At 43.8% G+C, this 60,948-nt stretch overlaps 1 long non-coding RNA gene across 1 annotated transcript; it reads left to right on the top strand.

Annotated features, from left to right (window-relative positions):
- The first annotated feature begins 342 nt into the window (after positions 1 to 342).
- Positions 343 to 34,726, top strand: LOC143660344 (uncharacterized). Its single transcript, XR_013163974.1, has 4 exons — positions 343 to 439; positions 3,076 to 3,248; positions 34,206 to 34,257; positions 34,455 to 34,726. It is a non-coding gene; the product is annotated as an uncharacterized LOC143660344 (long non-coding RNA).
- The last annotated feature ends 26,222 nt before the right edge of the window (positions 34,727 to 60,948 follow it).

Genomic DNA, 60,948 nt, shown 5'->3' with positions numbered 1-60,948 from the left:
CTGGAATACCATATCTGGGGGGTTGAACTTCATCCTTAGCACAAAGAGGTTTTGGAGCAATGGGTGAGTAGGACAGGCTTACCTGTTAGAAAGAACATTCTGAAAGCCGGCAGAAAACACTGAATAGTGGTTTGGGTCAACTGGGAGTCAGGTTGACCAGTTACTTCATTGTTGCTGTGGTCTGCACAATGGAAGATGATGTGATGGTCTACTTTACAGTAACTTATTGGCAGCAGGAGTCGAGGGTGGGGGGCATTTGAATCTATAGTTCTGTGCATAGATTACAAGTGTATTCTTGGAAACAGCTCTGAGACATTAAGAGCAGCTGTTCCTTTGCAGGATGCGGCAGGCACAGCAATCAGGTGTGCTGCAAGAGGGGAGGCCAGAGACATAAATTGGTACCATTTCGAAAAATCATCCGAGGAGTCCAACCGCTCAGGTTAACATGTAGCTAATTTTATTGGGAACAAACTGAGATTTTAAATCGCATGTATTCTTGGGTTCTGCAAATTGAGAACATATTTTGATGTTTTCCTTTGCCTGCTGCCCATTAGGAAAATGTAAATCTTATAAAAGTGTTGCTGTTGTTTGGAACATTTTTCATTAGAGCAAATTTATTTCAAAATGGTCTATAAATTATATTGCATTTTGTTTGAAAGAACTTTCTGAATTAAAATATGCAGCAGAGTATGTAATACTCAGTGTTATGAAGAAATGAATTATCTGCAATTATGAACATGTATGTATATGTGTGTCTAGATGGTGTTACATACGTCAAGAATTATAGTGCTGAAAGATGTTATGTAGATAATTTAGTTAATTCCCAAAATAGAGATGAAAGCACAGAGAGGGAAAGGAAATTGCCCGAGGTCACAATGTATGTTAATGGCAAGTTGGAACTTGTTTAGATATCCTATTGTAGCTTTTTGATGAGATTAAAAGAAAAAGATGTGTTTCTAAATTTCTGTTTTGCAGAATATTCAATAGTTCTTTCTCCACAGACTAGTGGTAGAATAAGTTTACATTAAACATATTCCAGAACAGATCTAAAGAGAAAATATATTGGAAGATGTCAAACACAGCATCCAGTTCATACACTGAAAATTTCAAGAAATAGCAGTGCTGCTACCATGCATGTATTTTTCACTGTTGATCAAATGAGCTGCCTACCACCGTCATACTGTTTCATAAAAGATAATTTCATTAAGTGCAGGTGAACATTTGTTTGAAAACTGAGACTAAACTGGGTTTCCCTCACCCATCATTGACAATCCATTGACAAGTTCTGCCAATTTCCCCTCCTGGTCATCCCTGAGATACATCGTCTCAACGTCATCTCCATTGCAGCCAACCTACTGCAAGCCCAAGGGCATCAAGTTCACTGGGACCAAAGTAGTAACCCCCATTAAATCTACCTACCTACCCTCTTGATGCAGTGGACAGTCCAGCTACTACATAGGAGCCAGATTTATTTTCTGTCAAAAAATGTCACCTTGTTACTCACCAACCCAAATCCTCAATATGGCCTGCTTCCTGCATTGACTGATCCACTTTGATCTCCAGCCTCCTTGCTCTCCACTCTTTAACCCATTCTGGGATCCAGCCCCAAGATTTTCTTCCCATCCCTTATATGGACTTGGTGCCCCCACTCTGTAGAGTCTTTGCACGTACCAGCTCCCCTCTCCCCAGTTCTCCAACCTCCCTGTGGCTCTTTGCTTTTATGGTACCCTGTATTCATTCAGAGCTCTTAGTGGAGTTATAATTTTGGATTTAATTCTGTATTATCTGGTGAAGGTCATGCCTCGCTCCCTGTCTAGACTATCATTTCTACATGGGGTTGCTTTTGTTCTGTGTTGCTTCCTACCACTGTGTCTTCAGCACTGACCATAGTGCTAGGCATGCAGTTGATATTTGTCAACTGAATGTCTTCATAAAATAACCAAACCACAGATATAAGATAGCCCCAATGACTTGTTTTTGTTTGTAATCAGAGCATATCTCTGTGAGATCATGCCAGCTGATAGCATCTGTTCCCACAGAATGTGGTTGATGTATTGTCTCATAAATGTACTAGGTACCACCATAATCTCTAGGGTCTATGATCCTTAGTGATTTCTGCTTTGTAGGTGAAGTGATATTATAATCCCATTTGTAACTTCTCCTTGTACTTACGCTCCATCTCTCTGGTCCTTTGACAGGAGCTAATGAGGCAGCCAGGGGACCCAGGTGGGAGGTCTGTCGTGGGATCTGAGTAACCCAAGTGGGGAAAGTCAAAGATGATTGATTATTAACTGTGACTTTGAATGCTGATGGTCAAATGAGGAAGATACATTCTTCCTTCAAGTGTGGGAACTACACTGCAGATGGAGTGTAGTTCCTTCTGTTTTGCAAAACAGTAAGCAAAAATCAAACCAAAAGTGTCTTAAGCAAGCAGACTCTGGACAAAGGTGGGGAGCAATGGAAAGGGCAAACCAAAACAGGAGCATCTATCACGATGAGGGTTGGGAAAGCTGCAGAACCAGAAATCGGTATTCTTTTTGGCAACTACATGGAGGTGTTGTGTGGGCTAGTCTGGTTTTAAAGCAGGATATCCTGGTGGAAGGCAATCAGTTCCTGTTTTCTCATCATTATTTGATTTCCATCCAACTTATCTAATTCTGGTCTGGTTTTTTTTCTATTTGACTAATATGTATTATCCTGGAGCTCCTAAGCTCATTATGGATGTTACTGTTATAAAACAATATATTGCTTATTACTTGCATTCTTTTTAGAGAGATAAGGCAGTGCATAGGAAGAATTCCTAAAAATAATATCTTTTTCCAGATTGAGATCACATCGCGCAAGTCATTCCTGAAACAAATGTGAAAACAAGGGTAAAATATAGTTAGAAGCAAAAGTCCTTTGGTCACTAAGGGGAGAAGCCAATCATTTCCCAGAGACTTGGAGGATTCCTACGTTATAAAGAAGAAGGTGGTGCCCCCCCCGAACAAAATCACGTGGCCAGTGCCTGCTATGACCAGGTCAGGCATGATGCTGGGAGGAAGAAATTCCATCCTAATTCCATTTTGTCTTTAGGTATTGAGATGCAAGATCTACTCTGACCACAGCACCAGGCAGCATGATGGTACCTCAACTGTCCTCACCATGACCTCCTCATTCCCAGAATGCACTCTGATCAGGAAGTTCAGGAGATGGGGAGTAGCACTTTGTATCTTGGCATGGGTGGTCCTTTACCACATGTCAGTGAGGTGAGTGTTCTAGTGTGCTAGCTGCTGGAATGCAATATACCAGAAACAGAATGGCTTTTAAAGGGGGGAATTTATTAAGTTGCAAGTTTATGGTTCTAAGGCTGTGAAAATGCCCCAATTAAAGCAAGTCTATAAAAATGTCCAAATTAAGGTACCAACAATAAGTTACCTTCACTCAAGAAAGGCCAGTGAAATTCAGGGTTTCTCTCTCAACTGGAGAGGCACCTGGTGAACATGACAGTGTCTGCTAGCTTTCTCTCCAGGCTTCTTATTTCATGAAGTTCCCCGGGGTATTTTCCTTCTTCATCTCCAAAGGTCTCTGCCTGCGTGGGCTCTTGTGGTTCTCACGGCTGTTTCCTCTTTTAAAGGATTCCAGTAAATTAATCAAGACCCACCTGGAATGGGTGGAGTCGCATCTCCCTCTAATTAAGAATTAATACCCAGGTGTGTCATATCTCCATGGAGATAATCTAATCAACTCGCCACCCTATAGTGCTGAATAGAGTTTAAAAGAAATGCTGTCTCCACAAGATTGGATCAGGATTAAAACATGGATTTTCTAGGGTACATAATCCTTTCAAGCCTGCACAGTGGACAATGCTTTCCTTCTGGAAGTCTATGTATTTAGGCCTGAGAAGAGATTAGAAGAGGAGAATATCAGTGACAGTGCTCTTTGGAAGTTTTCCCCTGAAGTACAGTTGTATCTGAACTGTACACTTTAGATACATGTGGATCTACTTTTTTCTTCTCAAATAGAATAAGGAGAAGGCTAGGGGATAGTCTTAATGCAGTTAAGCAGAGAGAAAATAGGTAATTGGTTCATGAATGCCAGAATCTTTTAGAGATGGTAGCTATTATTTCAAAGAGCTTTATATATTTTTTCTATGCCACTCCCAACCTTTGAAAATCTTTTCAAGAGATGAATGCTTTCTAGGCACTGAAAATCATCCCCAGAGTTGAACACTTTAATATTTCTTCCAGTTTTAGATCCAAGAGAGGAAGCTTTTTTTAGCATTCATTGAGAGGGCTGAGGGTAATTCATACAACACATCTGTTGCCAAAACCAGCCTGGCTGGTACATGGCAGCCACTCAAAAACTACTTATTACATGAATGAGTTAATGAATTAATAAACAAAGAAAGCATCTTTCCACTATTAAAAGGTATACTTCACTGAATCTTTAAAACATTGCATCACTGATAGGTTCCTTTATATAGGATCATTCTCATCCACATATGCATATGTCTTAATACCTCCCATCTTAAAAAGAACAAAAGAGAAACTCGTCCTTGACCCCATGACACCATGGGGTAAGGGGTCACCTTACCGTACATTTTCATGTTATCCTTTTCATTCAAGTTACCTTAAATGTTGTCTCTGTTACCTTCATTTTCTTACCTCTCAGTCTCTATTCAGTATCCTTTGAGGCGCTTTTCTCCTTTCTGACCTACTGGGACCAGTCTTCTCAAGGTCACCAAGTACCTCATGTAGCCAATTCCAGTAAATTCTCTTACACCCGGTTGATCGATCAGTGGCATTTGGCAGAAATTGCCTTAGCTACACCTGAATGCTTGGAGCCCTTTATTTTCTTGGCCTCTCTGGTGTTCATGTGCTCATGACTCTAGATACTTTATATCCTGATCTTCTATTTCTAAGGCATTTTCAGCATTTTAATTTAGTTCACTAAGTTGTATTTCAAAGTTGGGAACAAAACTCTTGATTATCTACTCAGCACTGCACCTGTCTTTGTTTTAGTTTCCCGGCTGCTAGAACAAATCCCAGCCACACAATGGGTTGGCTTAACATTGGAATTACAGGTTCACAGTTTTGGAACTAGGAGAAGTCCAAACCTGGGGTGTTAGCAAAGAGATGTTTTCTTCCTGAAGATTGGCATTCTGGGGCTGCCATTGCTCTTTGGTGTTTGGCTTTTCAGTCACATGCCTATGCACAGGGTAGCATCTTCTCCTTTTCCTTCTGGGTTCCATTGACTCATCACTCCTTCTGTGACTTTTTACCATGTCCAATTTCTTTTGCTTATAAAGGCTTTAGTTATATTGGAATGAGGTTTACTCTCATGTAGTTTGGACACACCTAACTAATAACATCTTCAAAGGTCTTACTTACGAATGGGTTCAAACCCACAGGACTAGAGGTTTGGACCTGAACATGCCTTTTGTGGGGGACATGATTCAATCCAAACACTGCTCCAGTTTTCCCATCTCAATGAATGGCACCCAGGTGGTCAAACCCCAAACATTCAGATTCCTTTCTGCACTTTTTCCCGTTGGTCTTACTTATTCTTAAAGGATCTCTATTATACTTATAATAAAATCCAGACTACTCACTATGACTTAGATTAACAGGTGTTATTAAAGTTGGAGAAATGTGGACAGATAAGGACTGGACCAGAGATGGGAAGATGGATGGCATGACCAATATTGCAAACTCCCAATTCAAGGACAATTTAGATAGAAATTCAACTGGTATTGTTTTTTTTTTTTTTTTTTTTTTTTTTTTAATTTTTTTTTTTTAAAGGAAAGACAGAGAGAAGGAAGGAAGGATAGAAGGAAGGAAAGAAGGAAGAAAGGGAAACATCTTTAAACATTTTCTTGTTTTATTGTATTCTGTTTCTCCGTTTTTGTTACATGGGCTGGGGCCGGGAATCGAACCGAGGTCCTCCGGTATAGCAGGCAAGCACTTTGCCCGCTGAGCCACCGCGGCCCGCCCTCAACTGGTATTGTTGTCCAAAGATTTATATGTAAAGGAGTAGTACAAGAAAGTGTCTAGGAAATAATTGTTCTTACTTTACAGTGGATGATAGGAGTATTTTCTTATAGGGAAGACACTAAATTGTGCTTGGCAAACATATCTACTTTGACCCCATTCCATTTCTCCCTTGTCCATAGTAGTCATTAGTAATTAATGTCAAAGGGTTTCCTCACTAAACCAAGACAAAAACAATCCAAAATTTCTTAACATAATGCCCCAGGAAGCTATCCAATTCAAGTGGATTTGACATAGGAGAGATGGGACATATTTTTCTGTTGGTGATTAGGTGAGACTGGAGGAATGTCTTCATCAGAGCTTGAGTGGTGGTGATGGAGCTGGTGTGAGTCTAGAAGTGTTTTAACCATCCTAGATGGTTTCAAGTTCTGAGATTCAGGTTACTAAGTCTTAGTCCTCTCTACCTGGGCAACCATAAGAAAGCAGAACCTTTTATGGATCCTTACATTGAGTACTTCATCATCCCTGTTACATTACCAGTAGACTTGGCTGTTGTTGCTCAATCTGGGAAGAGATGGAGTTCTTATTGCAGTAACTAGAATCGGAATTGTGGTGGGAAGGGGGATAAAGTAGGCAGTTCAAACCCCTTAACCCATATACTGATCATTACTTGATGCAGTAGAAAAAGAAGGAGGTTAGAACCTCCTGAAAGCCACTGTGTGTTTTATCAGCTTCCAAAGCTGAGCACCCCCATCCTATGCAAATAATGACACATCAGCAGCACATGCAGTCCTGCTTTCTCACAGGGAAGACTGACAAAGATTTGTCATAACTCAGTGTCTTCTGTTTGCTGTGGCCAATGCTCCCTGCTGGGAGCTTTGACTGTCTTAGCAGTTGAAAGAGCTAAATGAAATGGTGTAAATGAATGTTCCATTGCAAATGCCCCACTCCTTTAATTTATGATTTGGAATCACATTTCATACAATTCTGCCAAGTCATAGAGTGATTTGTGATAACACATTCTGGCGATAATTTAGCAGAACCAAAATGACATTTGAATGGAGCTGCTGAAACTTCAGCTCTGAAGAGTCCCTGCAGGGGGCTCCATTCAATGCAACAACTGTTTATTTACTGATTACCCTTTGGGAAAGTGAACCTGGCCTCTTGCCTCTGTTCTGCCTTCTCAGGTTGATCTGCTGGGCTCCCCGCACTCTCTTTTTCTCCAAAATAATCACAGTAATGATAATAAGGATTAGGGTGTATTGAGTGCTTATATTGAGCAGGTCCTGTTATTGTGTGCTTTATAACATTTAATACATCTAATACAACAACCCTATAAAAGATAGCTGTTACTACTTTTACTTTATAGAAGAGGAAACTGAAGTTCTAAGAGGTTAAATGGTTTCTGTGAGGTTACCTATGATGGTGGAGCTGGGATTTAACACCATATCTCTCAAAATCTCAGAGATCAATGATAGTTGTTGAGATGATAAGGCATAAAGAAAATGTGCCCATGGAAGAATGGATGGAAGAACTAGAGATTTTGCCTTGGAGAAAAGGTAGCACAAAGGCTAGCCTAATGGGGTGCTGTGTGTTTGTGTGGCTCTGTGGGAATGAAGGGCAGATTTAGGTTCAATATAATGGAGTTTTCTGATGAAAATAAATGAGTTTCTTCCAGTGGGGGCAAATAAGTCTCTGCCATCTTGTGTCCAGGATGCCCTGGCAGCTGGATTACACGGCAAAGATACTCTCCAACTCTTAAATACTATGATCCTAATAATGCTGATGTTCTATTCTGGAGGCCTTGAAATATCTGGAGGCAATTGTACCATCATGTAGGTGGGGTGTGATATTTTTCACACCTTAGACATCATTTCCATCATGATGAGATTACGATGCTACTCTGCTGCTGCTGCTGCTACTAGGCACTGTAAATGGAGTTGGTGATGGTAAATGAGGGCACTGAATGAGGGATTTGAATCTATAGGGCTTTCCCAAAGAATCCTGCCACCCATGGGTATGTCCCCATATTACAGTTCCATTTTCTCCCTGTCTTTTAGTACAATAGTAAAGAGCTTGGGCATCAAAGTCAGATGGAACTGGGAATGTCCTGACTCTGCCACTTATCAGCTGTGTGCACTTGGGCAAATCATTTTATTTCTCTGAACCTGTTCCCTCATGTACAAAATGAAGTTTGCAATGCCCACACCGTGGGCTTTCTGTACAATTTAAATAATACAATTCAGATAGCGCATGTGGCTTGGTGGTTGGAACATAGTATTTTACCTATAAAATGTTACCTATGGCTATGACAGTGATTTACTCCAAGCCAGTCACTGCTCAACACAGCTCACATTACTATTCCTGGTCTCCCCAGCATCCCCAGTGACTAATATCTTCTTCATTTGAAGAAATGATCCACAGGCCCAGGGAGGTTCAGTATCCCTTGCTCTGCCCTACAGAGTGTGGGTTCCATGATAAGGCTGCCCATTGGAGACTGGTGCTCTCTCACACGTTACATTCAGGGGAGATGCCAAAGAAATGCTTGTTCGCTATATGAACTGGAAACTTGCCATTTTTATCTTTGTCTTCTCCTTTTCATAGCAGACTCTGAGCATGTCCTTTTCCCTTCTCAAGCTCCAACGTCCTTGCATGTAAAGCTTGGTTGGGATAGACTCTACAGTGCCTTGCTAATTGTCAACTGGTTCTAGAATAGAACCAGACACATAGTAGGTTCACAGGATGGGATAAGGGTGGGACAAGCAAGGCTAGGTGAAAAAATTTAAGGAGGCACGCTCACCCAGGGTCATGTAAAGGCAGTGTCATCACTGGGCAGCATGCCCCTCCTCAAATTTTGTGGGGTATGCACCTGTTTTTCTCACCCTAGTCCTGACCATGTTTCACAGCAGGTATGTGTGTGTGTGCGTGTGAAATAATTAATGACCTAGTTGTCAAAACAGATTTCTTTCTTTTTTAAACACCAGTGATTTGTACAATGATATTTTCAGTAAGAATGGCGGGTACTTTGAATAGCTCTGCTCAAAAAGATATTCTTGAATAAGATATTATTCATCTGGGTATGCATTTATGCTTCTGGGGAAACAGTAGGAGTACAGGATTGCAAGAAATAGAAAGGATCTTAAAGGGAAAAGATTGAATTACTGTAACAAGTATTAGGTCAGCAAAGGAAATAATTTCCAATGATATACAGTCATTATTTGTACAAGCACACTCTCCCTCCCCCCCCCCCCCCAAAAAAAAACAAGCAGACCAACAGAATTTTCACACTTACTTCTTTGGTTTAATTGTCTATTTGTTTCGAAATGAAAGCTAATTAAAAGATTATTTTCATATGCTTTAATCACACTACAGCTAACTGTTGGAAAATTTGCAATTAATTGATGCGACAGTTGACATAAGAATGCATTTTTTTTTTCAAATAACATCACTATTTGAATACACAGAATGAAGCAATTAGTCCTTCATTAGTTCTGAGTTATTTCAAATGCTTTGAAATACTTGTGTGTTTAATGTTTAATCATCAAGGAAATATATCTGGATATGGTTTTAGCTCCTGCATCATGAATTAGATATGGACCCCTAGGGAGTGGAGAGAGTTCAGGAAGAAAAATGGCAACCTCTGTGGGCCTGGCTATGGGCAGATTTCTCTTTATCTGGGCACTGGCACAGTGAAGGCTGTACCTAATTCATTTGTGCTTCTGTCATGCTTGTCAATTCACAAGAGTGAGTGGGGTCACTTGCAGTGTGTGGTGTGGAGAAGACCGGGAGGGATAGCCCTTGAGTCTAGAGCCCTCTGTTGGAGTGGAGAATTTGGAAGGGGAAAGCCAACCTCATGGACCAAGTTACTTCCTTTTTCTTCAAGAGTCACTTACTCTTATTTATTTACATATTTGTATTCTCCCTCCTTTATATTCTGCATTTACTCATGCAAATAAATATCATCCAAAATGATAAAATAAGAAACTTAAGGAACTGGGGTAGGGAATGGAATCTGTCAGGGTACAGGGTTTTTATATTTGAAAATGGGCCACAGAGATAGCACTGAATTTCCCAGAGGTCAAGGCCAAGATGGAAACAAGACCAAGTTCTCATTTCATAGTGGCCACATGACAGAATCAAAATAGAATCCCAACTTTTGGTGATAGAGAAAAGGAAATGCTCTCATGGATTCACCAAAAGAATTTCTTTAAGGGACATTTCAGGAGTTTCAAAAGGTTGTTTCTTATGGGGCCCCACAATGTGAGCTGATGGAATTCCATTGAAGCTCCATTTTGCAAAAGAAATTCTAAAAGCAGAAGAGCAAAGTAGCATGGCCCAGGCTTGCAACTTTCTGACACTCTGGTTTGATCACAGAATAAAACATAGGCTAATGTGATGGTTTCTATTCTAAAGCATCTGCATCCTTTTTTAAAAAGGTGATGACTTATAAGTAGTTCCAACTTCCCGTATGTAATAGAGAAGACCTGGCATTTTTTGGATATCGGTTGAAGCGAGGAGATTGGTTTTTAGGGAACTTCAGGGATACCCCCAGGAATTCCAGGGCTCTGGGGAAGATGATCTGAAAAACTGCTGATTAAAAGAAGTGATGGATTACACGTTCTTCAGGCAATACTCTATAAATATTACTTCTCACAGGTGGGAATTTGACCAGGTTTGGAAGGTAGAGTGCTTGGGCAGATATTTGATGGGCAGGTGCTCTGCACTATTGATTACAGGTGATTTTGCAAACACAATTGGTGAGCAATGGAGGATCAAGTTCTCCAGTCTCCCTTAATCTCTTGTTCCAAGTCCCAGTGGTTCTAACTTTCAAGAATTCAAGTGTGTGCTCACGAGTTATATCGTCCCTTATGGGACATGGTCTCACTTTGACAAAAGCCTCTCAGGACTGAGCTGCTGTAGATCTTTTTAATTGTTTCTTGACATGTCTTTTAAGCTGTCACATTGAGATGTGATTCCCATCTCTGTTTATCTAATGTCACTGGGAGAAGTACTTGGAGAATGATTGTGACTAGACTTCAACCTGCAAACACTTTCTTTCCCCCTTGGCTGTCTCTTTCCTCCTTCCTGAATATCTCTCTAGCTGCTTAGTAACCAGTAAGGTCTTTGGTAGTTATACAAAGGGACCAGCCTTGGGGAAAGTGAGCAGCTGGCTGGTTCTCCATGATGCTTGCTGGGGCTCCTGAAGATTCAATTACTTTTTATGGACACTTTCTATGCTCCCCTCCATGCCAGACCCTAAGATGGGTAAAGGGAGATGTCCACAGGAAAGAGGGATTATAGGGTCTTTGGGGGGTTCATGTACACGTGGGTGAGACCACCACGTCTACATGTATAATATTCTGATGTAAAGGAGGCCAGGGGAATATGATTCTTGGTATATAAATATTGTTTTTATTCCAGTGGGGAGCAGTGGGGAGGAGGGAAAGCAATGGGAGATCCAATCTCTATCCTTCTCCAACCTTCTCTCTTCCTTGTGTGAATGATGTCAATGAGTTGCTCTGCCCACTGCTTTCAAGTGAGGAACCCCAGAAAGAGTTTGGAGGGAAGGCAGAGAGTTAAATCATCATTCTTACCATTGTCAGTAAACAATGCTGATAATCTGGTACAAGTTGTTGTGGGTCCCAAATTCCTTAGACCCATAGTTATGTAGCAACTTTATTAATCAGTGTGCTTCATGTCTTGGCTAATGGTTAGTGTCATACAGGTATTTTAGCAAAGTAGCTCAGACCAGTTCTAGGTTTCTGGAATTAACATTCATGTTAAAGTACGTGGTTAAAGTATTTATACCCTAGCTCACTTCTTGAATGCTTGTGTCCTTTACCAAAGACCCATTGTTCTTCCCCCAGAAACTGACTCTCCTCTCCTCTCCTCTCCCTTCTGGTTTCTGCTAATAACTGCCTCTCCTCTCACTTCGATGATCCCTTTTACAATCTGAGAATGGAAAAATCTTTCCTGGTCCCAAACCCCAGGTTGCTGGACTCCTTTAGTACCTCTTTAGTGCGTATCCCCTTTGGAAATAGACCCTCCTCGAATAACCCTGCTTTTGGTGTTCAACCTCTCTTATTGGGAACTGGACTGATTCAAAGAAGGCAGAACTGATTCCAAAAGCAGGAAGGCAACTTTTCAAGGGTTCAGCCTTAAAGGAAAATGGGCAATGGGTAGGTCGAAAGTAAGATCATTGCTCAGGGTATGTTTGCTTGGTGTCATCAATTGTGCTAGGGACTTAATCTAAACATTACACTTAACTTTCTTATCAGCCCCAATGAGTGGGCTCCATTAAAGAAAGAAGGACAACCAGGCTCCTGGAATGTTCTCAGAGCACACATTTTTGCCTGGCAGAGATAGCACTCGAATCTACCTTGGCTCACCTCTAAGTTTGCCTCTCCTAAAAGACCTAAGCCAAGACCTGTATACCAGGGTAGACTGGACAGGGCAAAGTAGACCTGACAAGCAGAGAGAGATGCTTTAGAGACAAATGGGAAGATAAGAAGTGGCCTTGGCAAAGCTAGGTCAGAATTGTTGAGAGGCAGTAGCATGTGGAACCAGCATTTCAAGCCCCCCAAAAGCTCTTGCCAAAGGGGTGACTCTGAGTAGTTCATTCAATCTTTCGTATCCTTGGATTCCTCAGGTATAAACTAAGGATAATGATAGCATCATCTTCAGAGGTTTGGAGCAAGAATTAAATGAGATAAGCCTTGTGTAGTATTTGGTCCAGTCTCTGGCCCTTATTTGGCACTCAATAAATATTGGTTATTATTGTTGTTGACAAGCAAGAAGTAGCAGATGAGGCTTTAAGGCAGCTGAAAGAGAAGAGATAAGAGCAATAAAATTTTACGATATGGGAAGACCATAGTGTGACCACGTGCCAGAGCTTAAAGGACAGTTAGTCAATACTTTTGTCTAAATCCCTCATTTTCAGATGAGCAAACTGAGGCCAGAGAGAAGAGGAAACTTATTCAAGGTTGCCTGGACCTTGGTGGCAGACCTAGGATTTCAACTTGAATCTCTTACTTTTCTGTCTTAGGCACTTTTCTTCAGAAATCCTTCACTGCTATCTTCATGTCAAGGCTAGTGATGATGCTTAAAGACTTGTTAATGCTGTTGGAAATCTAAGAAAATGGTGCCAGTAAGTCATGCCAGATTCACTTGTGTAAAGGAAAGAACAATGGTTGCTTTTGCACTGAAGGTGAAAGGATGGAAACATTTTCTTAATTAAACTTCTAAGTTTATATTCTGTAATATACTCCTTCAGCTGTTTCTTAGCTGAAATTAAGAACTGTGGCTTTAAGTAAAGCCACTTGCTTCACACACTCGTATGTCCTTGTTCCAAGAAACTCTATCTGTGTGGTTAATTCATACAGAGCCAGTTGTTAAAAAATGCCAAGGGACAAGGAAACGGAGTCTGAAATGTTTCATCTTGAAAACAAACTCACACTCAGACGAACAAGGGAACAATTAGTTCTTGTTTAGGCTGAAGCCAGAGGGATATTTGTGTCATGTAAGTAGAAGTCTGTAAAATTTAATAGGATTATATAGGGTGAGGAAGTTTGTTGGAGGAAAAAAATGGAGGAAAGAGCATGCCCATACACATTTTGATAGAGACTAAAATAATTCACTCTAGGATTAACCTGATAGTTGAAATAAAATTGCTACCACCAACGAATACAACAATTGTAACAATAGCAAACTACTATTAACTGTGAACCATGTTGTTTTTTAAGCATTCCAGGCACATACTCTCATTTAATCCTTGCAGTGCTTCAAGGTACATATTACTATTGCTATTTATATTTTGGTGGTTAAAGATACCAGGGCTCAGAAGGGCTGAGAAACTTATGCGAAGTCTCAAAAGTAGTAAATGGTGGAGGTGGAATTTGAACCTTTGAGTCCAAAGCCCGTGCTTTGTTCTTTCTTTCATTTCTGCTTCCCATGATATGCCCCAAGAACACGGTAGGATCTATAAACCCAGATAATGGATAAAGAATGATATTGCCAGTGTAGACATATGAACAGGAAAAAGGCCTAAGTTAAAGTCTGTGGATTAGTCCAGGGTCCAAGTCCAGCATGTCCATAAGACAATACAGGTGAGAAGACGGGGCATTCCCTGCCCAGTGTAATTCTAAAGAAAATATGTGTACAGTTGCCTTAAAAGTTGGAGTTGCTGCCTTCTCAAGTGTAGCTTTTCTTATCTAGAATCTTCAGGGGTCATATTTCTTCTTTCCTTTGCTCCAGATGCCTAGCAACAGATGGCCTCAGTATGGACATGTTGATCTATTGACTGACTGATTGATGAATTGATACATTTGTAGCTCTGTGGTTTGGGGTTTTCAACTCTCACTGAGAATTGATTTTAATCTTCATAGGTTAAAAACAAAAGCTATCAAATCTCTTACAGGAGATAGTGAGGAGACACAATCTTATTCAAGTGAAACTCACAATTTATCATCTTCCAATAGCCTGAGGCCTGATATGTTATGTATTCTTTTCAGGATCTCAGTGTCTTGTTCAATATCTAATTTATTTGGAGTTTTATTGAGGGAGGGACATCTTCTGCAATTCTTGACTCCGATTTTCAAAAAAGTTAAATAGCAAAAGGAACTCATTGAAAAGAACTTGATGACCATAAAGGGTCCATGTAAAAAAAATCCATGTAAGGGCGACATGCCTGATTTCTCTGGGTTTTGTGCCATAAAGATTTCCTCCTAGCTTCTTGTGGTGCTGTTTCTTTGGAAAGGGCATTTCTTTTTTTGCCTGTGTCATCACCTTGTTTTTAATGTTGTTCTCTCTCTACCCTGAAAGTACAGAAATGTTGTGTAGCAAAACTTACTTATTATTTATTGCATTTCATAAGTTAATTAAACCCTTAAGCAGCACACTTAAGTTGGACTTTCTGGCCAATGGAAATGCTCACCCTGTCTAGCTTAGTTGGGAGTTTGCTTTGCTCAGCATTCATCATACGAGAATTGGGTCTCCAGTAAGGAAGCTGCTGGTCCCGGGGGTGGGCACAGGGGATTGCATGGACTCATCTGAGTTCCTCTTGCCCTGGCCACAGTGACTTTTGCTGTGCCAAGAGTGACCCATCAGTATCACCCCTGGGCAAGGCATGAGGGCACAGAGAGAGGTTTTATTTCCATTGGAGTTGCTGATCTGGGAACATCTAAACAAGAGTATGTGCTGAAGAACTAAGAAGAGGAAGGCAGAGCCCACAAATGATCAGAGAGCTATGTCTGCAGCAAGATTCCTTAATTTCTCATTCATGTGACTCAGTGAATTCCTTCTTCTCTTTATGCTAGTATAGGTTGTATTTCTGTCACTTACTGTCAAGAGCCTTGACCAACATTTCCACCATTTCACAAAGAGGTGAATTGAGGTTCAGAGAGATTAAGAGACTTGAGGATCACACAAGTGATAACTGGCAAAGTCAGGTCTGCCTGTCTCAGGAGCTGCTGGGGTTGGTGTTACCCAGTTTGATATCACCCCATCTCTTTACTTGGGAAAACATTCATGTTTATCTCCAAGGCTCAGAACCAGCATTAAATCATCAGTTGCCTTCCTCTGCCTGCCTCAAGGGTGAGTAGGAGACTGTCCTCTGTTTTCCCATTATAGCTTAGCTTGCTTTATAATCATATTTCTGAATTTTCTAATTATGAAAATTGATATGTGTACAGAGATGTATAAAGGAGAAAATCAATTTACTCATGATCCCACCACCTAGAGAAAACTGGTGTTCAGATGCATACTGCCCTATCTCCAAGGTGTTCACAAAGTCACCTAGCTCCAGAAGGAATAGTTAAAATGGGCTTAAACCACCATTCCTGTGTCCTGGACTTGACTACATGCTCTGGTCCATACTAGCAGTGTGACCTTGGGTAAACCCTTTAAGTTCCCTGAGTCACCTCATTCTAGCTTAAAGGGTTGATGTGAGAACCACTTGGGGAAACAAAACCACTCAACAAGTACTTTGAAAGTTATTTTGGTGTAAGGCACATGATACAATAATAATAGTTTACAAATTTTAAAATTTTCTTTCTGGTCATAGAAAACTTTCGCAAGCATAGATAAAGAGTAGCTGCTGTGGTTACAGAGGGTGGTCTAGAGCTACCGTTACCCCATGTGGCCCAGGAACCTCCTTCAGGTTAACTAGGGAAAAATAGCTATTTAATGACCTTGGTCTATTATTTGACAGTCTCCAAAGGGCTTTCATTGAAGAAACCCAAGGAAATTCTACAGGCTGGAAATAGAGAGGGGTAATTCAAATGGCAAAGGAAAACTCAACACATTCTTTCTTGCAAATCCTAAATTAACACGAACTTTACCCAATACTATTCTATGAATACAGGGCTGAGCAAGACAAAGTTCTCATTCTGGAGTTTCCTTGGCCATTGCTGAGTGCCATCCTATCCTTCTGATGATGCACACCTTTCTTTAACTGCATGGCCCAAAGGGCAAAGCAAAGCTACCCAGTTTTCAGAGTACTAAGAGCTCTGATTCATTCCACACATTCATGCAATGGCATCCCCCTGGGCTCTGGGAGTCATCCAAAAAATATTTACTGAGCATTTGCTCTGTGCCAGGCACTAGGATAGATATTAGAGATACAGTTGGTGGGCAAAACCAGCCATGACCCTGTTCTCTCCCTGTTCTCTGTGGCTTACTGGCTAGCTGAGGGAATTAGACATAACCAAGCAATCTTAAAAATGATTGCCAAATTTCAACTGTTATATGTACCAGATGGATCTAGATTGGGGATCAGGAAGTATACCATGAGGAAGTAACATTTAAACTGTGATCTGAAGTTAACAAGCATCCTAGGTGAAGGAGGATAGCTGTTCAAAGGTCCTGTGGTGGACCCTCTGGGAACTGAAAGAAGGCCAATGTGTATATGGAATGTCAGTTGAGGATGGGAAGGGAGTCAGGGACAAGGACAATTGGGGAGGCAAATTTGTTGTGGGCCATGCATAGGGTTTTGCTCTTTAACCTAGGAGCCATGGGGAGTCAGAGGCTGTGGTAACCTGCCATTTGAAAGATGATGGAAGATTGTCCCAGAAAGGGGCTGTAGAAGTAGAGAAGAGTGGACACATCTGGGAGTTATTTGGAGAGTATAATAAAGAGTATTTGGTGGCATATATGCTATAGGAAGGCAAGGAGGAAAAGGGATGACAGATTCTGCCTGGGTTCTGACATGCAAATTAGCGGGAGGGCACTAAGATGGGATAGGGAGCGCATGATGAATTCAGGAGTTTTACTTATGCTGAATTTGAGGAGCATTTGGGAAACCCATGAAGCTCTGTGGAGAGAGAACCATAGAGAGAGATGAAGAGACAGAGAGGGAAGAAAAGTCAGGGCTGGTGATATGAATTTCAAAAGCACCATAATAGATTATAAGTAATGTAGCATGGATGAGTTTACCCAGGAAAAGAATATAAAATAAGAGAGGAGTTCCTAAGACCAACCTTGAAGATCTGCAACCCTTAGAGGAGAATGATGCAGTTAGAGCAATTTTCAAGGAACTTCAAAGAGGCAGGAGAAAACCACTGAAGTTCTGGGTTTCAGATGGAGAACTCAGATGGAGAAGTTTCAAAGAGAAGGGTGTGGGCAACTCTGCCAAAATATCTGAAAGCTCAAGTAAGCTGAGGATTGAAAATTTCCATCGATTTATCAATAACTTCTATGGTGGAGTGATGGGAGCAAAATCCAGGTGAGGTTGATTGGACTGAGGGGTGGATAGATGGGAAGAAAACAGGAAGAACAAATATAGACAATTCTTTTAAGACACAGGCTTTGAAGGTAATGGGATTTTATTTATTGCTATTTTTTTAATATGGAAAGATGAGCATACTTAAAATTTTATTAGAATGCAAGAAAAACTTCATTAGAATAAATAGTGTCAGGTGTTTGAGAAAATTCCAGGGAATGCAGTTCAGAGCTTGGGCACAGGGTTTGGCTCCTGGGACTTCCCCTCCATTGTAACTGGAAAGAATGAGGAGGAGCCTGGCCACATGTAGAGAGGGGGACATGCCAGGAAGGGCAACTGGAGGGAGGTTGTGATTGTTTCCATTCTCCCTGGTTGGCAGGCAATGGATAGAGCCACCAAGACTGCAGAGAAGCAAAGTCTGTCTACCATCACCTAGGTATTGGACTCCTCTTTGCCCACTCCTGGGCTAGGCTGGAGGGTATAGTCAACCAGGTTTCACTGTGGTTACACACAATCAACTGTGGTTACACACAATGAACAATGAATATCAGAAGTGACTACTTTGTACTGCTATGGCTTGTGGAGGGCAAATGACATCCAAATAGACATAAGGGAGGTCATTTTTCCAGGAGGCATTCCTTGTCCATTGCTCCTTTCCCTTGTGGGGCACTGGAGAGAATGTGGGCTTGGGGACTAGATCCCTAAGATCCAGAGCCAGCACCATCACCTTCTACCTATGTGAGTGTGGACAAGCTATGTGACATGGTTGAGTCTCAGTTTTATGATCAGTAAAATGGAAGGAATGAGGACATGTGAGGACATGATGTGAAAATTCCTATTGTAGTGCCAGGAATGTAGAAATGAGCTGAATTAGGTTGAGTCTTTTCTGCTTTGTTTCTACCCTCCTTCTATAATGGGTTAGGAAGGGAGGCACACTAACAGTACTGCTGGTGCTACTGATTCTTCTTACTAATCACCATCACCATCACCATCACATCATCATCATCAAAGTGCCAGCCCTAGGCTCTCAATTCTATATGCATATCAAGGGCTTCTCAGAACAACCTTACATAGCAGGGACTATTGTTTCTTGCATATCAGAGATGAAGCAATGGAGGCTCAAAGAGATAATTTCCTAGAGCAACACAGAATGCACAATCCTGTGATTCCTCACCACTCCACAGCCCCACCACCTCTCGCTCCTACTCTGCGCAAAGGCCCTGGAATTCTGCCTTTAGAATACCTCGCCCTCCCTCCAGCCACATGCAAAATCACTGTGGGAGCAAAATGTATCAGGCAGAGTGGGGTGGATGGTATCATCTAGAGTAGAATGGGATAATTACTTACACTTAGATGATGCCATCTACCCCACTGTGCTTGATATATTTTGGTCCCTCAGTGATTTTTCCTCTTTAAGAGCTGACGATCAGACACACAAAACAAGTGTTATTCATAAACTTTGCAAAACTATTACTTTGGGATGAAAACCAAAATAAATTGAGGGGTTGGGGAGGCACAGATACAATGAGACAGAGAGGGGGCTGAAAGAGTACCTGGCATATAGTGGCTGCTGAAAATATCCCTTCCTTAGGTCATGTTGGGTTTCATTTTGTCCTTAGCTTATTTGTGGTTGGGCCCTTAGCTGCATGTGGAATGACTTCCTAATTAGAAAAACAGTCTTGGAGGAAGCTTCCACCTGCTGATGTTGATGAGGGCTCTGACTGTCCAGAGAGCTGGGGGCTGGGAGGACTTGGTCCTCCTCCATCAGGGCCCCCACTTCTCCTTTCTGATGCCATTCCAGATGGGCACCTGGCAAAGCAAACCTAAGTGGGTGGCCCCTGCGCCCACACCTCTCAGATCACAAACAGAGATGTGCTGCCTGCTGGAAATCCGGAGTAATTCTGGATTATTAATTTGTGCCCTGTAATTAAACTGTCATATTAATTAGCATTTCTGCTTATGTTGCCTTCCTTTCTCATGTTAGAGTTGAGCTCAAGAGTAATTATTTATATGATTTTTCAATTTGTTTTGGTCTCTGTTTTCCCAAAGTGATACTTTTGCAAAATTCATATATAGCACTTGTTTTGCATGTCTGATTGTCAGCTCTTGACAAGGCAGAATTGCTGTGGGAGCGAAATGTTTCAGATGGTGTCTGCGCTCTGGATAATTCAGAGCACCTATTCCTTCTGACGACATTGCAAGGCAATTTGCAATCTTCATGCAAACTGCTGGTTATTCTTGTGTTTTTTATTGTGTGTGCGTGTCTGTGTATGTGTGTGTGTGAGCTTATGTACTGCATTGTTTTGTTGTACATAATGGAAGAATTTAAAACTTTTCGTTGAGCAATTACTCAGCTTGATTTGGGCATGGTTACGATGAATCGCCATTTTGTTTTCCCAGTGTTAGGTTAAAATATTGGATTCTTGCTATGATCTAACCCACACAGTCTGGAGGGAAATAGGGCTATTTGGGGGGCCCCTCCTTTTTGTGAAATGCTCCTTCTCATAGCTAATAGGAGTTCCTTCCATGGGCATCTGTGGAATGTAGATAAGCTACTGTCGCTCAGTGTGAGACAGGCGCTGGTCCTTGTACCTGGGTTCTGAGGACCCCCTGAGGAGACAAGGAAAGCATGGCCACTGGGTTAACACGAGACACTCCAACATGTGAGAGCAGGCAGAAGATGGAGAAGGTGGAGTTCAGTGTTGCATTGATGGCTTTTGCAACAGAGGACACAGAAGCAAGAAACCAGTAAGGCAGATGTTAGGAGAAGAAATAGGACACACGAAAGAAAAACGTGAAAAGGAAAAAGGATGTCAATATTTACAGTGTCCATGGTATGTGTTGGAAACGTTGGGACAATTTCTCTTTCCAAACATAATGCCCTGGCAGTTTTCCTACCCACCCGTCACTCAGCCCCTGTTCTGCAGAGGTGGAAGCAGAGGCTGAGGGGGAATTGAACAACTCATCCTCCATCACCCATTGAAAGGTGTCACAGGCAGGGTTCAAGCTGCAGCCTGTCTGAGCCCAGAGCTTTGCACCCTCCCCTGTTCCATGCAGCTGCTCCTGATGCTTCTTAGTACCTGCTTTAAAAACCATGAAGTAATTGATTGGCAATTCACAATTGGCTGACCATCCACTTTGTGCCAGCTTTCTGCTGTGGGATCTACAATGCTTGGTGCAAGGTGGGGAGAGCATGATCTGGGAGGCAGCACCATGTAGGCAGAGACCCCCTGGATTATAGTAATAGTAGCTGGCCTTTGTCCAGCACCAGTTGGGTGCCAGATGGGCTCAGAACATGCCCTTCCATGGTCTCATTTGTTCTTCACAGCTACTGGCTGGAAGAGGTGTCATTGGTATCCTTGTTTTAGAGGAACAGGATGGTGAAAGGGAAGCAGAAGGAAAGGACAGGAGCTACTGCTGTGATCCTGAACCTGTTCAGGGTAAAGCCTGCAGGAACTGGGGTACCGTGAGTGAAGGGGGCTGTTCTGGCTGAGATCATGGGGCCATCGTGTCCCTGCCAAGCCCTTGTGAAGGTCAGTGAGTGCCAGGACCTAGTGCCCCAGCAGGCTCTGAGGCTCTGGGAATACAGGTCTTTTGCCAGCAGGGTCCCATAGGACCTCACAGCAGGATGAGGTGAACCCAAGTGTCAAGCCTTGGGCTGTGGGGACCAGGAGCAGGAGGGTCAGGAGAACAGAGAGGAAATCTGATTCTGATCTAGGCTCCATCATTTACCCAATGTGTGGCTTTGAGCAAGTCACTTAACCACCCTGAGCCTAATTCCCTCTCCTATAAAAATGGGTAACAGGCCTTTCCTCGCGGTATTGTAATGAAGATGCCACAACAGTGTACCTGAAAAGAGCCCAGAGCCATGCTTGTCCCATGGTGGCCATCCCATAGATATCTGAGGATAGCTGTAAAGGAAAGAAGGAATCCAAGTGTGGAAATTATAGGATCCATCAAGGAGGAAGGTAGGGGTTACCTGGTTTTTATAGGAGCAAATGCTAGAGCTAAAGTCCAAGAGGAGTCTGCTCTAGGTGCCTTTGGGGCAGGGAGAGAAGCCCAGCCTACTGGAGGAAGCTCCAGTGGTCCTTAGGAAGTGAGAAACAGCGGGCCCCGTGGGGTCTACGCCACAGTCTGCGATGTCATCAAGGATATTTACTGGGAACCTACTATGTTCCAGAATCTGCTGGTGGAAGCACATGTCATTCCCTACCTTCCTATAAGACAGATTCATATTTAAAGTGATTGAATGATTTGCCCAGGCTCACGCTGGGATTGAGCTGCTGAGCAGGTTTGGACACTTCACCCTTTCCTTGCCTTAGGTTCTTTGCCTTGCAGCTCCATCCATGAAAAGAGGGGCTCTCCACGCCTGGCCTCCAGGCTGGCACACAACCCCTGGCACAAAGGACAGGGGCCTGATTGAAACCACCGTGGGAGCTGAGCTTCCCGATGAAGATGTCCGCGTGCTTTACGGAAGCCGCATTTCCTGATAGCTCTGGCTCACGTGTTTCTAAATTCCAGTCGTGGAAATAATTTGAAAGGAGATGAAAGTTATCATTTATTTAGGGGGATTTATCAACAGAGGGCCTCTCTGGCTTTAATAAATGAAATGTAGTGTGTGGAGCTGGGCTCACCGAGGCATGAGATACTGAGTCTGCCCATGAAGAGCTTTGAATAATTTACATCCTGGAAGGATATTTTATGACAGTGCTTATAATCTTCTTAGTGGTTCAAAATCAACATTTACAGCAGGCGTCTTTGAACCGATGCAGCCGATAAGCTTATCTCTTTATTATGTGACACGAATCAAGCCTGTTCAGGAGGGGGAAGGTTGTTGGAAATCAATTCCTCTTTGGATCTCAATATTCCATTCTCCAAAATCTGCCCATAAATAATAGAATTCAGCTATTAATATTTCATTTTAATTAATATATTAGTACAGGGAACTCTTTTAATTCGGAGGGGCTTTGGGGTTTTGCTTAGGTGCCTTATTTGGTGGCTGCATCTCCCTTTAAACCCTGTCCTCTGAGATGTGCTGCTTGATGGGTCTCCGCCTCCCACCGAGGCCAGGCAATAAGGGATAGGGTGCTGCAGCTGAGGAACTGCTTCCGGGTGATCCACAGAGCCTGGCAGTCGAGACTAGGAAATATGCTGCACCCGGGCCCTGGCAAAATGTGAAGAAGACATTCTGCGCCTATAAATTCTGCAATGTCTTGACTCCCAGGGGTGTGGACCTTCCTGGCAACGTGGGACAAAGATCCTGGAATGAGCTGAGACTCAGCATCAAAGGACTGAGAAAAACCCTAGAATGAGCTGAGAATTAACATCAAGGGATTGAGAGAACCTTCTCGACCAAAAGGGGGAAGAGTAAAATGAGACAGTGTCAATGGCTGAGAGATTCCAAACAGAGTCGAGAGGTTATCCTGGGGGTTATTCTTATGCATTAAGTAGATATCACCTTGTTGTTCAAGATGTAGTGGAGAGGCTGGAGGGAATTGCCTGAAAATGTAGAGCTGTGTTCCAGTAGCCACGTTTCTTGATGATGATTGAACAATGATATAGCTTTCACAATGAGACTCTGTGAATGTGAAAACCTTATATCTGATGCTCCTTTTAGCTACTATATCAACAGAAGAGTAGAACATATGGAATAAAAATAAATAATAGGGGGAACAAATGTTAAAATAAATTCAGTTTGAAATAGTGGTAAATGAAAGCGAGGGGTAAGGGGTATGGTACGTATAGTTTTTTTTCTCTATTATCATTTTATTTCTTTTTCTGTTGTCTTTTTATTTCTTTTTCTAAATCAATGCAAATGTACTAAGAAATGATGAATATGCAACTATGTGATGATATTAAGAATTACTGATTGTATATGTAGAATGGAATGATACTTAAATGTTTTGTTTGCTAATTTTTTTTAATTAATAAAAACAGTTAAAAAAAAATTCTGCAATGTCTGGTGCTGGCAGAAGAAGGAGGCATGATGGGAAATGAATTATGGTTTCCAGAAGTACAAAGTGCTGTCTGTCTGTCTGGGCATACATACCCTGTCCTCCCAGGGCAATCACAGCCAATGCAGTGCTGAAGGCAGTGGCATGGGCGAGGGGAAGGGGCCCAAATTTTAGCCCTCAACACTCTATACTCAAATATCAGCTGTGTGGTGATGGGGAACCTAATCCCCTTCTCTGAGCCCATTTTCCCCTTTATAGACTGGGGTAATGCAGGGCTATACTGAGGGTTAATGTGCAGTGCTGTTCCAAGCCGAGATTGTTCTTTATAATCTAATCAGAGAGCTCCTGGTGTCCAAGGGAGGAATGCTTCTGGGGCCACAGAGGTGGATTTTATGAATTGGAAGTGAAAACATTTCTGGACCTTTTGGGTTCCTTGTGCTGCTAAATCAACAAACAAAGAAGTATATGGCTGAACTTGAGGAAAAAGAAAATCTCAATTACTAGGGCACACTGGAATGGCAGAGAGGATTATGCCTATGACCCAAGGGAACCTCTTCATATGCCCTTTTCCTCAATCCTACCCAACCAAAGCTAAGGCACCCCAATAACAGCAAGACCACCAAGGATTGTGAAGGCTTGGTTCACCCCAAAGGTAGAGAGGCACTGCAGAGGGTTAGGGGAGTGTGGAATGCATGTGGAAGAAGAAACAATAATTACAAATTTAAACCTTATGATCAGCTACAGGATGGAATTGATGTTACCCTGCAGTGATTCAGGAGCTGATGAGACTTTCTATGTCCCCTGCACTGGGGACGTGAAGTTTTCACCTGGACAAGAGAGGATGCCCCTTACTTTTTGTCCTGGGAGGTTGGGACATTATTTGGCACCCTTGGTCTCTGGCTTCCATTTGGTTTTAGTCACTGTTGAGTGCTCACGGGAGATTGGGAAGGGAGCAAGCTGGGACTTCTCACTTTCCATGGTCCCTTCCTGTGGACACTGGGCTGTATCTCTTGCTGCACAGCTCCTATCAGACAACCCTGGCTCTGGGTTCTGGTGACCTTCCCTCTTCTCCCATCCCCTCTCTAGGCCTGCGGTGGTGAAGGCAGCCTCCCTGCTCTGATCAGTCCCACACCTATGGAAACAGTTTCTATTAAACACTCTTATGTAACCTGAGTGCACCATCACCTTTCCTGCCCAGGCCCTGCCTAATAGCAGCAGGCATCCATGGTGTGGTCTGGAGGGCTGTGATTTGATCAGGTGGGCTGGGAACATGATGACATCACATGCAGCAAGACTGGGTGGTGCAGTGGAAAGTAAAGAGACCAGGATGCTGTGCTGAGTCACATCCCTGAGCTCTTGGGTAGGCCTTTTAGCCTCCCTCAGTCCCTGTATTTCCAACCATGAGATGGAACATAAAATGGCAACAACCATAATATCAACCCAATAGGAAGAAATGAGATTCAAGGGGCAAGGAGCCTAAATGAAGACCTGGTATGTGAAAAGTGCTCAACAAAGCTGCTGGGTCCTCTACACTGGCACATATAGGCACTCCACTGCTGTTGGATAAATCTATGCTACAGTATGTGTGTATGTGAATGGGCGTGGGCCATTCATGAACCAAGGGGTAGGAGATGGTTGTGGTAGAGAAGAGACAGATCTGCCTGCAGTTGTCCTTGAACTGATGCAGCGCTTTCAATTTGGGGAACATTCAGAGGTATGGCTGGTTTAGGGGTGGGGAATGAGATGGTGGGAAGCCTCAAAAACCAGGGTCAGCCAGGGGTGCATCAGCCGACAAGTGAAGGTGGGAGCATGGCCGAGCTGGAGCATGGGAGAGAGTGGTTGGCAAAGACTGACAGAAGGCAGAGAGTGGTCCAGACTAGAGGCTGGGAGGCCAGGGAGGAGGACAGAGAGGAGGGCATGTCGGGAGGAGGGTCAGCCAACAGAGGGAAATGAGCAGGCAGCTCTGCTCCATGCCCGTGCGATCACGTGTGACCCCGAGTCTCTGCTCTGTTGGGTCTCCCTTGTGAGATGGGTGGCTGTTGAAGCTTGAAACCCCCCATCCCCACCCTCACCCCCACCCTGCATGCTGAAAATTGGATTAGGGCTCAGCAGTAAGGCCTGATCCTTCTGGAGTTGATCCACAATTCCTAACATGCCTTGGGATTTTAGAAGTACATTAGTATTTTGAGGTGAGTACAGTCTGCAGACTTACATCTGGATTCTGGATTTTGGCAAGAGGAATAACATTAGGAATTGATGTTACAGAAACACAGATAATCCCATTGTCCCAAGAAGGTGGACGTTTGGGTCCTTCTGCTTATTCATTCAGCAGGTGTTGGTTTTGCACCTACTCTGTGCTGGTTGGTGGTTGGGGAAGGGGGCTAGGGAGCAGAGTCAACCCAAACAGGCTTCTATGGATGTGGCTATGCTCGAGGAGGTATTTACGCTGTGTAATTAAGAATGCCTCTCCAAGAGATTTGTTACCCCACTTTCCAATCAAAAACATTACATTAGGCCTGGAGCCTTGGAAAATTTTTAATGGCATGTGCATCAGTTGGCTCTAAGCTTGCACTGATTGGGTCTGTGAAGAAAATCCTACCCCAGTTGGTTGGCGCTGATCCACTTAGTGGGAGAAGAAGCTCTGTTCCCCTTGAGTGTATTTGGGCAAGTACAGAAACAGCCAGAGTGCACGGCCCATGGCATGGTAGCCAGACAGACAACCAGAAATACCAATACAAGAAAGTCACTCATTCTCTCCCTCACTCCCATATTTACTGAGCACCTATCCTGGGCCAAGTCCTGGACCATGCCCTGGGGATTTAGAGACGAATAGGCCATGACTTTGGGGAGCTCCACCCAAGTGGGGAGGCCCAGTGAAAACAAACTAGTGGCGCTCAGTGTGAAGCACCCCATCACTAGAGAGGTGAGACGAATGTTGGAAGGCCCGTCGATCAGGAGCTCTGCAAGGGTGCTGTTGTTGTCTCTTCATCCCCTACTCGTTCCTGAGAGTTCCAGTCTGTCCTGGGTGAGATACATTCCCTACGTATCTATGGAATGGATGGATGAGTTAATGCATGGATACGTGCAAAGAGGCAGCATGCATGCAGAAGGGGCATCTGAGAAGGCTTCTGCAAGGAGTTGATGTGTGAACTGAGTCTTGAAGTTCATGCAAAGTTGGCCAGTGTTTGGGGAGGAGGGGATGATTATTCCAGAGAGAGGAGGGGGCAGTCGCGGGATGGAGGAGGTGCATTTGATGTAGATGAACCCAAGGATTCCTGATCCCGCCTTTAGCTCTAGACTGCCAACTCGGGAGTTAATTAGAGCAGATCTGGAATACAGGTGGAGCTGTCCGAGTTTCCTAAACGCTGGTGACTGCCTGTAAATGTGATGCTATTTGATATCTACCAACCCCCCTGGAATTTCTTTACCAAAGTAACAATTATGTTGCCTAACCTGTTATTTCAGCAGCTCGGCACATTAGTGTTGGGGAAAACGACTTGACAGCTCAGATGGGGCACATTTTGGTCACTCACTTGTCTCTTTTTTATTAACTCTAAGGAAAGGATTCTGATGCAAGTGTGTCTTTATTCAACCAGCTGGCCAGCAGTTTGCTGAGTTCTCTTTATTCCCTCACTTGGTAATTCACGATAATTCAACAAACATCTTTCAACTTCAGGTTCTCTGTCTCAGAAGTGGAATACTTGATTTACCAGGATAATCCTTTCCAATTTTGTTGAACTCTTAGATGAAATGCCCCTCAGAAATACTCAGACCTCCAGGAGCCTGAGGGTATTGCACAAAACACAAACAGCTTTGAAATTTGTTTTTCATCTCAATAATCACCTGGCTCCTGCATTCCATTCCTCATTAAGGCTTTGTTTGCTTGCATATGAAACTCGTATATTAAATGACTTACTAGTGAGCAAGGTTGGCACGAGAGTAGGCGGAGCAAGGCACGTGCTTTGGATGCAAAATTTAAGGGGCATCGAAAAACTCAGTAGTCAAGTCATCAAGATGCAAATATACGATTTTTTTTTTTTAGGTGCATGGTCCAGGAATCGAACCTGGGTCTCTTGCATGGAAGGCAAGCTTTGTACCACTGAGCCACCTGTGCACCCAATATATATATATATATATATATTTAATTTTGTTTTTTATTTTTCCTCTGTATTTTTAATATATGTATTTTAATGCAATATTTTACAAAGTCAAATTGAAAAACTATAGCTCATTTTTGTAAATAATGTCTTACTGGAATCAGTGCCAGGATCAGGGTGAGGCAGGTGAGGCAAGGTCAGATCTTATCTTTATTTAAAATCTTTAAATTTTGTTCATCACGGATGTTGGAGCATTAATTTTGTTTTGATTTTTTAAATGTTGCATTGAAATTTATATCATGGTTCCTGAGTTTTTTGGCACCTCCTTTAATTTTGCACATAGGTGAGTGCCTCATTGCCTCACCCTAATCCTGGCCAATTGTATTTAACTCTCTTCACTCCCCCCTCTGGGAACCTGGAAGATGACAGGCCATCCAGGAATATTCAACATATTTTTTCTATGGCCTCGTAGATCCGCCAGGCACATTTCCGTGTGCTACGTGCCAGAGCACCTTAGTTGAAGGAGCACTGAGATACGTTGGTGCACGGTGGCTTCAGTGCAGTGGGCCAGATCCCCACACCATGACAAACTCACCTTATAGCTTTTGGCAAATCCTTTAAACAATCTGGGTCTCCACTGCCCGATCAGCAGAACAAGGAGATGGGAACAGGTGATCTTTGCCTTCTCTTCGAGCTCAGTATTCTCAGGTTCTCTGAAGGCTCCTTTTCGTGCATTATATGGGTTAGAGGAGGCTGCAAGAGGGTCCCCATGCCAGACCTTTCCATGAGTCATGGGTGGAGAAGAGATCAGTGTAAAAAATCGCTGGCATTTAAACCAGATGTGCTGAAGTGATGCTCCCTGAGCATGAGGGAGGGAGGAAATGTTTCTTGGTCTCTGCACAGCTCTCCAGGGAACGTGTAGCTGGGGCTCGTGTTGAGGGCAGTGCAGACAGGGTTAGGGAGAGCTGCACCTCTTTAGGCTGATGGGCAGGGCTGCGGCAGGGCCGTGGGCAGGAACTGAGGTCTGGCAATGAAAGAGAATGACACAGGCCAAATGGTGGGGTGGAAGGCCAGCACAGACATGCCCCTGGAGGCTGGGGAAATCTGGGGATGTTTCTAGGAAAAGGTGGTCGTGGAAGGATGTGCTTCAAATGACAGTGAACATTATGAACAGAGAGAGAAGCCGTGTCTATCAGCCACGTTCTCCGAATGAGACAGACGGAGCTCTTGAAAAGAGGAATGTATGAGAGGTCGATAAATGGATTATTTACGGCAGTGTGGGGAGAGTTAAGGGAAAAGCAACACAACGTGGTAAAGTGCTTGGGTGCTGGAAGCATAGGGGAGCTCTCCCCATTGCTGGACCTGAAGGTGGAGGGTGGGGAAGGGGTCACCTAAATCTAGCAGGAGCTGCCACTGCAGGAAAGAGTCGCCGACAGGTGCCGTGCCCTTCAGACCGAGAGTGCAGCCACCCACCACCTGCAGCTGGACAGAGCCCGCCGGGGGTCATACCCTTACTCTGGCTCTCCTCACCCTCTCCCCCTCAATCTCTTTTCGGTGCTCAAGGGAAAGCCTGTGGCTGATGCTCAGATAGGTCAGCAGCCCAGGGCCCAGAACAGGGCTGGGGAGGGGGCGGGATCTGGAGGGGCACGTGGGGACAGTCAGCACACAGGGGATGACACAGGGAGCAGTGGCTGAGTGAGGCCGTGTCTGGACACATGATCATGTGGTTAAAGAATGAGGGAAGGGGGCGGGCCATGGTGGATCAGCAGGCAAGAATGCTCGCCTGCCATACCAGAGGACCTGGGTTCGATTCCCGGTGCCTGCCCACGTAAAAAAAAAAGAATGAGGGAAGGGAGATGAGCCCCTATTTATTGAGCTTCCTACCAGCTCACTTCCTCCTCACAGCACCTGTCCAGGGAGCCGTTTTGCAGGCCAGGAAGTGAGACTGGACAGCTGGACGCCCCCATCGGTCATCTCGGCCCACTGCATTTCCAATGGAGAGAGGAGTTCCACCCTCCCCCGTGGCCACTCCGGGATGTGTCCGTCTTGCTGCTGCTATCTTAAGGCTCCAGTGTAGTTAGAAGTAGCCCTTTGGTGACTCCTGGCTGGGAGGAAAAGGACAGGCTGCAGGAAGGGGCCAGGCCGAGGAGGAGAGGGTGCACTAAGGAGAGGAGGGCAATGACGTGGGTCCAGCCAGTGGCACACGTGGTAGCCATGCCCGAGGGGCTCCGCAGACCACAACTGGAGAGGGGTCCTGGAGTGGGGAAGGCTGGGGAAGCCAGGGAAAGCCAGCGGATTGGGGCCCAGAGACCTTCAGTCGGCATCCGTGCACGTGTGCCTTCAGCCTGGCATGCTGTCTGAGTGCTTGCACGTGCAGATCTGGCCATCTGTTGAGGCTTTTCAGGTGGACAAAAACATCCCAACTCCTGCTCCTCATCCTCCTCATCTTCCTTCTCATCCCAAAGCCCAGTGGTTGAGTTCCCGCGAGGTTTCCAATAGTGTGGCATGTCCTACAAGTCGATCGCTGCCCTTAATCCTTACAGCCACCGGGTGGGAGTGGCCATTGTCACGGCCACTTTACTTAAAAGGACGGGGACTTGGAGGACATTGGAGGGAGAGATACTGCGAAGACAGGTGGAGAGCTGCAGCACCACCACAGGCTCTGGCCGACATGTGCTGGCTGTGTGGTCCTTGGCTGAGTTCCTTGGGGCCTTGGCTCCTCATTTCTTAGAAAACTCCTCGTTGGGTTGGTTGAGATGGTCCCTGGGAAGCCTCTAGCAGGGTGCCTGGCACGTAGAAGCCCTGCTAAGTGTAAGCTAGCATTCTTGGTGCCTTAATTATCATGAGCACACCATCTTCTTGTCCTCTTTCTCGCTCTTCTCTTCCTCTCTCTTGCCTTTGTTTACCCCTTTCTCAGCCTAACGGCCTCCACCATTGGTTAGGGGGTTCCCTCAAGCATAGTGTCTTGAAAAGTTTCCCCAGTGGCCTCAGGTCTGTTCATCGCATGGCACGCTTAGGTTCTTCCCAATGGGAATACTTCCTCCCTTCTTTCTTCCTTTCCCGTCTTCCTCCCTTTCCCCCTTGGCTGATGGCATTTACCTCCGGTTGTGGTTGTACAGATGTGTAATCTGACGTGATGAGGTCACAGAGTGGGTTAGAGAGGAGCCCCAGAGGGCAGCTTCTACCTTTCACCACGCCCACCCCCTTATAGATGAGCACGTTATTGCTGTCTCCTCTTTTTGGCCTTGCCTCCTGGGTTGGTTGACTGAGGGGGTCACCCCCCTCTCCCCATTGCCCCTCCTGCAAGTCCTTGAGCTGAGGGGGCTTCTGCCCGTGGCTGGGCAGGTCAGACCATGTCCCTGTCAGGGGGCTGGTCTGAACAAGCTCCGATGGAGGCTGTTTGGGCATGGGGATGGGGGTGAGTAAAGAGAAGCAATGAAGCAGGTGGGACCCTGAGAATGAAGAAAGGACCCAGAGAGACCCTGAGGAAGGCGGGAGGCTTTAGCAATGGCGCCTTGCCTGGGTGAGGCCTGGGGTGGGCAGCAGCTGGAGGAGCCCGCCCTCACCCCCCTGGGCAAGACGTGCTCCTGATGCTGGGAGGACACATGGAGGGATCCAGGTATTCTGCCGAGCAATGAAGCTCTCAGGCCTGGGGTGCAGACATTTTTATTAGCTCGCGCATGTACAGATGTAGCAATTTTTAGAACAGGAGAACAGTGACATATACCCTGGGGCTGCCGTAGCTCCTGTGGTCTTGAACTGTAGATTCTGAGTCTCAGATCTGGGAAGAAAGAAGGGATGGCATCCTGTCTCCCCACACTGGGCCCCCACCCTCAGGGACAAGAGTGTGTCCTCCACCCCATGGTAGTACACACTCTGGACTCATCTGGGGGGCTTGTTAAAGCACCATGGGGTTTCTTTTCAGCAAATCTGGGCTATTCAGGTTTCTACTAAGCACCGGGTTGAAGCTGAGGCCGCCGTTCTGCAGAGCACACTTTGAGAACCACCGCTGTTGGGTATCTTTTCTGTCCTGGTTGCATTTAAAAATCACCTGAGAAGTCTTTAAAACACACCAAAGCCTGGGCTTTATCCCAGACCAACTGAAGTGTGGAACCAGCCATCAGTCCTTTCTGTTTTTTTTCACATGGGCAGGCACCGGGAATCGAACCTGGGTCCTCTGGCATGGCAGGCAAGCATTCTTGCCTGCTGAGCCACCGTGGCCTGCCCCATTGGTCCTTTCTTACGAGCAGATTCTACTGTATCATTCTCCGACTCAGTATCTGGCTCATCAAGCAAGCTTCTGACACTGATTTCCTTGCCAGGGTGGAGAATCACTGAATTACCATCCTAGATCGTAGTCGAGGGCAAAAACAAAATATAGAAAACAAACAATAAAATAAACCCAAAGGATAAATATCTCCTTATTATTTTGCTTGATTCACTGCTTCAGCCAAAAATATTTACTGACTCTGAACTGTCTGGTTGGGCACCAGAGGCAGAAAAATGAATCAGCTCTGGTAGTAAAGAGCAGGTACCCACTGTGATAAGCTAGGGCTGGATGGGGCAGAGGTGGGGAGCTGTTTTTAGTTCAGGAGACATATTCATAATTGAGGTAAATATCTGATACCCATCTGCAGATTATCACATAATATGATACGTGATAATCTATTTCCATTTGTAACGCACCCGTCTGCTGTTTTTGCATCGTGTCCTAGGTTCGCAGGTTCACAGGACATAACTGAGTCTGCACTCAGAGATCAGATAGAAAATACTCCTTCAAAAGAGAGAAACCTGCCGCCTTCTCCCATGCATCCATGAAATTCGAATATTGGTGATGGCGCTGCAGCTTCCATCCGAAGTGCTTTGCTAGGGCCTTTAGGAAAGGAAAGGAAGATGGTTTGGGATTTGTCATAAATGGAAATGCAAACAATTCAGATTAGCTTTCTTTTTTGACACAAGGCCAAAATCACTCAGTAAATAGCAAGCCAAACTTTAAAAATTTTCATCGGCTCAAATGAAATAACTGATAGGCACATAATTTGGGACTGCATGTCCTGGGTGCACTAGTGATTAAGAATTTTATTACATAGTGATTTATATTATATAATAATAATGTATTATAATTATCCAATGAATGAAGACGATTCTGTGAATTCAGTCTTAGTGGAACAACTCCATTCTACTCAGTGTGCAGATTCAGCGCACAGCATAGGGGGTCCAGGTGGCTGGATGCATCCTTTGTAGGGTTGCCAGGAGGACTGGATGTGGGTAAAGCACCTGCCACCCTTCTTGCTGTGAAATAGAGTTTTAATACTGGTCAGCACCCATCTCTCCCCTCCCACAACACACTGATTGATGCCACTCACTGTCCCTGAGAAGCCAGCCATAGGGATAAAAAACTGCTTTCTAATTTTGGCGAAAGGAAAAGACAGGAAGCCAGAGCAAGAAGAGGTGATGTGAGCTGGGGAGGACAGGGAAGGCTGTATCAAGGTGTGTCTGTACCCACGGATGGCTTTGGATTCTCTTGCTGCTCTAAGACGGGGGTGGGACTCAGCTGCTTGTCACTTGGCATATGGTTCCTGTAGATCAGTCACTCCAAACAAACATGCTGGTTTTCCGAGTTTCCTTGGGTGCAGATTTCTCTACCCACACAGCACTCTGAATACAGACTAATTACGAGCACACTCTAAAAATGCGTGATTATGTGGCGGCTGATTGACAGCATTATTCTTTACCCCTTCCGCTGTCTGTGGCTGGGGAATGAGAGAGCCAGGCTTTATCTGTTGGATTTTGCCTGCCTTGGGGAGAAACTGGGACTCCAGTTAACTGGATGAAGCTTTCTAGAGGTGCCCTGACCCCCTAAGCAGAGAGCTTGCGTAGCATCTGAGCTGGAGGGAGGAGACAGAGTCCCTTCTCCCCTAAGTGCTTCTTTTTTTTTTTTTTAAAGGAAAGACAGAGAGAAGGAAGGAAGGATAGAAGGAAGGAAGAAAGGGAAACATCTTTAAACATTTTCTTGTTTTATTGTATTTTGTTTTTCCGTTTTTTGTTACATGGGCTGGGGCCGGGAATCGAACCGAGGTCCTCCGGCATAGCAGGCAAGCACTTTGCCCGCTGAGCCACCGCGGCCCGCCCCCTAAGTGCTTCTTTATGCTGCCATAAAAAGTAACTGTGACAAATGCCTTTATTAAAAATGTTTGTGTGTGTGTGTGTAAAAATAGAATGGCCCCAACACTGTAAGACCTGGCCTTCAAGTCCTTTTCCAGTCATTGTTTTGCTGTGTGACCATGGGCTACTCTCTTGTCCTGATGTGTCAGATGACAGCATTGGATGAATTGGCTTTCAAACCCAATTTTACTACATATGTATATTCACCTTAAATCCTAGGATTTGACTCAACTAAAAGTGAAGTTGGAGACCGCAGGACCTCTAGAATTTATCTGATCAATTCCTTTTCCTTGTTCTGCAGATGGAGAATTGTCCCCAGGGTTTATTAGCCTCTTCATTGGAGACACAAAGCAGTGAGTTCAAATCCCACCTCTGTCACTTAATCATTGTAGTGGGTTGAATGCTATTCTCCAAAAATCCATGTCCACTGGGAACCTCAGGACGTGACCTTATTTGGATACATGGCTTTGTGGATGCAATTAGTTAAATTATGATGAGATCACACTGGATTAGGGTGGGGCTTAAATCCTACAACTCTTATGTTTATAAGAAGAGAAGACACAAAAGGAGGCCATATGAAGACCAGGGAAAACTGGGGTAAAGCAACTACAAATTATGGAGCGCCAAAGATTGCTGGGAGCCTCCAGAAGCCTCCAGAAGAGACAAGAAAGAATTCCTCCTCCTCCTTCCGAGGGTCAGGGCCCTGCTGACCCCTTGATTCAGACCCTCTGCCTCTAGGACTGTGGGAGGATATATTTCTGTTGTTTTAAGCCACCCCATTTGTGGTCATTTGTTATAGCAGCCTGGAAACAAATATAGTCATCCGGTAATGTTTTGTTCTTTGTTTTTTTCTCTTGCTGAGTCTTAGTTTTCTTTTCTGTAAAATGAGAGAGAGAGAGCACCCCCCACCTAATGGGTGTAATTGTGAGGTTTAACCAGCAATGGTTCTCTCTAAGCCCCTAGAGGGTTGGATGGAGGACTCCCACCCCTCCTTCCTCAGTTGCCAGCATGCTGCTTGGCACATGACGGTCACTTATTGATTTTTGAATAATAAAGAACACTGAGTGTGGAAAAGAGGCTTCCTCCAGGTCTGATGCATGGAACATGTTTGGCAAGTGCTACTTTCCTGAGGTACACGGCCAGTTAATGGTGGAACCAGGACTGTTCTCATACTTCACTGAAACGTGCACACCTGCTGCATGCACTCACTTTCAAAGCCAGACTGCGCCCTTTCTGTTCTAAAATGAAAGCAGAAAGGCAGAGAGATTTCTGTGGTTTCCATATGCTTTTTTTTTTTTTTTTTTTTTTTTTTGCGTGGGCAGGCACAGGGAATTGAACCCAGGTCTCCGGCATGGCAGGTGAGAATTCTGCCACTGAGCCGCCATCACACCATCCAGTTTCCATGTGCTTTTAAGTTAATTTCTTCAGGTAGAGTTCTTTTACATTTTTACTTAAAACACACACACACATACACACACACACACAAAATCTTCCTAGGCTTTGTGTGTCCTTGGCCACCCTAAGTTCAGAATTTCTGAGAGTGAGGCCTGGGTCAATGCTGTGCTGGAGACACTCACTGAAATTCTGAATCTCTCACTTCTTCCCTGCTGCTGGCATTGGCCTTGGGCCTGGGTGGAGGCCGGGGAACCAAGGAGTCTTCCTCTCTACCTCCCCGTGGTTTCCTTCTCTCTGGGCCTTGGGAGAGAAATCAAAGAAAATTCAGGTGAAAGCAGGTTTCGTGGGAACCCAACAGTCACATACAGGAAGGATTCTAAGGAGAAACCCCCATCTCGTTTGTTCAAGGCCATGTCTCCTCATCTGAAATATTAATCACAGCTATTGTTTTTTAACAGTGCACTTCCAGGCACTGTCCTAAACTGTTTACTTAACTTTACAATACCCTTGCTAGGTAGCTATGGTCTCATCTTCAAGATAATGAACATGAAGTTCACAGAATTTAAGTCTGTTGCTTAAAGACATATGGCTAGTGTCATGGTCAGCTTCATGTGTCAACTTGGCCAAGTGGTGGTACCTGTTTGTCTGGTTGGGCAAGTGCTGGCCTGTCTGTTACAATGAGGACATTTCATAGAACTAAATCATGATCACGTCAGGTGCATCCACAGCTGATTCCATTTGTAATTAGCCAAGGGGAGTGTCTTCTGCAATGAGTGACGCTCAGTCTAATTATTGGAAGTCTTTTAAGGAGGATTCAGAAGAGACAGGTTCTCTACCTGCTTCGGCCGGCAAGCCTCTTCTGTGGAGTTCGTCCAGACCCTCCATCGGAATCGTCGGCTTCACAGCCTGCCCTGCGGCTTTTGGACTCTGCGTTCCCACAGTCATGTGAGGCACTTATAAATTTTATATTTGCGAGTGTTCCCTGTTGATTCTGTTTCTCTAGAGAACCCTAACTAATACAGCTAGTATGCCACAAATCCTGGATGTTGGGGGGTCTCTAAGTCTCTCTGTTTTCTAGGACCTCATGTTGGTCATCTGCACGATCTATGTGCAGGATTCCACAGGAAGTGCTGCTACAAGGACTGAGCTACACAAAGTGTGACAGGCCCTCTCTCTGCCACCCATGCTGGGTGACTGCCTTCTGCTTTCAAGTGAAAGGGTTGCTGACTCCAGTCCCTCACTCTCGGAGACAAAAGGGTCATGCCTGAGTCTGCCATTCAAGGCCCTGGTGTTTCTCCAACCTCATCATCCCCACCTGCTCCCTCCCTGCCATCTATTCTAAAGTAGCTGGACTGCTCTCCTTGCCCACAATCCTTCACTGCCCACTCCAGATCGTACCACATCGCCCATTTGAGACACTGTACCATTATTCTCTCATAGGCACTAATTTCAGTTTCATGTTCAGAACTAAAATTTTCAATTCATTTTTTCTACTTGTCTATTCCCGTAGTTCTAATGAAAGGTACATCAGAATCATCTAGAGTCCTATTGGGCTTGTTAAAATATAAGGTGCTGGGCTCCACCCCCAGAGTTTATGAGTCAGTAGGTCTGGGGTGGGGCTCACAGATTTGCATCTCTGACAAGTTCCCAGGTAATGCTGATGATACTGGTCCATTGTTTTTTTTTTTTTTAAGCATTGTTCTATTCTTCCACTGAACAAATGTTTAGGAAGAATATCCCCACTGGCCTTGCTATTGAAAGCATGGTCTAGTAGGACACTGGCCATGGAAGTGTGAGAAACCTGCTCGTAGAGAACAGACACCCTGCCTTTGAGAGCTCCACTGTTTGGGAAGCTGATCTCAAGCTCAACTACACATTAGAAGCCCATGGGGAGCTTTAAAAGAAGTTTTATGCCTGGGTCTTACCCCTGAGCTATTGAATCAAAATCTCTGAAGTGGGGCCTGGTGATGTTAGGGTTTGTTAGCTCTCAGGAGGATTCTACCAAACAGCCAGCATTGAGAACCAGTGGTCCAGGAAGGAGCAGCCTTGTAAACAGATAATCGCTCTGCCTGAAGAGGCCGGATATTTCACATACCTTCCTAAGACAGAAACAGTTTGACTGAATTAGAGGGAAGGGCTTGAGCTGGGAGTCAACAGCCTGGGATTCTATTTTCATTTTTGCTCTGTGGTTACAAGAAAGTGCCTCAAACTCTCTGATCTGTTTCCTACAGGAGCTCCAGGGCTATGGTGGGTCTGGAAGATCTCTCAGTACCTCCTCTCATGCTGACTTGTTGATACGGAGACCAATGATGTGAGGATGAGTCTCTGTCTCACAAGCAATATTAATAAACTCAAAGGCTGGCGTGTTATTGTGAGAAAATGAAATTGGTTATTTGGAAGAATACTGCAGAAAGCGAACACAGACTCAAGGGCCCGTTCATTTCTATTCATCTCATCTGTCTTACTTTGTTGAAAGTAGCAGAGTTTTGCTTAGAGCACTGGCTCTCAAAATGGTACCAAAATGGCATCAGCATCCCTTGGAAACTTGGTAGAAATGCAAATTTTTTGAGCCCCACCTCAGACCTACCAACTCAGAAAACCTGGGGGCAGGAGCCCACAATCTGCTTTCACAAGCCTCCAGGTGGCTGTGGTGCAGAACTACTGACCTGGAGAAATTTGTAATTTCGTCCCCTGTTCCAGCTCCAGTGAGTTTCAGGACTTGACATCAATCTCGAGTTCTGTTATAGAACACCTGGTTTTCCAGTTTTGCTTAAAAAAGGAAGAGATGGAAGAGAGCTTGGCAGTGTGTCTGTCACATTCATCGGTGATTTTTGCCCTGCTCAAAGAACGGACCTTTTCATTTAGGTGCTTTTGTTTTTGGAATTGAAGATAGTTTGCTTAACATAGTTAAAAGGGAGGAAGCACTGCTACCATACATAATGATGAAGATAGTTCTTTTTCTCTAAATGTGTGCCCTGCCCAAGTTCACGCTCATGATTGTCTTGTTACTTAGTGCCAGCAGTCTAATTAGGTTATGATGGAGAGAAGTTGTTATTTAGATGTGTGCTTTGTGCAAAGCAAGTAATTTCATCGGTACTAGCGAGATGAAAGCAGCATCCGGGCCATGCATGATGCGAGCTGGCCAAAGGCTTTGGTGGAGAATGGCCACATTGTGTCAAAGCAGTTAAAAAGGAAGGTCTCCGTCACTTTCAGCACAAGAGTGTCTCTAAGGATTCCAGGTCTGCTTTTATGAATATGTGACTCTAAGAAGTGTTGCAATTGTGAACCGCAGGGGACAATGTCACCTTGATCCACCAATTTACTGCTGCCAGCAGTCAAAAGAGCTAAACATCTTCACACGCTTCTTAGTCCATTTCATTTGATCACCAAAAGAGGTGCCTGGGACAATAGTCGCGGGAAGTGAACATTGATGTGATATCTGTTTGCTTCAGTTCAAAGGAACAGGTGCCTTTTAAAAGGCTGAAACTGGGGGAGGATTCTGATCCCCCAACAGCTCCCTGCTGCCCCGAGGAAGTAAAAATAGGGTTTTGCATCAGTCTAACTCGTGTTTGACTGAAGTTTCCCCTAATGACAAGCAAATGTGCAACCCCCAAACAGATCGCTGCCTCTTGAAGGATCACCACACCTGCCTGCTGTCGGGCAGACCAGGGAAATTTTCAGGGTTTCATCTTGTTTAGGTGCCTATTAATTTGCAATGGTTTCTCTGAATTTTATCTCGAGACGATAGCACGGACCCAAACATTGGGTAATGGCTTTTTGCTGCCTGTTATATTTAATTGCTGTCTGGCTGTTTTTCTCTCCACCCCTCACCCCCCCTTCAATTTAGCTCTGGAAACATGTATCTTTTTATCCACCAATAGAATCTCAAAAGGGTAACAAAACTGTTAGAGACACTATCAAAGTTATGAATTCTGATTTAATAAATGCACATTTGAGGGACGATTCTTGGCAACTATGATGGCTTTCAATTGCCTTCTCAAGCAGTTCTTGCTTTGTTTCACTAAGAGCTTCGGTCAATGCCAGTTGATTCATTATTACAGCGCTAGTCAACTTTTGTTTGGTAAACACCTGCATGGGACCTGTCTAGGCTTGGCCATGTAGGAATTTATTTTAAATGCAAGTAAAAGTATGTTTAAATCAAGACCTTTATAAATGTTTTTAGAATTCCACTAAACCAATTTTGGAAATCATTAATTCCTTTACTTAAAAAATGCCTGCTGTGCACCTTGAGGTTTACATAGCTCCTGCTCTCAGTGAGCTTACAGTCCAGTGGCTGCAGAATTTTGAGTCCTGGATTGCTAACCAGGGTTTGTGACCTGGACCACAACGTGACTGTGTGACATTAAGCCAGACACACCAACTCTCTAGGACCTGATTTCCTATGTTTCAGATGACAGCATAGAACTCTGTTGCTTTTCATGTCCCCAGCAGCACTGACATTTATGGCCCTAATTCTTGAGGTCTTATTGTTCGCCTCTCACCTCAATTTCAACAAAAGAGAGCCTAGAATAAAAACATGGTCTAGCAAAGACATTCTCACTATTGAGTAGAATTCTTCATTTCGAAGACCTATTGATCTTTTCTCTTATGTGTTGAGTGTTCACACTGTTGCTGAAATGGCAGAAGTTAAGGGGAAGATCTCATTCTGGAAGAAATTAAGCAACTTAATAGGTAGAAAATGAGTGGCTTTTTCATTTCATGTGTAGTCTTTAAAGTTGCTGGTTTTTTTTTTTTTTTTTTTTTTAACTAATAAGAACACATTTAACCCTTGGTGACAATGTGTTGGGCTGGACCTGGCAGGAGTGGCCACGCAGTGCAGCCGTCTTCTTGGGTACAGCTTGGTTTGCTCCAGTGATCCTGTCCAGGAGTCATCAAAGTGGGGTGTCAGGCCCAAGGGGATGCTCACTGATAGTTCTTTTCCTACCTCAGTATTATTTTGTGTGTGTGGTAGGGAGCAACTGTGGGCTGTCATGGCTGACAAGCGTAGCCTTGAGGAGCTGGGGAATTTCCTGAAGGGCACAGTGAAGACTTGGAAAGTGCCAGAAGAGGACACGGTAAAGGGCATGAAAAGAAATACCCAGAGGTCACCATCCTGGTGATTCACTCAGATGTCCCCGAGACTGGAGCTTCAGAAATACATACTGTCTGCTTAGAGGCAGTTTCTGTTGTTCTACGTGGGGGACATCTTGGGGTCAGAAAAATGACCCTTTTCCAAAGGGAGGCAGACATGGGTGGTGGGGAGTAGGTGGATCACATGCTCTGTAGGCAGCTCCAAGTATGGATTTTGGGTCCATCACTTTTTGGAATGACTTTAGGCAAATGATCCTTAATGTTTCTGCATGTCGGTTTCCTAACTTGTAAAATGGATATGCTCACCTGGTAAAGGTTTTTCTTCTTGAGAATTGAGGAGGATGAAGGTGGTAAAGGGTCTGTTCCAGTGACTAATATTTATTAATTATAAGTCATGATGCTTTCCCTTTGGGTTCTATAACTTCCCCTGTGCAAGCACTTGACAGGTTTCAAACCATGTCTACATGCCTGATTTCATTTGGGTCTCAGCGATGCCCTAGGCGGAGGCTGTGAGCTGCATCATATAGATGTGGAAAGCCTGCCTAAGGGAGCTGCCCGCTCCCAGTTCCCCACCCTGTCCACCTTATCCTAGCCAGGGGGATCCACTGAGCAGCCGGCATGCAGTGTAGTGACTGGCTGAGAGAGTGGCAGGTTTGAAGGGAGGAGTAATGGCCTTAGAACCCAACTTCATTATTTCTTTTAGTCAAATTGTTTTAAAACATGCACAATGCTATTTTCCAATTGTATAAGAAATAGCCAACGCATGCTCAATGCATGACATTTGGACCATATGGAAAGACATAAAAGAAGACAAAATCACCCATAATCCAATCACCCAGAAATAACCACGAGTAACGTATTCATGTATTTCCTTCATAGTCTTCATATCGTGTGTGCGCATGGTGGGTTGTGTATGTATAATATGGGTATTATACTGTATGCATATAGTTTTGTAATTGGCAAAATGGAGCTGATGTCATGTACAGTTTCCAGTATTCTTTTTTTAAAAATAGTTTCAAACCTCATAAATGTTGCAAGAAAAGTACAAAAACTCCTGAATCTCCTTCACCCAGCTTCTCCAATTAACATTTGCTCCCACACTCACTTTTTCCTCTCTTTTTCTCATCAAGTATGTGTATGTGCATATGTACATATGCATGCCCATTATCATTATTCTTTTTATGAATCATTTGAGAGCAAATTGCATATACAGTGCCCCATTCTCCTTAAAGACTCCAGCGTGCATTTTGCTCAAACATTAACACTCTTCATTATGTCCAAATACAGCCATCCAAAGCAGGAACTCAACATTGAGAGAATGCTGCTGAGTAACTCCATTCACATTCCCCCACCTGTCCCAACAATGTCCCTTTCTCCTTTCTGGTCCAGGATCCAATCCATAATCATGAATTGTCACATTAGTCTCCTTCATCCTGGAATACTTTCTCAGTCTTTCATGACTTAGTTCTAAAGAAGACAGGACTTTCATTTGGCAGATGGGCTCAGCCTGGATCTGTTTGACATTTCCTCATTTTTGGCAGAAATACCACAGAAATGATGCTGTGCTCTCCTTACTGGGCCACATCAGGAGTCACATGATGTCAATCTGTCCCACCCACATCATGACAGCTTTCATCACCTGGTCATATGGTGTCTGCCACATTTCTCTACCTCAGAGTCACCATTTTCCATTTGTAATTGATTTTTCATGGGGAGATGCTCTGAGACTACATTAATATCTTGCATCTCATCACACATTCACCCATGAACCTTGGCATGGGAATATGGGTTCCACTGGGGGGTCATTGCTTCTAAGTCTTCTCAGCAGACTGAGCTGGGAAATATATGCATGATTATATGTGAATGTGTATCTGTCTATCTAACTATCTGCCTGTCTATCTACCTATCTATCTAATCTATCATCTATCAGTTGATATTTCCTGCTGAATTTACCACCACTATGATGATTGTAATTTTTCTATTTTGATAATTTTTCTGCATTTATTAGTTGGAAGTCTACTGTAAGTAGGAGCTTTTCCTTCTTCCTTATTTATTTGTTAGCCTATTTGTGCATATTAGTGCAGACTCATGGATTGATATTTTATTCAGTGGGTTATATCTGTTCATATTATTGTTTATTTTGTTGTTCAATTGTCTCAAACCTGGCCAGTGAGAGACCTTTTGAGCTGGGTTTTTGTGACTTTTTGAACAGTTCCTCACCATTTTGGAGTACTTTCTTGCTTTTTGGCAAAGCAAGGTGTTCCAAACTCATCTTGTACTTTCTACCACAGTCCTGCAATCAGCTAATTTTCCAGAGAAACCTGGATCCATTTGGTAGAGATCGGTACTGAGAAACCAAGATTTGGGCAATGGGTGTGTCCATTACTATTGTCCAAAAATGCTACTGTGCCCGAAAATTGAGATCATCTTGTCCTAATAAATACTTAACCTCTCTGAACTTAGTTTCTCTGTCTGAAAAAAGAATATAATGATCGTGGCTCTGCCTGCCTTCTTGGGTTGCTCTATGCCCCAAGAAGAGAACAGATACAGACACGCTTATCCAAGTGCAAAGGCTCAGCCCTATTTCTCCCATCCACTTTTGCTGCAGTGTATATAAACTCCTGTGTGCTTGGCAAGGTGATGCCTCAGGTTCAACTCATGCCCTAGTTTCTTGCCCTGGTTCTCACAGAGACAGCGATGGGATATGGTTCATCTCATGTCAACCTGATGCATTCTCAAAATGGAATGAGGGGAGCTTGCCTTCTTATGAAGAGGAGTCCCCTGGCTGATGAATTAGGAGGACCCTTCAGTTGATCCATTCACATTCTGTCCAGCCTGGCGGTCACTGGTTGCCTGAGTGCTGCCTGCCGTGACATTTACCAACCAAACCCAGCCCACCTCATCCCTACCCCCACAAATTGTCAAAAAGGCACTATGAAAAATAGAGCTCTTGCATGCCACAAGGTAAGTGCTTAAATCTTTTATAAGACAGTCAATGGCCTTTATAAATGCTCGGAGGAGAATTACACTGTGTCTGAGATGGAACTGAAAGTCAATGGGAAATTGATTCTGTCTAGCTGGTGCTGTTTCAAGGAGAAGACTTATGGGGTGCATTCGGGGCCAAACGTGCCTATCCCAATATGCCCCCTGGGGCCTGGAACATCTTTGAAACTGAGACACCAAGGCCCACTCTGAGCAGAGCCCCCAGGCAGCTATGGCCTCTGACCACAAGACACCCCTGGAGGTCATCGATCAGCAACAGAGATGGTTATAAAGTGTGTTTACCTTCCCAGGAATTGATGCCAGGACCAAGCTGATGCCATCGCCTGCACCCAAGGAGGGAGACCAGAGGCTGATAAATGATCATTGATCTGTCAGGTACCACTGGGCGAGGTGTGCCTACAATTACTCTCCTTTGCTAATGACCCCATTAGCCATCAAATCAAACACAGTTAGAGGATGTGATGATGCTGTGGCTATTTCTCTGCCAATACCCGTCGGCCTGATTCATACCATTTGCCAGAGGATGCCAAAGAGGGTAGCAGAGGGGAGCCCAAGGGGCCAGCTGTGCCTGCTCTGCTGGCTCCTCCTGTATCACAGGCCTGTTCACACCGAGGATGGCTCTGGGTCATAGGTGAGTCGATGGACTTTGGCAGGCATGTCAAACAGCCCCAGCTCTGGGAGGCAGTGGGGGCAGGGGATAAGGAAAAAGCACCTACTTTGGAGTCAGGCGCACTTGGGGTTTGAAATGTGGCACTGCAACTTCCTAAATGAGTGACCTCATAGACATCTGTTAACTGCCTAGGGACTGGAGAAGATAATTATGTCTTATAGGGCTAATGAGATGATATAAGGCATCAGGTGCCACATGCGGGGTGCAGCGCAGACACCCTATGAGAATGCAAAAAGACCTCTCCTTTGGTGCCAGATAAAGGGTCTGGGTATGCTGTACACTATTTCCACCCTTTACAACTGTCTTGAGACACATGAGTCACTGTCCCCATTTTGCTTAAGGAAACTAGAGCCCAAGGACTTTTGCAAGGTCACTTCATTCAGCACCAGCAACACTGAGGATGTTTCTTGAGGATCTAACCTGCATCAGGCATGCTCTGAGAGACGAGACAGCAAGAGTGAGTGAGACAGACCAGGTGCTGCTCCAAGGTTTGTCTCATGGCAAAGCCCGGATCAGAATGCAATCCTCTGATGTCCACTGTTGTGTCCTTTCCACTTGGCAATTCCCACAAGTAGGGAGGGTTTCTCGGAGAATCACTGCATGCCCAAGTCCAAAGTGCCCTTTGAATTTCACTAGACCCTCAGCCTCATTTTTGTAGATGAGGCCAAGTGAGGGTCTGAGACTTTCCCAGTGCTGTATGTTGAGTGGGGAAAGGAGCTGCAAGCCTGGATGGAGCCTGGGAGAATTTCAGGTCAGAGATGCTTTCTTTATGGGCTGCTTATTTTCAAGAATATTATGCTTTCTCTCTCATCCCAGGTATGTAGAAAACCAGCAATCCTTGACATGCTGTGGATAGGGGAAGTAGGCAGAAGGTGGGGTCTTTGTGTACCACTCAGAAGTATTTGCATCGCCATAAGAAATGTCCTTTCCCCAGGCTCAGAGAAAGGGGTGGAATGGAGCAGTATCCCAGCATCCCTGCTGCCCCCTTTTTTTGGTTAAATAACACCATTGGTACTAGATGGTCAGGCGTCTTTGAACTGAAGGAAGCTTTATTTGAAAACCCTTCAGGGTGCCAGAAAGACAACTTTTTCCACATGAGCAGTCTACCCAAGGCAGGTGCAGTAAAGATGAGCAAATATCACCGGCTGCTGCAGCAAAGCAGGAGTGGGGAGCAGCATGGTGGTGTCATAATTAAAGATGAGGTCAGGCAGGAAGGGACAGTAAAGGAGAGCCTCCCTGTTGTCAGACAGAGACACAAATAAACACTTGCTGGCAGCTGGAATTCAGTTCTTAAATCCTTCAAAGTGAGAAAAACCTGGTACAGTCAGGAGGGGCATATTGTCTGATGGGGTGAGACAGCGCAGTGTTGGATTCAACCAAGAGCCACACGGAGCCTAAGAGGCTTTGAGCTCAGCGTCAGTCTTTCCGATCTGGAAAATGGGCACAAAAGGAAGTCCTAAGTGCTTAGCAGTGAGGTTTCCATGCTACCAGAGTTGAAAAGCCCAATATCTACACCTTTATTCATTTATCAAACAAGGATTAAGCACTAGTTATATATTAATACTGTACCTGGCACTGGGGACTTAGCTGTGACTGGGACAAGCTTGCTCCCTGCCTTCTTGGAATTTAAAATTTAGTAGGTAAGACTGACATGGAAGAAGACAATCATAAGAGGGATGGAGGAGGTGGCCTGTTGTTCCCACAGGGCCAAGGCAGGAGAAGGTAGGGGTTGAAAGATGGCAGTGGAGGGTCTGAGGAGCTGTGGAGACTGTTTACTACAAGGGAGTTGAGCAAATAAAGAACTAAGATAATGGAAGCCTCATTTCTGATGGAAACAGGATTTTATGAATTTGGAAAGGGAGACTGGAATCGGAGGTATTGAAATACTAGCTTGGAATTGAAGGTACTGGGATGAATTCATGAGTTTGTAAGTATATATACATAAATAGATATAGAAATAGTCTGGAGATAGTTTTGGTTGTATCAACTAAGGTGGGAGGCAGGTGTTTCTGGCATCTAATGGGTACAGGCAGGGATGCTGCTAAACATCCTGCAGTACTCAGGAAAGCCTGCCACCACACACTAAAAGAGTCACTCAGTCCAAAACGTTAATAATGACAAAGCTGAAAACCCTGTGTGTGTGTGTGTATGTAGCTGGGTAGATAGGTAGATGATAGAGAGATAATAGATAGGAAGATAGCTCATTAACTAGCTAGATGTGTGTATAATATAATCATACATATGCTTCCTAGCTCAGTCTGTTGAGTGGGCCTAGAAACAGTGATAGCCACCAGCAGGTGATGCTTTCCAAAGAAAAAGAAAGGAAATGAGATGATGGGATATCTTTTCTAGGGGAGCTCTATCTGGTGATGTAGACAGGAGTTGAGTAATTGCATTTCATTGTGTTTGATGCTATGATAGCTTTAGGGTCAAGAAATATGGTGGCATAGGTAATGAGATGGTCAGAGCTCAGTGGGGTAGGGGACCATGGTCACAGGATATAGGTATAGGCTTTAGGGTCAAGAGAACAAAACTTCTTGGGGAGTTGTAAACAAATGAGTATTTGGGTGGGTTCTCCTCTCTGAACACATCTCCCACTTCTCTCCCTTTACTCATTGTTTCAGCCACAATGGCCTCCTTGTGGTTTCCCCAACACACCAGGTGTGCTCTGACCTCAGGGCCTTTGCATGGGCTCTTCCTAAGCCAGAATTAATCTTCCTCGACCTATCTTCTAGGATTGCAACTTCACCTCCTCCAAATCTTTGCTGCGATATCATTTTCTCACTTAGGCTAATTCTGACCACTCAGGTCACAGCTGTTCCTCATACTATGCCCACCTCCAGCACTCTCTATCTCCTTATCCAAGTCTATTTCTTCCTTTTCCCATAGCATTTAGATTTACTATCTTCTAACATCTAACTGCGATACTTTTTCCTGGTCATTTATTGCTTTCTCTCTCAGTTAAAATATAAGCTCCATGAAGGCAGGGATCATTGTCTCTGATTTATTGCAAGTGCCTAGAACAATGTCTGGCATGGAATAGTCACTGAATAAATATTGGTTTAGTGAATAAAGTAATGAATGCTTGGCATCCAATGATGAGCAAGTTGTAGAGTTTGTGTTCATTACAGTGGACAGTGGAGAGCTGTTGAGAGAAGTTAAGCAGAAGAATTATATTTGGTTTGAGAGAGGCCTCTCTGATGACTAGGTAGGTAGATGGACAGAGAGGACCTAGGGAGTCTTTGAAGAGGCTTTAGACACAATCCAGGTAAGCAATGAGAAGGTTGTGGACCAAGTGTTAATATGAGGATAGGAGAGGAGATTTCTCATGGGAATTGGATAGACTTGGCTCATAAGGCTACAGGGAGGGAGTGGGTAGTGAATTTCTCAGTTTGAGCTAAATATCTGGGAGGCAAGTCTGGTCATTAATGGAGTCTGAAACCATGCTTGGAGGAAGTTGTGCAAAGCTTGTGTGTGTGTTCTTACATGGTTGGTGAATGCATACTGGCTTGCAAGACAGTCCAGTAGTGCCAGTGGCGCTGTATATTTGCCTTGGACGGTGAGGGCCATTTAGCATGTAGCTGGCCTGGCCACCAGAGGCATGGAGTGGTATAGAATTGTTAACTGCTTCAGTCAAAGACTGGTGGAAAGAAACAAAATCTAACAGAATGGTTACTGACTGTTTTCTGCTTGGCATTCTAAGACTGAGACTTAAGAATTCTCCATGCTTCCCCAGGTTAGAGCAGAGGGCATAGTGCTTGGCTGCCTGGTAGAGGCCAAGTTCGGGGCTCAGCATGTTCCGCTTCCTCCTTCATCCTGGGTTCCCCATGGATGGGCATGGACAACCCTTTTCCTCATTTTGGAGGCTCCTCTGCCCTCTCTTCGCCACATATCTGTTCAGTTGCCTGTGACCCCAGCCCTTCGTATCTGTCATAGCCATTGTGCCAACACACATGTGGCCCCGGCTCCTAAATGGCCACCCACATTGGGATCTGTGAAGCCTGAGCTCCTGGGGTCAGAGGCCCAGAGCCAGGGTGAGAGGAGACCAGGCTGTGGTAGCCAGAGCTGGTAGCTGGTAGCTTAATCTCACTCTCAACCTTGTATAGATGCTGGACATGAGACTTTAGGAAAGCCCATTTCCTTTTTTGAATTTCAGGGTCCTCATCTGGAAAAAAGATATTAATGACTGCCCTGGATACCTAGGTCAGCATTCTGAAGTCTGAGGGTTGAAAGTTGGATTCTTGTTGGGTATACTGTTGGCAGGAGGAAGGACACTTTGGTCCTTGCCTGGTTAGTATTCTATGGGGTCATTTGAAATTTGCCCTTCACAGTGTCCTCCCCATTGAGTGGTGCACTTGGCTGTAGAGAGAAACATCTGGAGATATAACCACATTAAGAAGTTCATCACAGGGTGGTGCAATGGTGGCTCAGTGGCAGAATTCTTGCCTGCCATGCCAGAGACCTGGTTTGTTTCCCGGTGCCTACCCATGCAAAAAATAAAAATTAAAATAAATAAATTTTAAAAAATCCAGCACACTTCACTGACAATTGAATTGAAAGATGGGGAGGATGTAAAAGTATTAAGCAGGTAAAGTCATACTTGGTAGAGCTAGTCTTATGGGTGTGGGAAGTAAGGAAGAGGAGGGAGTCAGTTATGACTTTATGTTTGTTGTTGACCTTAGAAGAATCTCACTAGAAGCTACACTGCAGAGACCTAGGAAGGTGAAGGAGCAGAGAGGGGAAACGAAGATAACTTTTTGAAGAGGCTTGCCTATGTGTGTGGAGTTGAAGAAGATCGAGGAACAAGGGAGATTTTTCTCTTCTTTTTAACCAATGGAAAGTCTGAGCATTTTTATATTCTGTGAGGGAGAGGGGTTTTTGATGAGGGAAAGACTGACAGTACAGAATACAGAAGTGATCATTGATTAGCAAGCCTCTTAGAATGATGTCTGTGTACAGAGAGAAAGGTGGGCACAAACACAGCGTCTTCTGAGAAAGGGGATATGGTAAGAGTAGATGTGGAGGCTTCTAAATCAGAGGGTGTTTATACTCAATCCCTCTATTATCACTTTGAAGAATGAAGCAGGGTGTTCATCTGTGAGACCGGCCAGGGGAGGTGGAGCTGCAACTTGAGGACAGTGGGGGAGATCTACTTAGAACAATGGAGGGCATCTGCCTGGGAACCAAGTTATGCTGATGCCACAGTAGATGGCACCTGAGATAAGGCACGGTTGGTTCATTATTTCCAGCGTGGAGACTGGCCCAGGTAGGCAGCATCAGGGAAAGATGGTTGGTTTGACCCATGGTTGGGTCCTGCTGGGAAGCGTGACACAGGAGCCATAGAGCAAGGACCTAAAGCATGGCTCAAGTGATGGATTACAGCAGTGAAAGAAAGGCAGAAGTAAGTAGGGAACTGATGGGATTAGGGAACTATTCAAGGGACTGGGCATCATATATGATGGTTTGAAGCTATATGTACCTCGGAAAAGATCATGTTCTTAAAGCTAATCCATTCCTGTGGATGACCTCCTGTGTGGGGGACTTTTGGCTAGGTTATTTCAGTTGCATGCCCCAGATGAGTCTTAGCCTTCTTCTTGGAGTCGTTATGAGAGATGAAATTCACAGAAGACAGAACAGAAGCTGAGAGAGAACACACACAGAAGCTCAGAGAGGAAGTCAGTGAAGCTAGAAGTTGAAAGTAATGCAACCTAGGAAGGAAAGATCAACAGAAGTCGCTATGTGCCTTACCATGTGGTAGAGTAGTCCCAGATTGCCAGCAGCCTTTCTTCAGGAAGAAGGTATTGATACCTTGATTTGCACACTTTCACATTTTCAGAACTGTTAACTTGTAAGCTAATAAAACCCTGAGGTTAAAAGCCAGTCTATTCTGGGTTTATTGCATTTCTATGGCTTTAGCAAACTAAAGCATCATTATAAGGCCAGACGAAAGATGTCACACGACTCAGGGAGCTGAGAATAAATAGTCTGTGGTTAGATACTAGATTTTAAGATTTCAGAATCAGAAACTTTTTGAGTGGATCAGACCTAGGGTGTGGCAGCTTACATGGAGGTGAAAATGGTCATTAACATTATGCCAAGCACAGTACTAAGTGTAGTATTTTAAATAGATTTTCTCATAACATATTTTCTCATAAATTTCATAACAACTTTCTCATAAATTTCAAAACAATCCCCATTTCATAAATGAGGAAACAGATGCTTAGAGGGAAGAACAGTTTGCTCAACATGTCCATTGTTAAAGGCTCAGAAATGGAGCGACTTGGTCTCTTCCACTCTCAATCACTTTTCTTAACCTCTTGTGGACAGTTATTTGGGTAGATGCTGTACATGTTAATGTCCCTCAGGATGATGGAAGCAGTTGGGGTGGAGAGGAAGATGATGAAACAGGGACCAAGTCTTTTAGGAAACACTGACCTGCAACAAAATTATATTTGCAACATCAATTTGCCCACACCAGACCCAATACTAGTCAGCAATCTGTAATGGCCAGTTCAAGTCTGGGCTTCAAAGAGCTTACAAGTCTCCTCCTGAGATCGACTCCCCTTCATGGTGGGCTCTCAGCTTCCCAATGGGTGGCTGTGTGTCTGGCTGCTAAAGATGGTGGTCCTGGAATAAAGCAAGGCTGCATGTTGACCTAGAAGAGTGGGCAGCTTCTCTGCTCATGCCCCTGTCAGGTCAAGATATAAAGTCTCCTTTGGATCATATTTTCCAAGAGATGTCATTGCTTCAGACACATTTCCAACTGTATGGTTTCTTATCTTGGAATAATTCTTCTGGTGGAGCCTGGATCCAGGCAAGAGATAGTATAAATTCTCTGGTTTTTGGCCAAGTTTGTCCAATTTTTTTTCCCTTTTAATTTAAGACCATTTTCTTCTCTGTTTATCCCATAATTAAAGAGGTGCGGTAGAAATATCTTTATTCATTTGTTAATTTAGCAGCTATTTATTTTATCATTCAACAGATATTAGATCATGGGTTTTGAGGAAGAGGAGGCTTGGATTTGAATCCTTGTTTGAACTAGATGGGTAGGCAAGGAGCACATCAGGAAGTACCTTGTACGTTATAAGTGAGCTTGGGTTCTACTCTGTAAGTGATACGGGAGTTTTGTGACTATGGGAGGATTTATTAAAATCTTGGATCCTCAGTTTCTTTTTCTTTGCAGTGAGGCTTTTGAATCAACTTGGCACAGTGTTAGTGAGAAATTAATAAGAAAATATCACTAAAAGCCCACCACAGTACCTGGCCGAAGGCTAAATAGAAACCTGTTGCTTCCTTCTCCCTCAGGTTCTATTTCATTCTGACACAGAAATATCATTTCCCTAGATGAACAAGCATACTGAGTGCATAGCAGCAGCAGGAGGGGGAGAATTTTTGTATCTGTGTGGTGGGCACCATGTTCATGCCAATGGCAGAGGTTATGCGAAGCCATGGGTGCTTATGAGTCCAGTTAATCCACCTGCTTGTCACAGCTGGAACAGGACGAGATTGTTAAAGAGTTCATTTCCCAGTACATACCTTTATTTCCTATTGGCAGAGTTCCAGCCTCCCTCCTTCCCTGGTTTTGCTAGTCTGGAAAGGGCCTAGCTGGGGGTTGTGATGGGATCTACTTGGCTCAGGATTTGCACAATAATCCTAGATGCTGGGATTGAACCAGGTGTGAAGTAGTCCATGTTGCCTATGATTCAGGAAACTGAAATTGCATTTTCCACACGAGATATGTTTTCTAGAAGGTTTTGGACTATTCTCTGCTAGCAGCTTCCATTTTTGTATTTCTGGACTTGGAGTAAGTTCATCAGGTCTGATGAAGCCATCCTTGCATTGGCCTGATTTAACTTGGATATGATATCTGCTATCTTCAAGCCATGGTTCTTTTTGCATGTTCAAACACAAGAGGCACTATGATTCTGGGGAAAAAATAAAGGATTTTGAGTGATGTTGTTCAAGTGTTTTTGTTTGCTAAAGCTGCCAGAACGCAATATACTAGACATGGATTGGCTGTTAATAAGGGGATTTAATTAGTTACAAATTGACAGTTTCTCAGAGAGAAGGCAGCTAGTTTTCATCCAAGTTTCTTTGTGCATGGGTAGGCACACAGTGATGTCTGCTGGCTTTCCCTACTGGCTTCTGGGTTCAAATGACTTTCCCTGGGGTATTTCCTTTCTGCATTTCCAAATGTCTGAGTCTGAGTGACTCTGAGTGCTGAGTGCTGAGCTGAGGTGTGCTGGGTGAGCGCTCTTCTGACCTCTCTCTTTTAAGCCTCCAGCTAATTAATTTAAACCCCACTCATTGCAGAAGTCACTCCCCTTAGCTGACCACAGATGTAATCAGCTGTAGATGAAATTCACATACCAATGATTTAAGTCCACAGTAATAGAATAGGGCACTATCACCTGGTTAAATTGACACCTGAACCTAACTGCTACACCAGGGTTGACTTCTGGCTTTTAAGTTGTGAAGTCCAAATGACATAATACATATGAAAATGTCAAGGAAAATGCAAGGAGCTATATAGATATTTGTTATGTTTTTATTTATTATTTTTCTATTTCTAGGCCAAGATCCATATTTTGATGATAGGCTGCAAGAATGTGATTTTTGCATGTGAAAATATCATTAATCTGTCAGGCATGAATACAGAAGAGTAAAAATCCCTCAACGTTTATGCATTTCTATTTTTTTAACTTTTGAAAGCAGTAGGTGGTTGTTCTGATCTGAGGAGCTATGAATGATAGGGAATTTTGAGGATCTATTTTTAGAACTGTTTTTTTCCCAGTTTAGTTTAAAAAGTCAATGTATCATCCTCAATTACTTTAATGGAGATTAAGTGAATGAGGTTCACAGTATTGTCAATGTTAATTAAAAATTTCAGACTCAATGAGGTGGGCATAGGAGGAAATGAAGATGATCTGGCTTCAGGGATGCCACTGATGCAAGGTTCCCTTCTTCTTTGTCTCTGCCCCTCACAAGAGCACAGTCATCCTACATGCTCTATTTTCCCTCTCTTCTCTCCTCCACTCCCCTCCCCTCTCCTCTCCTCAAGAATCTGTCATAGAATCAAGAATTCCACTGCCCAATAGGTTTCCCAGAGTCTGGATCATGTTCTCTCTCTCGGACATAATTTCCACTCATGATTTGTGTTTGGATGTTTACATCTTGTGTTCTTTTGAAGATTTACTGTCGACTTGAATGTTCAATCTTTGTAAAACTAGCAGCCCTGTAATGTGCCTCTGCAGAGTTCTGCCACGTGACTTTCCATGCCATTTCTCTGACTGGGAGTGATGTACCTTCTAAACAGGACTCAGCGCTAGCCTCATTTTCTGCTAGGATATGACCTCAGTAGACCAGAGGGGAAGCCCATGTACCTTACAGAGTACGTCGAACCAACTCTTAGCCAGTCAGAAGATTCTCATGGATTGGGGTGCTTTTCAAGATGCTGAGCTCTTGGTATCTGACTCTGTTCCCCTAGTTCCCTGCTGGGAATAATAGCCCTCCTTCTAAGCCTACTTTTAGTTGCCACATGCATACCTTGTCTGCGCTATAGACTGAGCAAGTTGGACTATATTGGATTCTGTATGATCACATGGCTTCTATCACAGTGTCTATGGAACATACCTTCAGTAAAATTCACCAAATGCATTAGTAATAAGAGTTCTCAGGGATCTTTAGAGGCACAAGTCTTTGAATCAGGGAAATACCCAAATGTAGATAACTTTTCCTTTCCCTCCCTGGCACACTGAAGCAGGACTATAGCATGAAGGAAATAATTAGAAAGGCTCTGTTTAGAATTGTGTTTTAGTTTTATATTACTGATATAACGATTATATAACTGATATAACTCTGCTTAGAATTGTGTATTAGTTTTATGTTATGGATATAACAAACTACCACAAACTTAGTGGCTTAATATAAAGTAATAAGTAGTACCAAAATTGTTTATATCAGTAATGTAAAGTAATCCAGTAATACAAAAATTGCTTATCTTACAATTTTGTCAGTTTAGAGGTCTGATACAAGTTCTCCCTGAAATAAAATCGAGGTGTCATCAGGGCTGAGCTCCTTTCTAGAGGCTCTAGGGGAGAGTCCATTTTCTTGCCTTTTCAAGTTTCTAGAGGCTACTCACTATCCTTGGCTCACGGTCCCCTTCCTCTATCTTCAATGTTGCATCTCCCTGACTGTTATAACATGACTATGTCTTCCTCTGCCTCTTCTGCCTCCTTCTCTTACTTTTAAGGACGTCTGTGATTACAGTGGGCTCACTTGCATAATCCAGGATAATCTCCCTATTTTAAGATTGACTCATTAGCAATCTTAATTTCACCTGAATCCTTAGTTGTTATTTTCCATGTAATGTAACATATTTACAGATTTGGGGGTTAGGACATGGACCTCTTTGGGGAAGCCATTATCCTGCCTACCATAATAGAGATGAAGAAATACAGTCCTCAAATCCACTTTTCCTTTACCCAGAATGAGGGCATTCTTACATATAAAAGATATCCACAATGAGACCTCCTCTACTGAGAGAATATGGGCCACGGTCATGATAGAGTCCTCGATAAATCACTAGTCAACCATGCACCAAACGTTCTCTCAGACTACACACATTTACTGATTCCTGCTACATACTGAAGATTCTGAGACAAGTGGCTCTCATCATGGGGTATGAGGGAAAAGGACCTACAGAGAGAAGACTGCAATGAAGACTTCAGAGAGGAGAGACACATCAATTGACTCTTGAGGGAGACATAGATATTTATTGGGGGGAGCATTTCTGGCAGAAGACCCAACATGTGCAAAGGATAGAGATGTAGACCCACAGAGCATATTCAAGAATTAGCCAGCAGCTCTCATGTCACCATCTTGGAATCTGTGGAGGCCTGCTGGGATTAGGACTTATAAAACAACAAATTCATCTGGCAAATGCTGAGAATGTCCAAGGCTAATTTTGCTGGCTATAAGCAGGGTCTCCAAAACCACCAGGAGCACACAGTTCTTAAAATTGAGGTGAAAGTAAATTTTACTTAGGCTGAGACATGTTTCTGTTTACAAAGCAAAGGATAACATAGTATCTCCTGGTGACAAACCTAACAAAATCTGTGTAATGTGAGGAAATGTAATTTACATGGAAATAGTACCAGGGTTTGGACCAAATTCCCTTTAAGGCCATTGGATGTAGAATCCGGATGATGCTTTAACCCTAAAGGATTTAAATGTATTGAAAATTAAATAAATAAAATTCTGATGGAAAAAGGATCACACAATAGTTTGATGTTATTAGATACATGTATTGCTGAATAGCTAATGCTGGAAAAGAAAAAAGAAGATCATAAAAGACTATGCAGATTATTTGAATGCCATATGTATTGGATCCTGTAATGTATTACTCAGGATTGATTTCCTTTCTGGACTGATGGCCTTATTTCCCCAGCTTGTGGGGATGCTGCCAGGAGACAGCCCTTAGCAGTCAGCTCTCTTCAGGAATTTGCCATGGATCAAAATCTGGCTTTCCGATGTTATGCTCCACTTTCCAGGGTAGCATGCATCCAATGACTTGTTGTCATGTGGGTATAATGGCTTTGTCCCCTTGCCCTATTTGGGTCAATCCAGAAACATCATTTGAGCTTTAGAGTTCACTTGAGAGTTTGCTGAGGCCTTTGTTGGGACCGTATCATAGCCCAACTTCTGCTCAATCCTGCTTTCTTCCATTTCTTATTTTCATGGATTGATTCCAAGACTGCTCCCTTACACATTTCTTTATGCTGAACTTTGTCTCAGGGTCAACCTTTTGAATAACCCAAAAAGTATATGACATCATGCTAAAGAAACTGGATTTTATCCTAACAGCATTGGGGAACTATTGAAGCATTCTATTCTGATGTGATATCATTTGTAGTGTAGCTGATTTGAAGGCTAAATCAAAGAGAGTCAGAATGGATGCAAGTAGACTAGTTAGACAAGGGGACAGTAGCCAAAAGGAGAGGTGATTAGAGGCCTGCTTGTTGATGGCTACTTGGCACCTAAGGCTTCTGACATGGCTGACATTTATTTCTTATTCAGAGTATTTGAAGGAAACTCATCTCTGGTCCTGTTTCCAAAATGAGGGAACCAATCATGGCCATAAATGAATATACCATGGGGAAAGGATGATGGCTAATGCTCTAGCACATCCTCAGGGATTAGAGAGGAACTGGAAGATAAAACATGCACTTTCTCCTTTTTTTCACCCCTATAAATGACCAATCAGTTAATTTGACTAGAGGCAAGCTCCCGTATACCAGCCCTGACTGCCTCTGACTCTTCTCTTGCACAGTGCCATGGGTAGCTTCTGCATCTGCCTATGCTGGTTCCTCTGACTGAACCCCTCTTTTTCCATGGCTTCTATCTGTCTTTATTCTTCACTTAAGTCTCTTTTCAAATTTCTTCTCTTCTAGGGAGCCTTCCCTGATGGTATATCACCCACCAACAGACTAGGTTAGGTTTATATTTACTGTATTTTTTTAACAAAATCTTTCTGTCAGCCACTGGACCATAAACTCCTGGATGGTAGAAACCATGAGTTCTCTAAGGGTGAGGCAAAAGAAGCGTTCTTTTTTCCATTAAAGTTTCTTGCCATTAAGGACTATACATATATACACATAACATACACAAAGACTATATCCCCAAATAGGGATTGCTTTATCTCTTTTAATAATGGTTGTACAACACTCACTAATCATTAAAAATAGATACTGTAGTAAATTGTGTAGGAGCTTGTGGCTTAGAGCTGGTATCTAGTGGCATCTCTTACTTGCTATCCTAAATTTAAACCTCAGAATCTGGAAACTTGAGGAAACCACATGAGAAATACCATGGCTTATAGAATGGACTCTAAATTCCCTTAGCTGTCCAACCTTGTGAAATAAGATTTCAGGTCTGCCTGCATCATTCACGGAACCCAACAGAAGGGGGGAGAGAGAGAGAGAGAGAGAGAGAGAGAGAGAGAGAGAGAGAGAGAGAGAGAGAGAGAGAAAGTAGAAGAAGGATCCTGTCTTTGAGACAATATTCCTGCCCATTAAGAAGACTATTGTTCATTGAAGTTACATTGAGAAGTTGGATTAGACATTCTTCCCCCACTGGAATAGGGAGTGAGAAGATGGAGGGAAAACCAAAATTCTTTCTATGGTACTTTCTTACATGGGGAAAGTAGATGGAATGTGGAGGGAATTCCCATCTTTATGGGATGAAGTGGGAATGTGGGGGAAAGAGCATGTGTGATTTTCCATCAAGGACCCTTGATCTTTGTGTCCCCAACAACTAGCATGAAATCTGTTCAAAGAAGGCATCTGTTAGTGCTTGTTGACAGAGTGGGTGAGTGGTAACCTAATGGGCACAGAATGGCAGTAGGTGATGGATTTGTGGTCATGCACCCTTCCTTCTTCTTCTCAGTTACTAATTAATGTCCTCAGGCTTCTGTAGTATTATAAATGTAACTCATTCTCAATCTCCAAGGCCTGTCACTGAAAGTCCCTTCAGAATCTCTTGTATCTTCGCTTTTGGCTATATCCATCACAAAGGTTTGCTGTCATCCGGGTTGAGCTCCTGCTAGGGCAGCAAAGGGATGCCACCAGAAGGTAGATATTGGAGCCTAACCCTGCTGCTGCTACCTGGGGAAGTCAGGGACTCCTTGTCAGTGTGATGAAGTAAGCTTATTTTGGGGCCAAGGAGACCTCACTATCTGAGAAGGGCTGACAGAGTAGAGAAGTGGAATTCAGGGAGCAGAGGGGACTCAGTGGTGAGAGGTGCAGCATATGGCTCCCTATGGCTTATCCGTCTATGGTAGAATGGAAACAGAATGGATGTCCTGGGTAAGGCCTGAGAGGAGACTGTCCAAGGGTTTCCCCCCCCCCAACCCAAACACACCAAAAAAGATGTGGATTCAGGATCCAACTCCATTTCAGTAGAGAACTGGAAAGTCTGAGAGGAATATTAAGGCCAGCACACCATTTGTAACACAGGGCTCTTGAAAGGCAAGGGCCACTCTCAAAATCCTCAGTGTACAGCCAGTTCTTATGTTATTTGGTCTGTGTTGGTAACTTGGGTGTAAAGGGCATGGTAAGGGAGATAGACTAACACTTTATTATACTGAAGTGGGCGCTAAGATGTGCCACTAAAATTCTCTTTAAGAAAGGACTCATCACCCCATCTGCTTGAGGAACTGTTGGCAGATGACTTTGATTTATGTCAACCCATTTAAGGATTCCAGAAAGTCACCTACCTAAGGCCATGGCCCTTTCGGGGTGGCCCATCCAATGAATGGTCAGTATGGGAGCATACACTATCTGGACTCAAAGTGGGACAATGCTGAAGGATCATTTTAATTCCAGAGCATCCTTCCTGTGGGGTTGACCAAGCCTGTCATTGGATCTGCATCACAATTTAACTTCTTTTTCTGTCACCTGAACCTTTCCTGTCCTCCCACAGTTGTGACCTGAAGGGCACTCTTAATAAACAGTTCTTGGGAAGACAGTTTGTTACCCTCCACTTTGTATTGTGTATTCTAATTTGATTGTAGGTTTAGGCTGAGCATTAAGAGGTATGTATATGAGTGGTAAGAAAGAGAACCAAGCTTTCCAAGACCAGGCCCTGGGCAGGGTACCAACAAAATTTGTTCAAGGCCTGACTGGTGGTGCTGGTGATACTTCATTCTGGCAGTGCTCAAAAGTGATGTTGGATATTCCCCAGAAAGACGTGGCAAAAGATGATAGATATTCCCCAGAAAGACATGATGGTCTCACCTGGACAAAGTGACTTGTCAAACTCTGGACCCACTCTCAGGAAATATTCCAAATCAAACAGCCAAGTAATCTATCAATTAACAGGCATTTTTTACATGCCTTTAAATGGAAATATTTAGAAAGTTTCACAACTAATTATGAAAATTGCAAATATAATATGATTGTCATGCTTATATCCATTAGGGTTGGATAGAATATGTAAGTATGGATTTGAGTCAACCCCCAACTTGAGAGGAGGGAGGCAAACTAAAGAGAGTATTAGGAGTCCTGGGCTCAAATCCTGTCTTTGTCAAGTACTGTCCTGGGTAAATTACTTTCTTCTGAGTTCACGAATCTCAATAATGGGGAGCAAATTCCCTATTTCCTTTTTCATGGGATCTGAATTCTTGCTGTGCTTTGTGAGCTTAGCTGGAACATGACCTTCTCCTAACAACCTTGTCTTGTCTTCACACCATGCAGCACCTGGTCATTCACACTGTTCATCTATTAATTCCTTATCAATCTGTAATGCTTTGAGCACCTCCTATATGCCAGGTACTGGGCTAAGAATTAGAAAAACAGAAATGCGGCCTTACCTTCAAATAGCTCTCAGCTCTGTATGGGAAGCAAGCACAAAAATATTAGAAGTCATGGTGGCCTGGGGGCTCTATTAGATGGTTTCATGATTAGGGAACTGTACAATTCCTATGTATGGCTCAAGAACACACAGCCACCCCTCCCCACAAGCATCCAAGTAAGGAATAGGCGTGGCATACGATGAAGAATGGAGGCGAAAGGCCACAGAGAAACAGAATTTTAGCAGAGCACAGAAGACCCGAAGCCACATGGAGCCCTGTTGAGTTCCCCTTTCTCCTAGGATACTCAGGAGTCATGTAAAGCAAGCCTGGAGGAAGCTACCTTGTCTCAGCATCTCCCATATCCAAAACTGAGTCTCAGATTTCACCCTCTTTGGCACATAATATGTGCAAGAATTTCCAAGACATTTAGGACTGCTGGGAATTGAGGACAGCAGCAAGAGATTGAGCCCTCAGGTCTTAGATTCAGAGGACCACACTGTTATCTGTAAAGACTTTCTCTTTTGTCTTGTGAACAAGTGGCTTGAATTTGTCTGATCATCAAGATCACCTAGGGAGTTTTATAAGAGACAGATGCATGGTCTTGTGCTTAGGCTGTAGTTCTTATTTGGTTTGGGGGACCACTGACAATGTGGTTGGCAATTCCATGAGAGAATCAGAGTTCTAGGTCCCCAAAGTCTGGTATACAGGTATGGGGCTGGGGGAATTGGGGGAAAGGAGGGATTTGAATGTCATGTGCCTGCCAAAGCACATTGGAATCAAGTGGACTAAGGTTGCCAGTGATGGAGATCCCATTTTAGTCATAGGACCAAAAAGTTTTTTCTGGGAGATAAGCATCATTCCCAAATCTTTACATTGTCCTACCTCTGAAGGTACCATGACAAATCAGGAAAACAATCAAATGTCCCCAAACAAATTCTAGCAACGAGGACTCAGTTCTCGAGATCACCGTTTCACTCTAGGGTCATCCTGTCTGTGAGAGAGTTACCCCCACCCCACATTTTCCATCCATTGGTCACTACTTTACTCCTCAGAGTTGATAGATTGAACCAGCATCTGTGATGCCTGAGGCCTGTTTTAGCTGAAATTAGTGATCAATAAAATCTACAGTCAACAGACACACAACAAAATGAATAGTCACATGAAGGTGACCAACCTAATTTAATGAAAGTGATTTATCACTTTAAGCAAAGGACTATTGGCCCCAGAAATTAGAATCCGATCTTTTAGTACAGTCCTAGGTTGTACGGGGAGGCAACAACCAGAGATGTATGTTGGCTCTGCTGATGCCCCTGCACACAAAAAGCTGGCTCCTTAGCAGCAAAGCTGTCATGGAGCAACAATTGTAGGGTACACTGAGATGGAAAAATTACTAGAGTAAATAAATTTAATGCCCCAAAACACAAGCACTGATTATCCAGTGAGGAAATTATTAGGAAACTCATTAAGAAAAATGTTTTTGCCCTTGCATTGGCCTAAGCATCACAATTAGCATCTGCACCCACACAAAATGCA

Source organism: Tamandua tetradactyla, chromosome 16 (assembly GCF_023851605.1).
Source record: "Tamandua tetradactyla isolate mTamTet1 chromosome 16, mTamTet1.pri, whole genome shotgun sequence".
Taxonomy (NCBI): Eukaryota; Metazoa; Chordata; class Mammalia; order Pilosa; family Myrmecophagidae; genus Tamandua; species Tamandua tetradactyla.
Note: the sequence above shows the minus strand (reverse complement) of the source record. Positions and strands in the feature narration are given on the sequence as shown.